The 60,948-nt window shown below is 39.2% G+C and overlaps 1 protein-coding gene across 1 annotated transcript; it reads left to right on the forward strand.

The window, feature by feature from the left end:
* The first annotated feature begins 23,952 nt into the window (after positions 1-23,952).
* Positions 23,953-50,422, forward strand: NDP (norrin cystine knot growth factor NDP). The gene is made up of 2 exons (XM_054566394.1): positions 23,953-24,165; positions 50,195-50,422. Exons 1-2 carry the CDS (start codon positions 23,986-23,988, stop codon positions 50,420-50,422), a joined length of 408 nt encoding a protein of 135 aa, XP_054422369.1. The 5' UTR covers positions 23,953-23,985.
* The last annotated feature ends 10,526 nt before the right edge of the window (positions 50,423-60,948 follow it).

Below are 60,948 nucleotides of genomic sequence, written 5' to 3' on the forward strand. Positions count from 1 at the left end.
GAGTTCTTTATATATTTTGGAGATCAAACCTCTATCTGATGCATCATTTGCAAATATATTTTCCCATAGGGTTGGCTCCCTTTCCATTTTGCTGATGTTTTCCTTAGCCGTGCAGAAGCTTCTTATTTTGATGAGGTTCCACTTGTTTATTCTTTCCATTTTGTCCCTTGCTTTAGGAGACATATCGGTGAGAAAATTGCTGCGTGTGATATCTGAGAGTGTCCTGCCAATGTTCTCCTCTAGGACTTTTACGGTGTTGCGACTTAAATTTAAGCCTCTTATCCATCTTGAGTATATTTTCATGTATGGTGTCAGCTGATGATCCAATTTCAATTTTTTCCATGTAGCCGTCCAGCTCTTCCACCACCATTTGTTGAAGAGACTATTATCGCTCCAATTTATACTTCTGCCCCTTTGTCAAATATTAGTTCCCATATAGACCTGGGCTTATTTCTGGACTTTCTATTCTGTTCCAGTGGTCTATGGGTCTGTTCTTGTGCCAGTACAAGATTGTTTTGAGAATATTGGCTTTGTAGTACAGTTTGATGTCCAGTATTGTGATCCCTCCTACTTTGCATTTCTTTCTCAAAATTGCTGCAGCTATTCAGGGTTGTTCATGGTTCCATAAAAATTTTTGAAATGTCGATTCTATTTCTGTGAAATACATCATTGGTATCTTAATAGGGATTGCGTTGAATCTATAAATTGCTTTGGGTACTATGGACATTTTGATGATATTAATTCTTCTAATTCCTCAAGGTTGAGTAGTTTCCTGGTGGAGTCTAAAGGGTTTTCTATGTACACAATCATGTCATCTGCAAACAATGATTGTTTTACTCCCTCCTTTCCTATTTGGATACCATCTTTCTCTTGTCTGACCACTGTGGCTAGGACTTCCAATACGATGTTCAAAAGAAGTGGTGAAAGCGGACATCCTTGTCGTGTTCCCGATCTTAGTGGGAAAGCTTTCAGTTTTTGCCTGTTGAATATGATGTTGGCTGTAGGTTTTTCATATATGGCCTTTATTACGTTGAGGAATTCCCCATTTATTCCCATTTTGCTGAGTGTTTTGATCATAAATGGGTGCTGTACCTTATCGAATGCTTTTTCTGCATCTATCGAAATGATCATGTGGTTTTTGTCTTTTCTTTTATTTATGTGATGTATTATGTTTATTGACTTGAGTATATTGAACCATCCCTGCATCCCTGGCATGAATCCCATTGATCATGGTGGTTAATCTTTTGAATGTACTGCTGGATACGGTTTGCCAATATTTTGTTGAGTATTTTAGCATGTATGTTCATAAGTGAAATTGGCCTGTATTTTTCTTTCTTTTAGAGTGTTTATCTGGTTTTGGGATTAAGGTGATGCTTGCCTCATGAAAAGAGTCTGGGAGTCTTCCCTCCTCTTGTATTTTTTGGAAGAGTCTGAGAAGGACAGGTCTTAGCTCTTCCTTAAATGTTTTGTAAAATTCTCCTGCAAAACCATCCGGCCCTGGGCTTGTGTCTTGGAGTGGACCTCCTTGAGTCCCTCTTGAGTGGGACCTTCTGTGCCTCCTTGATTCCTGAGACCTTGTCTCTCCTCCAGTTAGGGAAATTTTCCCATCATTACTTTTTCGAGGAGGTTCTCTATCCCTTGCTCCTCTTCTTCTCCTTCTGGTATCCTTAATATGCAGATATTATTGCGTTTCAGGTTGTCCTGCATTTCCCTAAATACCTTTTCATTCTTTTTGAGCCGTTTTTCCATTTCTTGTTCTTTCTGGGAGCTTTTTTCTACCTTGTCCTCCATCTCACTGATTCGATCCTCAGCTTCATCCAGCCTGCTTTGGATTCCTTCTACTGTGTTCTTCAATTCAGAAATGGTATTCTTCATATCCTCTTGTGTCTTCTTGATAGTTTCTATGTCCTTTTCCAGGCTGATATAGTTTGCTGTAAGATCCTGATAGTTTCTCTGCAGTTTCTCATAGTTATCTTTGAGCTGGCTGAGCTCATTGAGCTTCCCTAGAACCATTGTTTTGAATTCAATATCTGATAGTTCCTTTGCCTCTATTTCATTTAGCTCTCTCTGTGGGGAATCCCCTTTTCCACTCATTTGGGGGGAACTTCTTTTTGTTCCCATTTTGGTGAGAGTCTGTTAAGTAATTTAGTTATTTATTAATTTTTTTTTGCTTCTGCTTCAATTGATCCGTCCAGATTTCCTGACTTTGTGGATTAAACTTGTATGGTAGTAGGTGGGTCTTTTTATTCATTCATTCATTCATTCATTTTTTCTTTACTTTTCTTTCTGGGCCTGCCTCTGATGATGTCAGTTGTTGACCCTGTATGGCCTTGGGTCGTTTGTTTGAGCCTTCCCGGAATCTACTGTCTGTGTCTGACTCCTGCTTTGGGCAGCTCTGTAACACCTTCTGCCAGGGATCCACTATTTCTGTGGATCGCTCTCCACTCTCACGTGGGCTCCTTGAGTGCGCTCCCCAGCCTGGCAGGATCCCTCACCCACATGGGCACGCTTGCTCCAGACCAGGAGCACTTATTCGGCTGACCTTGCACACTCGTCTGGCGCCCACGCCCAGGTGCCCCGGCACTGGTCCGTTTAGGGTCTTCTATTTTGTGCTTTCTCTACTTTTGGCTCTTTCTCGGCATCTTCTGTCCTCACAAAATGGAGACTACAGAAATGGAGGAAGTCAGTTCCAGGATTCTCCAGTTAATCCTGTGTCCAGTCTATCTTCCAGGGTCTCTGAGCAGCTCTGTGACCCCTTCGGCCCAGGATCTACTATTTCCGTGGACCGCTCTGCACTTGTGGGCCCCCGCGGGCCACTTTACGCCTCCCCTCTCGGATCTGTGCACTCCCTCGCAGGCCCCATGGGCTCCAACCTGCGGGAGGCCCCACCAGCCCCCGCGAGTCTGCTCTTGTGCTCGCCAGCCCTCGCTGGCCACTTGGAGGTTGTGTGTGCATGCCTACACTGGGTGATTTTGGGCTGTCTATTGTGTGCTTTTCAGCTTTTGGCTCTTTGGGGGCATGGCCTGCCCACGCGCAATGGAGACTACGGAAAGAAGGAGTCGGGACTCCCCTGTCTCTCCTCCTGTTCTTTCCCAAACGCCTCCATTTCCAGTCTCTCTTCAGACATCTCTGGGCAGTTCTGTGACCCCTTTGGCCAAGGATCCACTATTTCTGTGGACCTTGTTGCAACCCCAGGCAGTCTGGCTCCTGCACACCCCTCTTCTGCCTCTTTAGGGGCGCGCCCTGCCTGTGCAAAATGGAGACTACAGAATGGGGAGGGAGTCAGGACTCCCCAGTTCCTCCTCCTGTTCTTTCCCCAACGCCTCCGTCACCAGTCTCTCCTCAAGGCTCTCAATGGAGCTGCGTGACTCTTTTGGTCAGGGATCCTCTATTTCTTCCAGCTTCTCTGCACTTAACCTCTCTGCTCACACATGCAAAAGCTGTGTGCGGAGCGCACAAAAGGCAGGTTAATTGATTCCCTTATGCCTGAGTGAGATGGTAGCTGCAGAGTGGGAGGTGAGTTATCACCGGGGCTCCACGGGCAGCCGTCTCAGTTCTCTTCACAAAGTTTTCTTCACCAATCTTTTCCCAGGCACCAGCCCACTCTGCTGCCGCCTCTACCCAGAGATCAAGGAGGGCGGCTGCTACTGCAATTTTTGTGTTGGCCCTTTAAATGTCTCTTTGCATCCCCAGCCACCTGTCTCTGGCAGAGAGTGCCCCTAAGCTGTTCGGCGTTATGTGTTTTGTCTGTGTGTTTTCCTGGTTTTAGCTGCTGTAGTCTACAGGTCCCTGTTTATGATTCAGACCCTGTTTTTCTCAGGGGGAGCTAACTGGCCTTTTCAATGTCCCTCTGGTGCTGGAACCCATGGGTGACCAACGGCCCCCACTCGAGCCTCCACCACACTTCTCACCCATTGGGATGTGTGAGAGTTGAATCCTCTGTCTGTCCGCAGCTCCAAGGCTCCTCTCCCTCTATTGTTCCATTGTTTTCCAGGTGATTTCTCCACTATTTAGTCGCAATTCCAGTTTGGTCTTGGGAGGAGGTCAGTGTGACCCCCATTCACTCCTCCACCATCTTCCCAATCTCCTGTAATATTTTTTTAACCAAGGAAAAACAAAGTTTATTTAACACTTACCATATCCTAGTGATATGGATATTCTTTTTCATTAAGTGTATTGAGGTGACATTTTTGTTAACATTATTTAGGTTTCAAGTGTACAATTCTATGATAAATCATCTGTATATTACTTTGTGTGTCCACCATCCAAAGTCAAATCTCCTTCTGTCACCATATATTTGACCCCCTTTACCATTTACTACCCTTCACTCCCCTTCTCTCTGGTAATCACCATACTGTTGACTGTGTATGAGTTTTTGTTTGTTTTCCTTGTTTGTTCATTTGTTGCTTTCAGTTTTATATATCATGCTAATCAAAGTAAGTCAGACAGAAAAAGTCAAAAAGTACATGATTGTATTCGTGTATGGGATATAAAACTGAAAAATTTGGTTGTAATTTTGATGTGATCATTGGAGATGAGTGCAGTGTCCAACTACTCTACCATCTTGACAAGAACCTTTGATCTTATTATATATTTTGTTTTTCTTGTAACCCTGATCGCATTTTATCTTGCTGTATCTTCATAAGCAAGAATTTTTCTCTTCCATAGAATATCACTAACACTTTAAGAAGGGCATTGATGTCCTACTTTTATTTGTATTTCCCGCAAATAAAAGCATTATCATAAAAGTGCTGCTCAGTAAATCTTTGTGGAGTGGGGGCAGCATGGCATACTGGCTAAGCCTTGTCCTTTTGGAGACAAAAAAACCGAGCTCATATTTCCTATTTTTTTTGCTGTGTCACCCACAGGGAAATCACCTATTCTCTCAGAGCCTAAGTTTCTCTTTTTGTAAAACAGAGAATAACAAATAATATCTACATTATAGGATATTATGTCTGTCTCTACAGGAGATAATGCATATAGAATATCTGGTACAAAGCTCAGCAGAAAGTAAACATACATTAAATAGTTGCTATTATTATTTCCGGTATTTTTGAATAAATATTATCATATTCCTGTGGATAATAAAGATTAGTATTCTCACAGATTATTATGAATCATTCTTAGCAGACCATGCTGCTATGTTGGAATTTTACACACACACACACACACACACACACACCCATCTGTACTCATGTAGATATGATGGCAAATGTTATTAGCTTTTAGTGAGTATCTTGATAAGTATTTATATGTATATAAAAATGGATCTTTTTATATATTCACATAGGAGTTCTCTATTTTCAAAATGTTATGGAAGATACTGAAACAGACTGACAATGAATCTGAAACCATTTGTTTGGGAAAGTAGCTAGGAGGAAGTAGAGGCTACATTTTCATTTGTACGTTAATTATTTTAGTTTGCCTAACTTTGGAAAATGCAGTATTCAGGTCAGAACTCTTGGATTCCAATCTCAAAAACTGCCTCTAGCTAATTAAACAGAAAGAAATTTATTAGCAGGATTTTGGTGGGTGTGGTGATGGGGGCAGTTCACAGAATTTCCAGGAAACCTGAAGATCCAGGCTCATAAAATGGTGGCAAACATGGATGAAACCAAAAAGGTCAGATTGCTAAAGATGCTGTCATTGATAGACCTTGTGTTTCCAGATCACCCACTGTCACAGAGGTGGGCTCTGTTCCCCTCAGCATTGGTTGCTATAACCTCTGTGCTTGATTGCACTGTGACCATAGCAAGTAACTTATGAATGTCTGCATTCCTTGGCCACTCATCTCAGATGGCACATCTGGTGAGCCAGGCTTGGTCACACCTGGCTATCCAGGTGCCCTGAAGATGGTATAGGAAAAATCTGCTCCTTAGAGTTTCTGCAGGGAGGAGGCAGGTCCTGCCTCCCACATGTTTTGGGATTACCCATCCCTCCATGGGTGTTTGGGTGCTGGGTAACTCCTATAAATAACCAGTAGATCTAGAAAGAAAGAGAGAGGCAACCTAAATACTGTACCAGAAATAAAAGGCTTAAGAGTGGTTCCTTAAAGAATTTTCCATCCAGAAAATGGACATCTTCTCCAAACTTTTCCCACCATGAGTACATATGAAATGACAAAAGTATTTTCATCCCTTTTTGTGTAAATAAAAATTTAAAGAGAACTCTTCTTTCTCAGCAACATTAATGATGGCCAGTAAAGTTATGGTATGTGGTACAGTGGCCTTTCTAAAAAGCCTGATAAAGTGATGGAAAGAGTTGCTGATGCCAGATACTTATTGACAGGCTGAGAAACAGGTTCTCTGGAGCCCAATGGATGGAGGCAAAGCCTCCCTCCTGAAAGAGGCAGCAGATGGTATTCTTTGCCACCCCTGACAGAAAAACGGCTGGAGGAAGCAGTGGGGCTCCATCTGGGAGAAAGACTGTCTTGTAGGCAAAGAGTCAATGTGTTTGAAATCTTTACACTTTCTTTGGTGCTTTTGAAGAAGCTTAGATTTTAGAAGACTGGAAAATTCCAACCAGGAAGAACCACAGCTTTTTGTGTTACTTCAGAGCAGAGAGAGTGACTTTAAGAACACAACAACAAAAGATAGGGCGGAGTGGTAAGCATATGTTGAGAAAGCCACAAATTATTCAGTATGAGAAATAAAAAGGTGGACGGATGTCAAGCTTTGATATTTGAAAATGTTGGTGGCCAAAGAGTTTATCCTCCCTCCCAATCTGACCCACAACATTGAGCCAGAAAATGTGTTCATGACTATTTCCATGCCTCTTACTCAGCTACAAGTCATTTCCCCTTTCAGATTATTTCCATTTTAAGGCCCAATTTCTATTTGGTTTTTGATCTTCTGCTTTTAAGACATTTAGCCTGTATCATTATGGGCCAAGTGCCAAGTTTTCTTTGGAGGCTTTGAACTTGTCATTTATCCTTTATCCTTGTTGGTGTATTCTGTTTGTGACTGGCTAGTACCAAGAAGACAGGGTTTTACTGATAGAGCAAAAGAGGGCTTCTTATTAAAGGGTGGAGGTAAGCTTGAAAATTTCAAGACACCTCCTGTAAACATTGGTGACTGTTTGGAGTAAAGATTCTGCAGGAAAGTAATAATGTGATTATCAAATTATTAATGAATAATAAATGATGTGATACAGTCAAACATGAAAGTTTCAGCATCAACAATTATGTGGGGCTCCCAAGATAAATTTATTTTTAATTGTTATTATATATTTACCATTATGCAAAATACCATTTTTTAATATTCTCAGTTTAATTCTTTGGTGTTAATAAAAAATCATTGTGGAGCTGTGTCCATCTGATGTAAAAATGTAGAAATGGTTCAATGATTCTTTGTGTTTTCTACAAACATTGCTCATAGTTTTCTGTCTTAATTTTAAGTATTTTAAGGGCAATAATTATGAAATATTTCTTTTTGTATTCCCATAGCCTATAACTATTATCTAGGTAGCAAGTGCTTAGCCTACACAAATAGTCACCTTTGCCATTTTTCTACTAGTTGTGGTATGGTAGGTTGGCCTTACCTGTTAGTCTCACACTCACATATTTCGAGGAGTCAAGAATTACACTTTCTCATTATTTCTAAATCAGATCTCTAGTTTTATTCTAAATGATGCAGATGAAGGCACCTATTAAAGTGCCACTGTGGATTTAATCATGGATACAGTGCTAAAAATCATTTAATGGGTGAACAACTCCCACCACCCACACACATCATACAAAACTGAGCAGTGTTTTGCACTTGCTTCAGCAGCATCGTTTGAGAAGTAGTTCTCATTCCCATCCTTCTCTCTTACTTAGACTTTCAGCTTTATCTCATTCAGCTGCTGAATTGTTAAACAGAATGCCACTCTGTCTTTGTATTTCTGAAACTATGTCTTTATTGCGTACTGCACATCTTTATGGCAGCCACATGTTCGCCAATGAATTAAATCCAGAATATTCATTTATCTCCATATTACTTCCTTAATGTCCGCCCCCCCCCGCCCGCCCCGCGGGGAAACTTCCTTGCTCTTGTTCTTCTATGTTGTTCCCATCGCAAGATGCTCTGTGGAAGAGAGCCAAGCGGTGGGCAGCGACTGTGAATCCCTGATAACAAGCGCCTCACATTTCCCTGGCATTTCCATTTGCTAGTGCACTGCTGCGGCCACACGCCTGATTGATATATGACTGCAATGGCACTTTTCCATTTGACATTCTCTCTCTCGTTCCCTCTCTCTCTCCCTCTCTCTCTCTCTCTCTCCCTGTGTCGCTTAAACAACAGTCCTAACTTTTGTGTGTTGCAAATATAAAAGGCAAGCCATGTGACAGAGGGACAGAAGAACAAAAGCATTTGGAAGTAACAGGACCTCTTTCTAGCTCTCAGAAAAGTCTGAGAAGAAAGGAGCCCTGCGTTTCCCCCAAGGTAAGCAGGAAAACAAGCGCTGACGGCTTGCCTAGGAAATTACTTCTTTCCAAACCGAGCATTTCACCCTCCTCTCAGACAAAGAGACAACATTTGAATACCACTTAAATTTGCATTAATTTAATTTGCATTGATCTGTAGCATGCTAGCATTGTGTGTGTGTGTGTGTGTGTGTGTGTGTGTGTGTGTGTGTGTGTGTGTTTTAAACGGGTGTTTGAAGTCTGTGACAGAGCAGGGGAACCTCACAGAGAGGCTAGAAGAATATTTTGTGGTTGGACTTAAAGAGATTTTGATTTTCAAACTCTCTGTGTAGTTGGATGTAACTCTGTAATGCTTCTTATATTTGACCATGTGAAAGGAGACTGAGAAGCAGCAACTCGCAGACATGGATTCCGGATTCCCCAGTATCTTCCCCACTGCCTTCATCCCTCTTACAATGGGGGTACTATTAACGCGGGCAAGCCTTTGAGTTTAAACGCGTACTGTTTACTTTTATTTCTACTTTATGTATGCTGCTGATCTGCCAGGGCTCTGCCGGAGTGGTTAGAATGACTTCAAACAATAGGCAACATTTATTTCTAGCTTTCTGTGTCACGCTTTGCAGGATCCTGTTCCTTTGCACTCTTCTCCCAAAGTGTAAGGACTTTGCTTCCATAGATGCAGTTGGGAGCACTGAGGGAAGAGGAGGATGGATTTACTATATGATTTTGATTGGGCAAAAAATTCCAAGGAAATGCATGCTGTTTGCCTTGGCCTTATTGCAAATGGTATTTTTAGTAGTCTGCTTGTCCCTGCAGCAGGACCGATGCTGCACTGTCTAAGCAGTAACTGGGAAAGGATGCTCCCACCAGCGCAGGGACCAGGACCAATAGGAATGATTCCTACCTGAGGAATATTTGGAAGGTTCTTTTAATCTCCTGAATATAAGTTCTCTGTTTAAGTGAACAATTGGGCTGTAGGAGGCCTGGGCATAACTCTTTCTTGGGGGCCGGGAAGTTTGACTGTGTACAGAATGTTAATGACTCAGAATGTCCTGTAAATGGGACTCTTTGTAATCAAGGAACCCAGATAAACCCACATAAAAGAGGCAGACTCCCTTCCTTACTGATTCAGGTGCAGGGGTTAGGGGGATATTTGGCAGGATGAGAATTCAATGTTCTATTCTTTAAAACTGTCATTAATAATAAATACAGATACTGTGAAAAATGTTTCTTTTCAGTTCTAATATTAGTGTATATCAATTACAATGACCTGGCATTGGCAAATTGCTCCAACATACAGTATTAAATACCAGGTGCATTTGAAAACATAGAGATGACTAAAAGGCAGTGTTGGTTGTGGGTGTCAACAAAATATGGCTAGGGACTGCAGAACACTTCTTGATTGTGTGTTTAGATCAAATGCAAATATCTCCCCATTTTCTCTTCACCAGTCTGGCTTCTGAAAGTAACTTTAGGGTTTTATCAACCAGTGTCCATTGTGGAACAGAGATGTGGTCAACAGGGAACCTTTCTTATTTTCTCTAATAACTAGCCTAGCAGGCATTATTAAAAGAAAATTTGGCTTTTGAATGAGTTAATTTACAACTTTGAATTATTCACTGTTTGAGAAAGCCTTTATTCATGCTATGGATTCTATTGCTGTACAATTTTACAGTGATTTTTTTAAAAGAAGTGCTGCTGTTAAGGCATTTAGCTAAATCAAAACAATTTTCTTAAACTATTTTTCAGATTATTACTTAAGAGTTTCTAAACACAAAATACAATGTTTTGAGTCATTTACTTTAAAATACATTTAGTTCAGGTGAAGGGAAAGCTGGTTAAGGCCTTCTTGATGACTGTGTACCAAGGAGTTGACACCTACAGATGGAAACACGCCTGTGGAGTTTTCAATCTTAATTCGAGTTCCAATGACACTGTCAAGGGGAATATTAATCATTTTTCAATATATTTAACAATTTCCAACTCATTTATTTTCCTGGGCCCTTGAAAAATGTGGTGAGTTTGTTAGCAGTATAGCCACCAATGGTGGCCGCAATTTTACTCCATTTCAAGAACTCACAATTCAAGTACTATTATTCTTATTAGTTAATTATTCATTTCATCGTTCTTTTAATGAATTATGCTAGTTGTTATGGATGCAAAGGTGGGTGAGACATTGCCCCATGCCCTCATCCTTTGTCTGTATATTATCTCCAGTTAGATTTTGGAACTGAAATGGACTTTGCCAATAAGAAAACTGGGCAATGATTACCTTATTACAAGAAATCATTTAAAATATCTGTTATTATTCAGATTTAATTGAAATGATTGCCACTTATCATTTTTTTTTCATTTATGATTAAGGGGTTCCAGTTAGACATTTATTGGCAGATCCTGGGTACACATTATTTGCATAGCTATCATGGCCTAGATCTTTCCTGCCTACATAGAAAAAACTTGGAAAAAGCAATTTAACCTTTCTCTGTTCTCTTGAGCACCCTTTATAAAGGGCCATGAGCTGTTTTTAGCTGAAATGGCTGTGTTTTACCTACTCAGAAGCTGACATCAGGGTCACTTGATGTATCATTGAATTAGAAACATGTACAGAGGAAGATGCAGTCACTATCTCCCACCATTACTTATCCAACTCCCAGGATCAAAATCATTGATCTCTGGGCCTGACCTAAATTCAAGAGCTCCCTTGGAAAAAGTTGCCAGAAATCATTCTCCAAACCCAGGTCTCTGTCAGAACCACACAGTGCTGTTTTCAAATTATCAGGTCTTGTGTTTTCTGACATTGGTAGGTTATTAGGAAAGCCCCTGAAGACAGCATCACTAGGGTACTTGATTTGGTCTTTATCAGCAGATAATACCCCTGCTACACCCTGTGGGTGAATAAAATGCTTCTGACTCCCTGGGGAGTCTGACTCACCCTAGCCAGCCCTTAGTTTCTTGGCCAGCAGACTTGCAGCCCATCCTCACCTCTTCCCTTGACAAGTCAGTTAGTGCTACTTTTGTCCAGGCCTCTTGGCTGGCTCATTCGGAGCAGAAGGGATGGAGAGGCAGGTGGAAGGACTGAGAAGTGCTAAAGCAGAAGGAAGTTAGGCCATGTGAGGGTAGATGAGCTCCAGGGCCCAGATTTCTGTGGCCTGCCATGGCTCTGATCAGCTGTCATTTCCTCTTCGTGTATGACACTGTGGAACATATTAAAATTTTTCTTGGATGGTATGTTTGGAATTTCTCTGATGCCCCACCTCACCAACTTACCCGGACAATAAAAGCAAGGTTGTAAGCCTTTGAACAGCTGGCAGGCTATATATTTCCCCTCTTTCTTTCGCATAATCTAATTCAGAAAAGAATCTAGCTAGACTGGCAGTGCCATGTCTGGGTACTTGTTTCCAATAAGTCCTCCTCCAGCCTTCCCGGGAATCATCCTGGGTGGCATGTGGCTTTTCTTCTTTTGCTCTCAATCACTCCCACCCCTCCCCCTTCCCCCTTTGCCTGAGTTCCTTCCATTGTAAGCTTGCCCTTTGCTCTGCCTGTTTTCCTGACAGCCTGGGTCCTGCTCCTTGAGGTCTCCCCATCTCCGTAGTATTCCCAGGATGTCATTCTTGGCAGTAGCTCTGCTGGACTGATAAAATTGGGGGGCTTTTGTAGCCCTGAGCCTTAACCCACTCGCAGAGAGGACCAACCACATGGCTGGGCTGCCCTTTAGGCTGCTGAGAGCAGGGCTGGAGTGACCCAGGCTGGGAGGGACAAGCATACCATCACAGTGACCTGCACATCTCCAGCAAAAAGCTGGGGGTGGGAGTGCTATGGGAACGCCTGGATGCACTTTGGCCTACATTACGAGAAATGTGGTTATTCTCTCTTTCAGAGGGAGAGACAAGTGATTTGAAACAAAGCTCCCTGGGTCCTTAGGCCCCTGCCCTGCCCTTTTCTCTGTCCTTCCCACATTCTTCTCTTCCCAAGGAAAAAGAAAGAGAAATAGGACTTTTAATTTGGCTAGCATGGGCCTAAATGTCTTTATGAAACCCATTCTGTAAAAGGGAGAGGGAAGGATCAGATCCTGGGTTGAGCAGAACTAAGAATGCAGGGGGTTGGCGAGACAGGGGAGGTGTTTTTGTTTGTCTTTGTTTTTTCCTTCTCTTAACACAGAACAACAGATTGGTTTATGAGTCGCAAATGGAAAAAACTGGACTTTTCAATTAGACATTCCCATTTAAGAGCCTCATGTAACCCTCTCTGTGCAGCATCCTTAAAAGATGCTACTAATGTCCTTGGGACCAAAAGGTATTAAAGAGCAATCTACAATGCAACTTCCTATTCCTTTTCTTTCCCTAGGAGCTTTGGTAGTCTTTCTGAATTAGCTAACATTCATTAAAAGACCCAAAAGAAACAAAAATTAACACAGCTGAATTAAAATGAGTCTTTTCCTGTTAGCTTGACAAGAAGAAAAAAAAAGGAAAGAAAAGAAAGAGAAGAAAGAACCAACTCCCCTCCTCTGCCACTTCTTGGGTTTTAATATGAATTATTCCATACAAGTCCCTAGGCTAGAAGATCTATTTAAAGACGCCTGGCAGCATGAAGGGAGAGGGTAAAAATACAACCACTCTTTTGTCCATCAAAGGTTTTCTTTTTCATTAAGAGCATTCCTATTTTCTTGTCTGCCCCTGCCAGTGGCAACATTCCAGCTGGTAGTACCCACTCCTTAACCATCAGATCAGCAACCATGAATTTCTATGTTTGATTCCAAGAGAAAACAAAGAGTAGGGACTCCTGAAACCCTCATGTACATACAGTGGTATGGGAGAAACTGGTACTGAAATAAATGCTGGCTTGGCTGTGCAGGTTGCATGCTGCAAATTCACATGCCTACACATTTGAGTTTTTGAGGAATATTGTGCTGATAGCATTCTTTCTGATGCCAACTACCCTCACATTTGCAAAGCTTTTTTCTTGTATGCCTGCTTATAGTTTGATTTGTATCATATATGCTTATTGTACCCTTCATCGGAGTCTGATGGATGATCATATATTGCTGAGAATTGCACCCTCCCAGACCCATTTTGAATAGTCATAATGTAACACCCTGGATAGGGTTCACAGTCTGGAACAACTACTTTCTTGTTAGAAAGAGTGCTGACTCAGAAAATTAAAAAAAATGGGTAACCCCAGTTGGCAATATATACCCAGTGCTTATAATCAGGAATTCATCCAGTTGGGGTACATTTCACTTTCATGTCAAAATCTGCACATGAGTATTAAACTCAGTTGTGCTAAATTGTGCTATTAAATTTAGATATATTTTTCTTTTTGTTTTTTTCTACAAAAGCTAAGAATTTTTCATACAATTTTCTCTCTTTCAACGGGACTGGCTCAATCCCAACTTTTTCTTTTAAGCTATGATCCAACCAATTGCAATATCCTTTAAAAATGAAAGGGCAACAGGTTAATACATTTAAGAAAGTTGATGAGTTGTCAAAAAATGCTCAGGGATGAACTTTTTGCAGTGTCACAAACCAATAGTTCTAAACATGGAGTCCCTTTCCATTCTTTCATCAATAGGGAATAAAAATAAGAGAGCAAGCAGGTCATGGGAGAAGTAACAAAAGAGAGGAGAAAGGATTATTTTTGATGTTCAAAAACTGCCACTGAAGATTTTCAAATAGCACATTTTCAGAAAAGAGAGATTCCCTTATTTTCACCTACCCCCTCCCAGGAAGAGGGGTTTGAACACTGAAGTTGTCTTCTTTATTTGACATTAGAAAAGGAGGTCTACTCCTCAAGTGAAAAAATATCCTATCTTTAAGTAAAGTGTAGGCACATAAAAGCTTATAATGGATAGAAAGAATCAAGGAAAGCCAATCCTTAATCAAAGTTCCTTTTTCTTTCAAATGCAAGGCGATGTTTTAGAACTTGATATGTTTTTGTGATTTTCTCCCAAATTATGAGAAATTACTCCTTTTCAGAATATAAATTTTTTTGAGGTTTGAAATCTAAAGGCAGCAGAATAGAATTGGTTGCAGGAGAATTAGCAACCAAAAGATATAGCTGTGGCGTGTGTGATTTAAGCAAAGCAAGATATAAACAAAAAAACAACAGCTCAAGAAATTCAGAGTTATTACAGTGAAACATATTTTAATGTAATATTGTTTTACCCTTACCCCTGTGACACAGGTCTGCATCTGCAAGTGTTGCAGATTGCAATAAGATTGAATTCAATATTCAAATCCTAACATTGAGAAGAAAAGGTATGGAAAGACTACATTGCTATTGCTCCTGTTGTTTATGCCTAATTTCTAACTAAGGGTTCTACAGCTGTTAGGTAAGATCACTACTCATCACTTCAAAACGTTGTGGGTTCAAATGTAGATTGGAAAGGCTTTGCTTGACACTTTGAAGAAAAGCCAACGTACTCATTTGGCTCCAGGGTAAATGGGAGCCTGTACCCTGAGTTAACACTGGTCACCTTTCCTCTACTAAGGCTATACCACAACCAGCACTCCAGTGGCAGGACCAGTGTCAAATTACATCAACACCAGGGTCCCCAGAACACCTGGCCACCTTTTCTTTTTCCACAGAGAGAGTACATCCATGTGTTTTTCAGGACTGAGTCCCTGAGTAGGGTATCTCAGTACCCTCCCGTTTTCTTTCCAAAGAGCTTTATACAAAGTGAGTGGTTAGAATGTATCTCATTCCTCACATGCAACCCCCTTCCTAGGAGGAAGTGGGTGAAAAGAAGGGAACCTTTCCTATGTGAAATTGTGCTATTTGAAATCATTGAAAGGGCAGTGGCAGATTTTGAACATCAAAAATAATATTTCCTCCTTCTTTTCTGTTGCTTCTGTGGCCGTCTCCCTCCATATTTTTATTACTTATTGATGAAGGGATGGAAGAGGATTCCATGTTTAGGGTTTTTATTGATTTATTGCACTATAGAAAGGCCTCCCCTAAGAGTTTTCTGACAGCTTGTCACCAAATTAGTTACAACTTTTAGTGGGCTCACTAGATTTACAGAAATAATCCAAACTATTGGAAGAAAAGTCTTCAAATGTATTGTATGTTTTGACCATAGATAATCAGACCTGGTCATTTCCAATGTATGCAAGGTTTGTATTCTAAAAGTCTGTTAGTTATGTCAATTGTTAAGAACTCAGGGTGAGTCTTTGCATAGAAACTATAGAAGCCCATAAAAGCCCAACACAGGATCCAAGAGCCATACACAAAGGGCAACTCTTTATACCTGAGTTCCAGTCCACCACTTCAAGAATGTACCTTGCCTAGCACAAAGGTTCCACTCATAACAGAGTGCCTTCTTGTTATCGACAACTTGGACCTTGTTCATTCTATATCTGCAGAGAAAACAACTCTTCTAATTAAGTTTTCTCTTCTATCTTGAACCAGAACATTACAGGTGGCTCCATTAGGGCATGAGGATCTCTGTCTCAACCTCAGTTTAGGAATAAGATTCATTCAGGAGTGTTGAACTCGGCCTATATCATCATCATCAAATAAAAGGAGTTTAATTCTTGAATAATTGACTATCATTTCTTTCTTCTCTCCCCATTTGGTGGAGACTGGGAAAAACTATGTATACATTTTAAGACAGCTTTAAGATAAATAGAAACTGGTAAAATATCCTCACAAACTGCCTCCTATTATTTACCACATATTATTAATTTATGAATCATATTGATTTTAAGGACTATTTTTATTTCAGTCCATCAATATGGCCTTATCAAGGGACAAATTCTTATAGCTTGGTATTCACTCTTGCCTCAGATACCATATGAGAATTTGTTTAAACTTTTCCACAATTATTAATTTCTTGAATATGGAAGGAGCTCTTTCTATAGCATTGATTTGGAGACTATGTAGCTTCAAAGCAGATGCTGTACTCTGAGAAGCTTATAGTTAGAGTATGTTAGAAATTGATAGAACCATAGAAGCATCTAGACGATTCCATTCATTTTGTAGAGGAGAAAATTGAGTTCCAGAGAAGTCAAGTGACTTGTTCAAGATTGTGTAGCCAGAGATGGTAAGGTAGGACTCAGAGCTTGAGGTTCCTCAGATTGGCCTTTTTTCTACCAGAGTAGGCCACAATAGAATGTTCTTTAGGTTTCAGAATATAGTGGAACAGTTATCTAATATGTCTGGCAAATGAGTGTAAAGCACTGGGTGATGGGATACTAACAACATAGTCTAGAAATAGGTTTGGGGAGAAAAAGATGAAAGCTGTAAGTAAGTGGGAGTTTAGATAACAATGAAAGATTACCCAGGTTTCCTGAAAATCAGAATTTTAAGTTTTAACCAGTCTTGAGATTGAGTCTTTCCACACTAGTCCCTTCCCAAACAGTAAATTTATTCAATCTAAGGATACATATACACAGGTGGGTCCACTTGAGAGTTGACTTATTTCAAGAAATTATAGTAATACCTTGGTATTTGTCAGCTTCGGAACTCATCAAAGTCTGTACTCCTTACTCTTTGAGGAGAAAAATTATTTCAGCACTCGGCACTTGCTCGGGACTCATCCCACTTGCTAGAACGTGAATGAGTCACAATGCCGACCTGCAAGAGAAAATGCATCACAAGTTCCAAAACGAATTAATGACAAGTACTAAGGTACCACTGTACTTCTAGTCCCAGACCTTTTTTGTACCCCTGTTTACCCTGGGATTGTGATTTATTGCTTCTTTCCTGAAATATAATTCTCCTTCCTTTTTGTTTCTCTCATCTCTTTTCTTCCTCCATCACCATCGCTGCTGAGTTTGATCATGGTTGGCTAGTAATACAATTTGGGAGAACAGAGAGTCTTATTCCAGACTGGAGGACCGCTATTTAATCACAATGATGTCATTTTCTCTCTCCTAAAGAGGCAAAATGAGGGCAAGCATTGCCTCACATGCTTCTTCACCTCTGTAGTCTAGGCACCATGAGACAACAGGGTCAGGAGCCTCTCCCTCCTTCACTGACCTTGTGGCTCCTCATCCTTGGAGTTACCTGGGTCTGGCAAGCTGGGGGTCTGGCAGCATTCATGGTCAGCTCAGGCTTGGCTTCTTGGCTGCTACTGATGCACTGCCAGATAATAATAATATCAAAACTCATTCATTGAGTGCACGGGATGCTTTAGAGAATCCAACATGCTGTTTACAGTTTATAAATTAAGTGCCTTGGGAAGAGGCATCTGACTTATTCTCTGAAGCATCTAGTTGACCAGATCCAATTGGAGTTCTTTGAGTTCCTGGAAAGGGGCTACTTAGCACTTCATACTCTCTGATTAGACCTTGAGTCTTTTGTTTTTCTAATTCTAGTATGGAGTTATCTAGAGGCAAGCCTTCTTCTACACTGAAATGTTTTATTTTTATTTATTTTTCTAGCAATTCCTTTGAGAGAAGCTCTACATTCTGCTATCCTTACCTTACTCATGGTTGATATGACTGTTTTAAATTATAATAAATATAAAATAATTCTGTCTGTTACACTGACACCATTCCAGAGTCATTATATTTTATCTCCTTAACTTGATCTTCTTAGAAATGATACAGTGCATGTTGGATACAAATTAGATATTAAGAGAGTTTATCAATGTAACCCAGGAAAACAACAGGTCAAAACTCTTTGCTGGTAGATGCAGTGAGCTGGAAGAAAGAATTAAGGTAAGACCTATTATTTTCTCCAACCTTTAACTTTTATTTCCTAGAACACAAGCAAACACATAGTAGCTGCTCAATTAGTGTGTTGAATGAATACTTATTAAAAGAAACCACAGAAGGCAACACCTCCATATAGTAGTACTGAAAACAGCCCGGGGTGTGAAGGGGGCAGAAGAAATGAATACTGGAGCACTACCATCCCTTGTTTGGCAAATAGGGCAAGAATAAGGCCATTCTTGGCACATGCCTCTTGTCTTAGCCTGTTGCTGGAATAACTTTGTGAGAAATCAGCACTTTACCCTCTGCCAGGCAGAAGGTCAGCCCAAGAGTGAGCTGATTTGTGCACACAACACCATCTCTCACCCAGAAAGCTGGGCCCACTGTAAGCTCTGCTATATTATTCCACCGAGGATGACAGGTGGGGAAATCTGGGCACCAGTTGTTCTTTTCCACTGGTATCGTTTGGAGGGTAGCTCCAAAGTCGGGCATGCCGACATACGTGCCTCTCCTACTAGCAAATGGCCCACATTGGAGCTATTAGAATGTGGGTTCTGTACACTGGCCAAGTCCATGTCTCAGAGACTGTACCCAAAGCACAGAGCAGCCCTGGGGCTACTGAGTTCAGCAAGAGAATCATTCTCTCATTCAATCCATCATTAGCTGGGCCAAAGTTCTAAGTCTTGATAGGCAGCACTTGATTTTATGGTGTATGACTTTTAAAAAATGAAAGTAGCCCTGACTGGTATGGTTTAGTGGGTTGGGCATTGTCCTGTGGACTGAAAGGTCACTGGTTTGATTCCTGGTCAGGACACATACCTGGGTTGTGGGCAAGGTTCCCAGTTGGGGGCATGTGAGAGGCAACTGATCAATGTTTCTTTTGCCCATCAATGTTTCCCTCCCTCTCTTTCTCCTTCCTTTTTCCTCTCTCTAAAGATAAATAAAATCTTTTTAAAAATAGAAGCAAATTAGAATTAATTTAATTTTGAGAAAAATGAAAGAAGCTCCTACAAGACAGGTATATGAGGGAGACCCCCAAAAACTGGAATTTATTTATAAAAAATTGTGTATTCTTACATGTTTAAACTTGTCACCTTCAAAGCACTCTCCATTTGATGCAAAACATCTATCGAGACTTTTTTCCACTGCTCAAAACAGGTCTTGAACTTGTTGATTCTGATGCCTTTTAGTGCTTCTGCTGTTTTTTGTTTCACCTCTTCCACATCTGCAAAACATTTCCCTTTGATGTTTTTTTTTTCATCCAGGAAAACAAACAAACAAAAAAAAGTCGTTTGGGGTGAGATCCGGTGAATAGGGAGGGTGGGACACAGGGGTCATGCTGTTTTTTTGGTTGAAAATGGCTAAACACTCAGCGCATTGTGGGCAGGTGCACTCATAAATTACCCATTATGAAATGGGCAAACAATTTGAAAGTCTTCAAAAAATTTAACTAAAGCAGAATGCAGCCTCTCACAACTCCAGATGGTACACTTATACACATGGGTCCCTAGGGCACTCCTGTATTACAAGCCCACCCTCCAGAAGATAATTACATATTTTGGGTACCCCCCTTGAAGATACCCTTAGACTTCCATAAAGTCAGAATCTTAAATGATGTCAATTTCCTTCACTTCTAATTTTCCTCGTTGTGAGCATTTCCCTCAGTACTCTGCACATTCTCGTCAATGCACACCCTGACTGACACAATGTTAGGACAACTGAACTTAATATTCCTCTTTTCTTAAGCATTATGTTTATTCCTTCTTTAACACAACAGTGTTGACTCCGTTTGAACACTTAAGGCAAAAATCCCAATGTTATTTTACAAGAATCTTACCTTTATGTTTTGAGGTTCTGTGAGTTCTGTGGCATATTTATATGGTAGCTTGCATTCTTATTTCAGAAGTCAATATAAGAACTGAACAAAAAGTATCACGCTTTGTGTCCTGAAATGAAAAATCTGTTATTGGTGGTAAAGTAACATTTCCTCTCTCATTCTTTTATACTTTATCTTTTTACTACTTCTAGGTTCAACTTATTATCTTTAAAGAGAAAAATCACATAATACAGTTACATTTTGTGTGATGTTAATTATCTTTTTATCAGTATAAACTTCATGATATTTGCTTGCAAAGTATTTTATTCACCTTCTAGGGAAAAAAGTTTAACTGTGCTTGCAATTCAGGATGTTGCTACTAGGTGGCAGTAGTGCATAAGCACTAAGAAAAGACTAGCTTGTCTTCCCATATTTATAAGAAATAAAAATATAATACTGCTAAAAAATCTGACACAGATTTTAAACATTCATTAACTTAATTACTATTTTTAAAACTAGCTTTCAAAATAGAAAGTATTATTTTAAAATAAAATTTTGGATAGGTATATATTCGCAAGTTCAAAAATCTAGAAATAAAAAAAAATGGTATAGAGTGAAAAGTTTTTCTCCCATGCCTGTCCTACAATACTCACAGGAAACTAATTGTATGATTTCTTGGGTATCCTTCCAGAGCTTCTTTATGTACATACAAATAGACACATATCTATATTCTTGTCTCTCCCTGTTTTTTTAATGTTTATTGGAGTTTTTTTAGTTTAATGAAAAAAATTTTTTACAGAAAGATACCAACATAAGGGATCCAAGTGTATCATGAAATCCCAAATCTTAATTCTTTTTATAACTGCTTAACATGTCCTGCTCTTCATTTTCTCTCTTGTCCTTTTTCCAGGTCTCTTATTTCATCCCTGTTTTCCAGGGTTCTTGAGGCCTTTGCCATGAGCTGTCTTGGCCTAGAAACTGTATATATCATCGTAGCTCTCACAAGTATTCCACCTGGAGTTTCTGAACTCTTTTTTTATATAGTTGCATAGTATTCCATTGTGTGAATGTTGTATAATATATTTAACCAGTGTTCTATCGATGGATATTTTGTGCTATATTTTATGCTATGGAAACCAATGCTGTAGTGAATAAACATATGCTTACATGATCTCACATGTAGGATAATTCTCAGAAGTGGAACTCTTGGGTCTAAATTATATACATATGCAATTTTAATAGATCTTGCCAAGTTGGCCTCTATAGAATTTATATTGATTTATACTATACTGTCTTCAAAATGGATTTGTTTCCCATAGCCTTATTAACAGGGTGCATGATCAGAATTTGTAATCTGTAAATCTGATCGGTTGAACAAAGTATCTCAAAATACTTTAATTTTCATTTCTCTTAGATGAGTAAGCATACCTTTCTTCCATGTTTAAGTGTTTTTTATTTTCATTTATTTTTTACAATTTATTTTTATTGTATTTTTCTATTACCATTTATCCTTCTTATACCCTTTTCCACTTCAACCCACCCTCCTACCCCCCAACAATCACCATACTGTTGTCCATGTCCATGAGAACTTTTTTTTTCCTCAATCCCTCTACCCACTAACCACCTTCTACCCCTGCGCAGAAATGTCAGCCTGCTCTCTGCCTATAAGTCTGTCTCTATTTCATTTCTGTTTAAGGGCTATTTATATTTTTTATGTTATTTTCTGTGAATAAAATGCCAACAAATACAACCATCCATACACATATATAGAATTTTGTTATTGATGTTCTTGCTTGTTTTTCACTTTTATGCTATACATGTTTTTCTTTCATTTGCTTTGCTCATTTGAGAATACCTTCTGGCCATAGCTCTGAAGAGAAGGTGCTGGCATTGGGGAGGGGGGTCAGTATTAGAATGTCTGCTTTTCCCTTCATCCCTTTGCCATTGACTCCTGGGGGAAATATCTGTAAACTGGAGTGGTGAAAGGAGAAATCTAATAATTCTCTTTCTGAGACTAATTAAGGCTTCAAAGAGACAGATAACCGCTAGGGATAATATAGTCATATTGAAACTCAGGAAATGGTCAGTATTATTGCAGCCTCTTAACTTAGAACCCACCCCCCAACAACAACAACAACAACAAAAAAAACACTGGCTCTTTGAACTGAAGTCTTGGTGAGTTTCAGCGTAATGTGCATAGGAAAACCAAGACTATGCAGCTGAAAAGAAAACAGAAAATGCTCTTCTGTATTTGTTACCAACTTGGAGCTTAGCCTCAGGCTTGATACATTTTAATAAGATGTTTCTATTAGCATGCACATAAAGGAAAATGGAACAAAGTTATATGAAGAAATAGTCTCCACAATTTTAGGATTATCTTCTGCATATGAAGATGATGGTAACTGAATCCATAAGTATGAGGTAGTGGTATTTTAGGGCAATATAGAAATGTATTTGTCATCTTTTCCAATTCCCCTCCTCCAAAGGTGAGGAATTTGGGACTAGAACAGTTTAAATGACCTGTGCAAGGTTCCCCAGCTAATTAATGTCAGTGTTAGAGTCCAGCTGGGTCCCCACATTACTGACCTCTGCTTTTCCTTCAATTTATAGAACTTCCCTGAAACATATATGTTGAGATTCTGCCATTGCCAGGGCTGTTGTGCTCTGAAATAGCCCTACGTCACACATCATTTTCTGCTTGGGATAACCTGCCCCACACTCACAGACAGCTAACTGAGGTTAAGTTGGTCTGGGGCCATTCTGTTAGAGCAAAATTAATTGACTTACATGGGCTTAAACTTCTAGTCTTGATCTTATCAATACTTTGCCCTGTTTATTCAGACTGTCAATGAGTAGGAAGTTTTAAAAAATGTGCTATGAACAAAAACAAATCTTTTATCTGAAATATTTGAAAATTTTTCTGAAGCTTTGATTATCATGTTCCTTTTGTTTTCAATATGATGTCAGTCCCCCCCCACAAATATTCCTAAATATTTGAAAATATTTTTTTATATTCTTTGTCTTCTGTTTTGATGAAAAGCATCAATCTTGGCCATGCCTTGGAAGTTAGTGAGGTAATTTGGAGAGATCTCTGGACCCAAGTCCTTTGTCCAAGAGGTATATGGTTAAAAGAACAAAGCAAATTTCAGGAAAACCAGTATAGCATGATCCCATTGTAATGGTAAGTTTCTGCTCCAACAACCACTTATTTTTTTAAAATTATACCATGTGCTCAGGCTACAAAGATGGCAGAAATGTGTGACTATGTTGGCAAATACAGGTATTGCCTTAACCACACTGGAGACTATTTAGCATAACGCATATCTCAGATGCAGTTTGTCACTGATGCTGAGTGACATTGGGGTTTAAAACAAAGACAGGATGAGCCCAGAGCACAAGAGTGGAAAACTAGGTGGGTGGGTGGGTATGGACTTGGAATTGGAAAATGTATTTCCTTCCTGTGGGACATGACCTGTGTTCGTTAGTGCTGACCTTTCTCCTTTCTATCCCTGTAAGCTGATGTTGACACCAAAGCTTAATGAGAAACCGAATAGACACCACCAGCTAGGGATAATGATGAAACCACCAACTTCAGTTATACTGTGGCCAGAACCACATGTTGAATCTTAACCATGGGCTCAAACTTCTTGCTCGTAGAAACATGGATTCCAGCAATTAAAGTCAACATGTTCTTCCATTGACCCACTGTTTCCACCCTCAAATGCTTATAAATATGTAGCATAAGCTATGAAGGGGGTGTTGAGTGGATGACAGTTTATGCTAATGACACTCTAGAAAACAATATTCTCTACTTGAAATCACATGGAAAAATTCTACTCATTACCTCCTGGATTCCATTCGTTTTTCTCCATAAATGTTTCTGGGGAAAATAATTTCTGTTTTTATTCTAGCTGTGCAGCAGATACAGTGATGATGGATTGTAAGTGCAAAGAGGAAGACAAAACTCTGACATACAGAGGACAATGACAACCAGAAAGCTTCAGCCAGATCCTGATCTTTCCTTGGAAGGAACTGAATCCTAGGAGGTGAAGGCATTTCTGATTTTTAGTCCTCTGCCTCCCTCTGCTGTTCTTCTTGAGTAGTTTTTCCTGATGACAATGAAAAGTCATGTACTGGCTGCATCCTTTTCTATGCTCTCCCTGCTGGCGCTAATGGGAGATACAGACAGCAAAACGGATAGCTCCTTCATGATGGACTCGGACCCTCGACGCTGCATGAGGCACCACTATGTTGATTCTATCAGTCACCCACTGTACAAGTGTAACTCAAAGGTAAGAGAAAGATCTCTGTGAAGGTAAGAATTACCTCTAGAAACAGGAGGAAAGCCATATTCCTTTGTCAAGGGATGGACAAGTATTATGATAATCCAAACCAGAGCTATATGGCTGGCCCACACATCTTGTGGGAGAATCATGTTTTTAGGGTTTCTCAACATGCTTTGCACTTTTGTCAGTAAAGCTGCCTAATTAACCATGTGTACACGCAGCCACCTTCTCTCTTTTCAGTCTGTTCTAAATCAACAGAAAAGGCTGGAATGTTCTCACAATAAAATTGTTGCTAAACACAAGATAGTAGAGGAGCATTTCATCTTTGGTTGTGAGATTTATGGGTGGTAGAGCCCTTTTTCAAGAAAGAAAAACAGAGTCTACAAGTTATTGTAATGCCTTCTACCTCCACCAGCAATGAAGAGGAAGGGAATGCAAGAAGTATCATTGAGCAGTGAACTGTATTTCTTGAGGGGTTCTTCAAAGAGTTTCCTGATGAAACAGTTGGTCATTGGCCTTGTGGTCCCAGCTTTTCTTCACTTTCCATGTTTATGTTAAAACGATTCCAAAAGATAAATGGTAATTTGATCATTTGTCATTTGGAGATTGTATGTTTTTTGCCCAGGTAACCTATGCAACTGATGTCTCACTGTTGAGACAAGTTGTGGAAAAGAATACCATGCTTCAAAGGTCACCGAGAGTGACCAGCCACATGAACCACCCAGAAGGAAGGCACATAGTAGGGAAGAACAGACTCAGAATGAGAATTCTCATGACTGTCACTGCTGCAGTCACATGGATGAAATTTGCCCACATTTGGTAAATAAGAATTTGTCTAGGCCAACATCAGGTATTTTCACTTTTAGTCCTGAGACTAAAACCACTTAACCATTCTCATATGGCAAGTATTTTTTAAATTACCAGTATAATTAAGAAGTTTTTGTACTATCAACCACTAGAATTAAGACCATATATGTAAATCTCTCTATTCGCCATCTGAAAACATTACAACTTCTGTCTGCCTTTAAAATTTCCATAACTTCTCTGATTATAGCTCAATGATGATGGCTTGTTTTAGTTTAGAAGGATCAGAATTTGAGTGAAATCATTTTAACCATTATATTTGTAAGCTCTAGGACTGTGGGAAAAAAATAGAGCTAGGGAGAAAGATTGTGACAAAGAGATAAGTGTTACCAAACAGCACAAAGGATATTTGTCCCAAAGCTCTGCTTCTACCTAAGAAAAACTTTCTTTCTCTTATTTGCACATGTAGAGCTAAAAAAAAAAGAAATAAACTTAAAATTTTGCAAGATGCAATCCCTTCTCAGGAAAAAAAAAAAAAAACCCTAAAGCCAATTTTTTAAAAAAGACGGGATGTTTTTATAACTGCTTGGAAATTGACTGGAACAATTATTAGCTTCTCATTCCCCACCCCATATACTACTAACTAGGATTTAGTGTTTCTTATTCCATGAATGATTTCTCCCTCTGTTGGGTTTTCCACCATAATCATGATCCTTTAAAAAATGAATTAAAATTATTTTAAAGAAAGTGTCAATATGATAATAAGAAGGAACAGAGAGATAGGAGCAGATTCAAAAAGGAAAGAACATGTTGGAAATATTCAGTGAAATTAGGAAGGAGTGCCTCAACAATTATCACATTAGTTAAGGGAAGGTAATAGAAGAGATTTCATTAAATTTAACCCAACAAACTCACAGTGCTTGAGCATGAGTCCTAGAAATAGACTTTAGCTTACCTTTGTTCACCTCTGTTTCTTCCAGAATGCTAAGGTAGATAGTAAGAGAAATGTTTGTACTTTCATGGGAACAATCTGTTTTCAAACATCCCAAACTATCCCAAATATAGCAATAGTTTTATGTAAATGGTGCTTGTAATTACAAACCTTTCTTCTTTGGCCATTAAATATACCTGACAGAATCTCAATTACCCAGACCTTTCCTGGATTAGGTTTTCTTTACATATCCAGGAAAAAAAAAATTCTCATTTTGAATTAGTCTATAATTCTTACCTTTTACAGACTCAGGCTCGTCTTTTCTCTAATGGGTCTCATATAACAAAACTATTTGTCTTTATAGACTTGGGATAAAGCATTTAGCCTCTCTCTAGAAAACAGCCAACTGAGGTTTTTACAAAGAGAAGACAAGGGTAGATTTTTACTCTCTGCAAAATTTTCCCTCAACATGATATTCAAAGGCCATTATTTACTAAACCCATGCCTACTGTCTGTCTTTCAATTGTTAACACTTCCTGCCTTACATTTATCCAGTGTCTGGCCTTAGGAAGACAGGTGAAGGGGAGCTTGTGACCCAGGGAAGGGAGGGCACCTGCTTGAACAGCTAATGTGTCCCTAGTATGCAGCACTACATAGTACATAATCTAATCATTGCTGACAAACCTGTGATGAAAGCAATTATCATTCCCATTTTACTGGCAAGGAAAACTGAAACCTGAAGAAGTATTAAGTAGATTATTTGATGTCTAGGAGTTGCAACGTCTGCCTCAGAGCATTCACCTTTCAACTACTTGGCTTCATATCGGAGGTATGTAAGTAGAATGCAGGAACCACTATTTAGAAGTCCAGGCTCAACTTCTGATCTGCTGACAATTATGATTTATATTCAGCAACCTTTCTAGAACTAAAACTGAATGCTTACTATGTGTAGGCACTATGGTAAGTATTGGAGGCACAAAAAAAATTTTTTTTAAATAGTTTTGGCTCTCATACTGTTTACATGTAAATGGGGAAGAGAAGGAAGGGAAGCTTTTCAGGGAGCTTTCTATGAAACTGCCTGTTCCCCCTCACCATGAACTTGCAGCTGGCCAGCCCCAGGTGTCTGTTGCCTATCTCCTAGCAATTCAGGAAAAAGTTGAGATGGGGTCAGGCAGAAAATACTGGCTGCAGTGATCCACCAAGGTCAGTGTGGCCATAGATTAGGATGTGCCTGTTGGCATTTAGTGGTAACACCTTCTAGTATCGAGTACAAAAAATCCTGGGAGTGGCAGGTTTATTTACAATCTTCCCTGAAATTCTCTGTGAGTAAAGGCTATAGAACAAACAGGACAAAAATCAGTAGTTAGTGGAAATGTGCTGTTTGGGACATCTTTAAGGCAACTGAGGCATCCCAGGCTTTTAAGAAAAACCTGGTTTCAAATTCCAGCTCCACAGTTTGACAAGTAAGGAAAGTGAAATAATTATTTGGTGCCTCAGTTTTTTTATAAAATGGAGCTATTGCTGTCTACCTAAAGGCTTGTGCATGAATCTTGGTGATAATATTTGTATAGCAACCAGCACAGTGTCTGGCATATAAAATGTATTAATAAATGATATTATGATCTTGATGATGAAGTTATAAACTGGACAGGTGTTTGGACTCACTTTTCTATTTCAGTCACTACTGTGACCTCAATAACTGTTGGGATCTCCTATAGTCTTAAAGGATTAGGAAAATAAACCTCATTGTGGTTCATGTTGAATACAGAAACTTGGCAGGGGTTGTTGGAGCATGCAGAAAAGAAAAGTAAATGTAAGCCACTGTGCTGGGTGCTAAAAGGAGGGATAAAAGTCAAAGAGAAATAGATCTTGCTGTCTGACCTCCTTTCTTAAGTGAGTGGAGGAAAGAGAGACTGGAGGGGAGGCACTTCTGGATCCAGGCCAGGGAAAAGTTTTCAGGAACTGAAACTGGGAATGGAAGCTGGTGGGGCAGGTCTGTGAAGTCTGAGTTGGGTGAGGAGTTGGAGATGGTGACCCTAGGCTAGGGGTGTGGAACCATGACATAAAGTTGTCTGAATTCTGAGAGGCCTCAGGAGCTGCAACAAAAGAGAAGAAGGAGGAGGGATCAGGCAACAAGTCCTGGGAAAATTCCCAGAGTAAAAGGTACCTGGCATGCCAAGGACTGAGCCTTGATGTTGGGAGGTAGTGTTTAGGTCCTCAAGCCATCTCCTACTGGTGTTCCTGAAGCTGATAGAGTGGTAGAAAAAAATGGAGGAGTCAGAAATACTAAGTTTAGCCCTAGCTGATGTGGCTCAGTGAATTGAGTGCCAGCGTGTGAACCAAAGGGTCGCATATTCAATTCCCAATCAGGGCACATACCTGGGTTGTGGGACAGGTCCCCAGTAGGGGATGCACAAGAGGGAACCACACATTGATGTTTCTCTCCCTCTCTTTCTCCCTCCTTTCCCTTCTCTCTAAAAATAAATAAAAAATATTTGAAAAATATTGCATTTATAACACAATTAAGTATTGAGGAGATAAGAGGGGTTTTCGTTTGTCTGTTTGTTTTAAGGAACAAATATATACTGGATGCCTGCTATGTACAGGCATTGTGGTATGTACTGGAGGCACAAAAATGTTAAAAAGACAGTTTTGGCTCTCATAACATTTACAAGTAAATGGGGAAGAGAGGGAAGGGAAGTCTTCTGTATTGCAAAGGCCTCTTCATGTCTGATTGAGTTATGACCAAAGTAAAGGGACCAGATTCCAGTTGAAACTTGCAGAGTTCCCACTCATCCTATCACCACTCACCACCACCACCATCTTCCCCATAAACACTGCTTCAATCCCCTGGTTGCTATTTTGCCAATACCCTAGGACTAGCACAGTCAGTTTAAAGGTCAATCTGGGTCCCTAGAGGTGAATTGAATAGTCATTTATTGAGAATGTTGGTGAGCAAAGGTTAAGGAGAATCATGAGTAAATCTTGTTCCTGAGAAAGGGATAGGTGTTTCAAGGGGTTCCATAGAATAAGAATTGTACAGTGTTCTCTGCTGAGAAAAATGTAAGATATGTTTCTCACTCAATTGGGGTAAAATAGCCAAACCCTATTCTAGGAAGTGACAGGTGCATCTTTATTCTGATACTGATGGAGACATCTAGTCAGTCATGCCTGAGCCAGGAATTTATGGGGTTCAACATGACAAAAGAGGAAAGTGACTTTGGCAATGATAAGCCTTTCAACAAAGGATGATGAAAAGTATCTGTGTTTGGGTTTTCTCTCATTCAAAAGATAGTTATGTATTGCAGAAAAGACATAACTGTCTAAGAATTATGGTAGGTCACCAGAGAGAGCAGAGGCCTGGGGTCTCCAGTGCATTCTTTCATCTGGGCCCAGGAATCACAGCAGGTTACAACCCTTGCAATGTAGCTTGAACTTGCCCATGACCAACTTGAACAATTTATGAAAAATGAGGGCTTGACTGGCTGATTGTCATGGCCTAACAGTATAGCAATGTGTTTAGGAGAAAATGCTCAGGAATCAGGCTGTGTTGGTTCAGATGGTCTGCCCTCCATTCTACAGCTCTGTGCCTTCAGGTTGATAGCTTATCCTTTGCCTTTTAATTTCTTGATTTGTAAAATAGGAAGAGATTACTTTTGAAATGATTATTAAGAATCAAGTTGCATATGAAGGGCTTGGCCTGGTGCCTGGAGCCTGGTAAACATTAAATAAACATTACATATCATCATCTTTACTATTTTTTATTATTGCTCAAGGACCTTTTTATTACTCTTAGCCTCAGCACATGGAAATTGTATTACAGCATGAAGGAGCCCATTCTTGAACAAACACTCTGCACCTGGCATCTCTGTTCACATTGGAAGAAACTGGCTTTAACATCCAGCTGGAGCCAAGTGAAAACATGGTTGGGAGAATACAAAGGAGCTGCTGGAGGACTTGCCTAGCTTCCTAGCATCAGGCCACCTCTTTGGGAAACATCAGATAATAAAAATTAAACTAGACCCAAGGCAGATAACATGTATCTGTCACCCACCTGGGCTACAAGAAGTCAATAAGTCTTATGAACAATAACCAACTGTTGAACCCACTGTCTAATGATGGAGCCCCATGTAGGTTCATTGTCAAAAGAAGTTCCTTTCCTGATTTGATAATAGAGCAGTGTGGACACTCTCCATTAAGAACACAAGTGCAGTTCAAAATGTAGAGGAATCCTCCCATGTTATTAAAACACAACCAAGTCACCTAAGCATGAGGAATGTATGTCAACTACAAATTGGGGTCCACTGTGTTTTCTCAGGTGAACTGATGTTTGCAGGGTGTCAAAGGTTGACTGAATTGAAGGATGAATTGATTAGGAGTTAGAGAGTGTGTGGTAGTATCCAGTGAACTTCTGACACTCCCTGGGAGTCTCCAAATCACTGGAAAATGGAGTTAAGCAAGAGTCTTGACAGTGAAGGAGATATTATCTAGGACTGCCACAGATCTTAGAAGATTCAGCTCTGCATTAACTTGGAGGTGCTGATGACGTGTCCCAAAAAGTTCATAGGACAAACTTGAAACTTTGGTGGAAATTATATATAGTTAGGGCTCCCAGAAGCGAGTCAAAGTAGATCAGAGAAAGGTATGAGTTGGCTCAAGTGTCAGGAAAACATATTAATATCAGTAGGCAGGATAATATCGTGATTCAGACTTGGTGTTTTGTTTTAGACGGAACCGAGTTTGACTCAAGCATTGCCGTTTACCAGATATGTGAGTCTGAGCAAGTTACTTAAACTCTCTAAAGCCTCAGTTCCCTTATTTGTATCAAGAGTACAGATAATGGCACTTTTAGCATAAGATTGTTGTGAGGATTAAATAAGATGAAATGTAAATACTCAATAAAGTTTAGCTGCCATTATTACTATTAACTAAATGATCACTACCTGGTGATCCATCTGGAGCAGAGCCTCTCAAATTTTAACAAACCTAGGGCCTTCCTAGTCAAAGTATAGATATTAGCCCAGCAGTACTCACATCAAACAAAATCTTTTGAGAAATAAAGAATATCTGATCTCAGAACTACTCAATCACATTCTAAATTTTAACAAGATCCCCAGATGATTTACAAGCATATTGTAGTTTGAGAAACTCTGGTCTGGAAGAGGGCAGAAGATGTTCATTAAATCTGTAACACAAGTGAGGCACTGCAGAGACTAAAATGTGCAATATGAAGAGTGAACCTGGAGAGCATTATCCTTTCCACTTCTTTTTATTATTATGTTGTTGTTATGGCTGTTTAATTTAATTTAATTTATTTTTCTTACTCAAATACATTTGTCTCCATGTTCCCGCTACCACATTCCCCTGCTTCACCCACCCCCACCTCCCACCATCAATCCTTCCCAACTTTGGCTTTGTCCATGGGTCCTTTATACATGTTCCTTGACTTGATGCTTCCTTTTCATTTCCCCATTACCACTCACCCTCCTTCCTTGTCATTACTGTCGGTTTGTTTTTTATTTCAGTGTTGCTGGTAGTATTTTTCTTGCTTATTTCACTTGTTGATTTGGTTCCACTTATAGATGAGATCATATATCCTCCGTGGAGAAGTGTCTGTTCACGTCCTTTGCCCATTTTTTATTGGATTGTTTGTCTTCCTGGAGTAGAATAGTGTGAGCTCTTTAAATATTTTGGAGATCAAACCCATGTCCAAGGTATAATTGGAAAATATATATTCCCATAGAATTGGTTACCTTTTCATTTTGATGATGTTTTCTTTAGCCATGCAGAAGCTTCTTATTTTGATAAAGTTCCATTTGTTTATTCTTTCCTTTATGTCCCTTGCTCTAGGGGACAAATCGGTGAAAATATTGCTGTGTGGAATATCTGAGAGTCTCCTGTCTATGTTCTCCTCTATGACTTTTATGGTGTCACACCTTATACTTAAGTCTTTTATCCATCTTAAATTTATTTTTGCATATGGTGTAAGTTACTGGTCAAATTTAATATTTTTCGCATGTATCTGTCCAGCTATCCCAACACCATTTGTGGAAGAGGCTATTTTTACTTCATTTTATGCTTCTGTGCCCTTTGTTGAATATTAATTGACCATAGAGACACGGATTCATTTCTGGGCTTTCTATTTTGTTCCATTGATATATTTGTGTGTTCTTATGACAGTAACAGACTGTTTTGATTACAGTGGCCTTGTAACATAGTTTGATGTCAGGTACTGTGATCACTCCTACTTTGTTTTTCTTTCTCAAAATTGCTGCGGCTCTTCAAGTTTATTTTTGGTTCCATGTATTTTTAAAAAAATATTTGTTCTATATCTGTAAAATATGTCATTGGTATTTTAATAGGGATCACCTTGAATCTATAAATTGCTTTGGGTAGTATGGGCATTTTAATAATGTTAATTCTTCCAATTCAAGAACATGGTATATGCTTCCTTTTATTTGTGTCTTCCTTAATTTCTTTCTTCAGTGTTGTGTAGTTATCCGAGTATAGGTCCATTACCTCCTGGGCTAAGTTTGTTCCTAGATATTTTATTTTTCTTGTTGCTATAGCAAAGGGGATTTTTTTCCTGATTTCTGATTCTAATATTTCATTGTTGGTGTACAAAAATGACTTCAATTTCTGTATATTGATGTTATATACTGCTGTTCTTCCAAATTCACTTATTACACTAAGTAGCTTCTTGGTGGAATCTACAGGGTTTTCTATGTACATTATCATGTCATCTGCAAACAATGACAGTTATACTTCCTCCTTTCCAATTTGGATACTTTTATTTCTTTTTCTTGTCTGATTGCTGTGGCTAGGACTTCCAATACTATGTTGAATAGAAATGGTGAAAGCAGAAAACCTTGTATTATTCCTAATCTTAATGGGAAAGCTTTTAGTGTTTGCCTGTTGTACATGATGTTGGCTGTAGATTTCTCTTTTTCTTCTAATTGTATTCTGAATTAATTAATTAATTAATTAATTAATTAATTTTTATTGTTCGAATACATTTGTCTCCACTTATCCACCACCACTTTCCCCTGCCCCACCCAACCCCACCCTTCCCCTCAATCCTTCCCTACTTTGGCTTCATCCATGTGTCCTTCCCACCCATTCCTTGATTTGACACTTCCCCTTCCCCTCCCTGCTACCCCTCTCTCCCTCACTCCTGTCCCTGTCAGTTTCTTCTATATTTCAGTGTTGCTGGTCATGTCTTCCTTGTGAGCTTGCTTGGCTGATTACGTTCCACTTATAGGTGAGATCATATGGTATTTGTCTTTCAACATTTGTTTTTTTTTAAAGTTTAATTAGACATTTTATTAAAACAATTAAGCCTTTGACAGATAATGATGGCTAAAGAGTCCAAAATAATTCTGATTTTTATTTATTTATTTCTCTAAATTTATTTATTTATTTTTTTCAAATACATTTGTCTCTGCCTCCCCCTCACCACTTTCCCTTGGCCCTGTCCTCCTTCCCTCCCTCAGCTCTTCCCCTTTGGTTTTGTCCATGAGTCCTTGCTATATGTTCCTTGACTTTCCCCTTCCCTTCCCTTTCCCAGCCCCATTTCCTTCCCTCTTGTCTCTGTTGATTTCTTTTCCTTTCAGTGTTGCGGGTCATATTTTCTTTCCATCTTTGTATTGTTGGTTAGGTTCCGATTATAGGTGAGATCATATGGTATTTGTCTTTCGCCACCTGGCTTATTTCGCTTAGCATAATGCTCTCCAGTTCCATCCATGCTGTCACGAAGTTTAGTAGTTCTTTTTTTTTCTTTCTGCCGTGTAGTGTTCCATTGTGTATATGTACCATGATTTTTTGATCCAATCATCTACTGATGGGCATTTAGGTTGCTTCCAACATTAGGCTATTGTAAATTGTGCTGCTATGAACATTGGGGTGCATAGGTTCTTTTGTATTGGTGTTTTGGTGTTCTTAGGGTATAGTCCCAGCAGGGGAATCACTGGATCAAAAGGCAGTTCCATTTTCAGCTTTCTGAGGAAATTCCACACTGCTTTCCACAGTGGCTGCACCAGTCTGCATTCCCACCAACAGTGAACTAGTGTTCCCTTTTGTCCACAGCCTCGCCAGCACCTGTTGTTTGTTGATCTGTTTATGATGCCCATTCTGAACAGTGTGAGGTGGTACCTCACAGTGGTTTTGATCTGCATTTCTTGGATGGCAAGTGATGCTGAGCATCCTTTCAAATGTCTCTGGGCCCTCTGTACCTTTTCCTTGGAAGAGCGTCTGCTTAGGTCCTTTGCCCATTTTTTGATTGGATCATTTGTCTTCTTGGAGGGGAGTCGACTGAGTTTTTTATATATTTTGGAGATCAAACGTCTATCTGACGTATCATTAGCAAATATGCGTTCCCATATGGTTGGCTCTCTTTCCATTTTGCTGATGTTTTCTTTAGCCGTGCAGAAGCTTCTTCTTTTGATGAGATCCACTTGTTTATTCTTCCCTTTATGGCTCTTGCTTTAGGAGACATATCGGTGAAAAAATTGCTGTGTGGGATATCTGAGAGTTTCCTGCCAATGTTCTCCTCTAGGACTTTTATGGCATTGTGACTTATGTTTAAGTATTTTATCCATCTTGAGTTTATTTTTGTGTATGGTGTCAGCTGATGATCCAATTTCAATTTTTTGCATGTAGCCATCCAGCTTTCCCCATACCATTATTTAAAGAGGCTATTATTGCTCCATGTTATGCTTCTGCCCCCTTTGTCAAATATTAGATGCCCCTATAGATCTTGGCTTATTTCTGGACTTTCTATTCTGTTCCACTGGTCTATGGGTCTGTTCTTGTGTCAGTACCAGATTGTTTTGAGTATAATGGCGTTGTAATAGAGTTTGATGTCCAGTATTGTGATCCCTCCTACTTTGTATTTCTTTCTCAAAATTGCTGCGGCTATACGGGGTCATTTATAGTTCCATATAAATTTTTGAAATGTCTGTTCTATTTCTGTGAAATATATCATTGGTATCTTAATAGGGATTGCATTGAATGTACAAATTGCTTTGGGAAGTATGGACATTTTGATGATATTAATTCTTCCAATCCATGAGCACGGTATATGCTCCTTTTTATTTATATCTTCCCTAATTTCTTTCTTCAATGTTGTATAGTTTTCTGCATACAGGTCTTTTACCTCTTTGGTTAAATTTATTCCTAGGTACTTTATTGTTCTTCTTGCTATAGCGAATGGTATTTTTTTTTCTGATTTCTTCTTCTATTTCATTGCTGGTGCACAAAAATGCCTTTGATTTCTGAATGTTGACTTTGAATCCTGCTGTTTTGCGAATTTCACTTATTAGGTTGAGGAGTTTTTTGGTAGAGTCTACAGGGTTCTCTATGTACACTATTATGTCATCTGCAAACAATGATAGCTTTACTTCCTCCTTTCCTATTTGGATACCTTTTATTTCTTTTTCTTGTCTGACCACTGTGGCTAGGACTTCCAATACGATGTTGAAAAGAAGCGGTGAGAGCGGACATCCTTGTCGTGTTCCCGATCTTAGTGGGAAAGCTTTCAGTTTTACCCATTGAGTATGGTATTTGCTGAAGGTATTTCATATATGGCCTTTATTACGTTGAGGAATGCCCCATTTATTCCCATTTTGCTGAGTGTTTTGATCATAAATGGGTGCTGTACCTTATCGAATGCTTTTTCTGCATCTATCGAGATGATCATGTGGATTTTGTCTTTTACTTATGTGATGTGTCATGTTTACTGATTTGTGTATATTGAACCATCCCTGCTTCCCTGGGATGAATCTAACTTGTTCGTGGTGGATAATCTTTTCAATGTATTGCTGGATGCAGTTTGCCAATATTTTGTTGAGGATTTTAGCATCTACGTTCATTAGCAAAATTGGCCTGTAGTTTTCTTTCATTCTAGGGTCTTTACCTAGTTTTGGTACCAGGGTGATGCTGGCCTCATAGAAAGAGTCTGGTAGTTTTCCCTCCTCTTGGATTTTTTGGAATAGTCTGAGAAGAAGAGGGATTAGCTCGTCCTTAAATGTTTTGTATAATTCTCCTGGGAAACCGTCAAGCCCTGGGTTTTTGTTTCGGGAGTTTCTTGATGACTGCTTCAATTTCCCCAGCTGTTATCGGTCTGTTCAAGCTTTGTTTCTTCCTTCTTCAGTGTTGGAAGTTTATACTTTTCTAGAAATTTGTCCATTTCATCCAGGTTTTCAAATTTCTTGGCATATAATTGTTCATAATACCTTCTGATGATCCTTTGTATTTCTGTGGTATCAGTTGTTATTTCCCCTCTTTCATTTCTGATATTATTTATTTGGGTCCTCTCCCTTTTCTTCTTGATGAGTCTGCTTAAAGCCTTGTCGATTTTATTTATCTTTTCAAGGTACCAGATTCTGGATCGGTTGATTCTGAGTCCTTTGAATTGTTCTTTTCATCTCTATGTCCTTCAGTTCTGCTCTAATCTTGACTATTTCCTTCCTTCTACTTCCTCTGGGATTTATTTGTTGTTGTTTCTCTAGTTCTTGAAGTTGTAGTGTGAGGTCTTTTATTTGAAATGTTTCTATCTTTTTTAGGTCGGCCTGTATTGCTATGAACTTCCCTCTCAGGACTGCCTTTCCTGTGTCCAATGGGTTTTGGACTGTTGTCTGTTCATTTTCATTTGTTTCCAGAATTTTTTTGATTTCTTCTCTTATCTCATTATTGACCCATTCATTGTTTAATAGTGTACTGTTTAGTCTCCATGAGTTTGCAAGTTTTTGAAGTTTCTCTTTGAGGTTGATTTCGAGTTTCAAGGCCTTGTGGTCTGAGAAAAAGTTTGGTATTATTTCAATTTTCCTGAATTTACTGAGGCTTGCTTTGTGTCCTATCATGTGGTCTATCTTTGAAAAACTGCCATGAGCATTTGAAAAGAATGTGTATTTTGCTTCTTTGGGATGTAAGGTTCTATATATGTCAGTTAAGGCTATTTGATTCAGTGCGTCATTCAGCTCCACAATATCCTTGTTGATGTTTTGTTTCGAAGATCTGTCCATTTTTGGCAATGGGGTGTTGAAATCCCCTACTATCAGTGTGTTGCTGTCTATATCTTTTTTGAAGTCATCCAAAAATTTCCTTATATACTTGGATGCTCCTATCTTGGGTGCCTATAAGTTTACAATGTTTATGTCTTCTTGATAGATTCTGCCTTTAAGTACTATAAAGTGCCCCTCTGGATCTCTTTTTATGGCCTTTGTTTTGAAATCTACTTTGTCTGATACAAGTATGGCAACCCCTGCCTTTTTATCATGCCCATTTGCTTGGAATAATATTTTCCATCTCTTTATTTTCAATCTGTGTAGGTCTCTTGCTCTGAGGTGGGTCTCTTGTAGGCAGCATATTTGTGGGTCATGTTTTCTTACCCATTCAGCTACCCTGTGTCTTTTGATTGGGGCATTTAGTCCATTCACATTGAGAGATATTACTGATAGAAACTTAGTCGTCTTTTCTCTTTGTACTTGTGTTCCTCTCTCGCTCATTCTTTGCCTTCATCTGCTTAAACCAGTCCACTTGGCATATCTTGGAGTGCTGGTTGGGTAGAGATGTATTCTTTTATTCTTCTCTTGTCTGGCTAACTCCGTATTTCCCCTTCTGTTTTAATGGAGAGCCTAGCTGGGTAGAGCAGCATTGACTGTAGGCCCTTGCTTTTCATGGCTTGGAATATTCGTTGTCATTTCCTTCTGGCTTGTAGTGTTTCTGTTGAGAAGTCAGCTCCTAGGCGGGGCCCCCTTGTAAGTTACTTTCTCTTTCTCCCTTGCTGCCTTGAGGATTCTCTCTTTGTCTTTGACATTTGCCATTTTAATGATGATGTGTCTTGGAGTGGACCTCCTTGAGTCCCTCTTGAGTGGGGTCCTCTGTGCCTCCTGGATCCATGAGAGCCTTTCTCTCCTCAAATTAGGGAAATTTTCCATCATTACATTTTCGAGGAGGTTCTCTATCCCTTGCTCCTCTTCTTCTCCTTCTGGTATCCCTATTATATAGATATTATTGCATTTCAGGTTGTCCTGCATTTCCCTAAATGCCTCTTCATTCTTTTTGAGTCTTTTTTCCACTTCTTGTTCTTTATGGGAGCTTTTTTCTACCTAATCCTCCATCTTACTGATTCGATCCTCGGCTTCATCCAGCCTGCTTTGGATGAAGACTTCTACTGTGTTCTTCAATTCAGAAATGGTATTCTTCATATCCTCTTGTGTCTTCTTGATAGTTTCTATATCCTTTTCCAGGTTTATATAGTTTGTTGTAAGATCCTGATAGTTTCTCTGCAGTTTCTCATTGTTCTCTTTGAGCTGGCTGAGCTCATTGAGCTTCCTTAGAACCATTGTTTGAATTCATATCTGATAGTTCCCTTGCCTCTATTTTATTTAGCTCTCTCTGTGGGGAGTCCCCTTTTCCATTCATTTGGGGGGAACTTCTTTTTGTTCCCATTTTTGTGAGAGTCTGTTAAGTAATTTACTATTTATTTATGTATTTATTTATTTATTTATTTATTTATTTTGTCTTCTGCTTCAATTGTGCCCTCTAGATTTCCTGAGTTTGTGGATTAAATTTCTATGGTAGTAGGTGGGTCTTTTTATTTATTTATTTATTTATTTATTTATTTATTTATTTATTTATTTTTCCCTTTACTTTTCTCTCTGGGCCTGCCTCTGATTATGTCAGTTTTTGACCCTATATGACCTTGGGTTGTTTGTTTGAGCCTTCCAGGAGTCCACTGTCTGTGTCTGACTCCTGCTTGGGATAGCTCTGTGACCCCTTCGGTCAGGGATGGACTATTTGTTTGGATCTCTCTGCACTCTCATGCCAGCTCCTTGAGCACGTTCCCCGGCTCGGCATGATCCCTAGGCCACCTGGGCTCACATGTGCTTGCCCCATCCCAGGGGGATTATTGGCGACCTCGTGTACTCTTTTCGCCCCCCTGGCTGTCGAGCACCCCGGCACTGGTCAGTTTAGGGTCTTCTATTGTGTGCTTTCCCCACTTTTGGCTCTTTGGGTGCATTGCTTGCCCTCGCCAAATGGATACTATGGAAATTGAAGGAAGTCAGCTCCAGGTATCTCCGGTTAATCCTGTCTTCAGTCTCTTATCCAGGTGCTCAGGACAGCTCTGTGACCCCTTCCGCCCGGGATCTACTAATTCTGTGAGCCGCTTCGCAATCGCGCGCCGCACAGGTCAATTTACGCCTGCCCTCGCCATTCTATGCTCTCCCTCGCAGGCCATTTTGGTACCAATCTGTGGGACACCTTGCCAGCCCGTGCGAGCCCTCGCCAGCCCGCGCAAGTCCCCACACACATGCGCCAACCCTCGCCGGTCACTCAGCGCAAGTGTGCGCGCCTGCACTGGGTGGTTTTGGTCACCACCTGTTTTATCTCACGTAGCATAATGTTCTCCAGTTCCATCCATGCTGTTGCGAAGGGAAGTAGCTCTTTCTTTCTGCTGCATAGTATTCCATTGTGTAAATGTACCATAGTTTTTGGATCCACTCATTTATGTACGCTTCCAGCACTTGGCTATTGTCAATTGTGCTGCTAAGAACATTGGGGGACATAGGTTCTTTTGAATTGGTATTTTGGGATTCTTAGGGTATAATCCCAACAGTGGAATTGCGGGGTCAAAAGGGCAGTTCCTTTTTTAGCTTTTTGAGGAAATTTTGCACTGTTTTCCACAGCAGCTGCACCAATCCGCATTCCCACCAACAGTATACTAGGGTTCCCTTTCCTCCATAACCTTGCCAGCAACTGTTTGTTGATTTCCTTATGATGGCCATTCTTACTGGTGTGAAGTGGTATCTCATTATGGTTTTAATTTGCATCTCTGTGATGCCTAGGAGTGCTGAGCATCTTTACATATGTCTCTGGGCCCTGTGTATGTCCTCCTTGGAGAAGTGTTTGTTCAGGTGATTTGTCTAATTTTTTTTTAAAAAAACTAAAATGATGGTTTTTAATGGGAACCAGAGATATGGTTACAATTTCATAGCCTGACACAAAAAACCCATGGGTGATCAGGAGTTGGAAGATTACAAAATAATGAGGGTAACACTGGGAATAGAAGGAAAGCTGTTAAACAACCTCAGCAGGCAGGCTAATACGGCTTCTCTCTGTGATCCTGTCTGTGGTCACCCCTGGAGTCCATCTTTCCAGGGCCAAAGCCACCTCTGTCCCCACCACTCCGGCCCCCTCAGAAGCCCCCATGGTCCCCGCCTCAGCCTTGGTTGCCACATTGATCATAGCCTCCTCTGTCACCGTGACAATCAATCTCCATAGCTACCCCCCATATTAGAGCCTCCTGGTCCCCCTCCTGGGCCATCTAGTTTAGAGGCCTTACACTGGTTGCATTAATTACTCCAAGAGAAGGTCATGTTCTCACATGTAGGATTAGGATACTTCCAGTCCCCAGCTCGCTGCTGTCCACCACCACTTGCACTGAGGAATCTTCCCCAGCCATCACCACCACTGCCACCACCTCCATAGTCTCCATGGCCCATGGGTCCTCCTCACCTTCGGCCTCCACAACCATTGCCACCACCCCGATTGAAATCTGCTTGCCAAGTAACAAATGAAACCTTAATAGGATTCCCAGAGAATCCCTTACCATCAAACCAGTCAATAGCCGCTTTAGCAAAAGGTGGGTCATCAAATGATACTGTTGCCTCTCCCTTCAGCTTGCCCGTTTCCCTGTATGTGTATAGATTATTCATGGGCTGTCCTGTTTTCTTATTTGTCTTAATAATACCAATCTGCTTAAAGTAATCGGCAACAGACTCAATTGTAACATTCTCGCCCAGGCCTTGTACGAAGATGGTGGTGTTGTCTGAATTATCCTGTTCAGAGTAAAGATGTGATCCTTGGTCCCAAGGGCCACCAAATTTATTGAGGCCACCACAGTCACTTCCGCACATGCTGCCTCTGCCTCCTCGGCCACCTCCACAACCTCTGGGTTCCTAGCCACCACTGCTGCAGTTGTAAACACCACCACCACCCCAGCCTCATCCAACATGGTCCTGCTGGCCTTCCCCTGTAGCCGCCACCACCACCACCACTACTACCAGCACTCTGATCCTGATTGCCATAACCACCACTAGTGCCACCACCACTCATGGAGGACTAATCTTGACCATAGTTACCTCCACCACCCCCTCTGCCACCTCCACTGCTACTGTTGTACTGGTTCTGCTGTCCATAGCCATGAGGAGGACTATAGGAGCTTTGCTGCTGTCCATAGCTAGGCTGCTGTCCACCATAGCCAGATTGCTGACCATAGCCCCCACTCTGCGGCCCATAGTTGCTGCTCTGAGAACTGCTGCCATAACTTCCCAAGGTGCTACTAAGAGCTAGCTGCTGGCCATAGCCAGGGTAGAACTGCTGCCCATAAGATGACTGAGAACTCTGTCCACTTCCATAGCCACCAGCTGAGCCATATCCTTGGGGAGCTGACTGAGTGCCATAGCCTGTGTTCTGGGTCTGTCCGTAAGAACTATAGGTGCTCTGGCCATACCCTGAAGTATCCCCTGACTGGCTGTAGCCACCATAACCCTGCTTTCCATAGGGACAATTGCTCTGCTGGGAATAACCCTGCCCAGGGTGGGTGGGGTAGGCCTCATAGCTTTGGGTCGCTTGCTGGGTATAGTCTTTTGAGGCCAAGTTGGTGCATGTGCTAGTGGCCAACACATGATAAGACTCAAGTAACGCAGTGCACCAATGCCTCAAGAACTGAGCAGCCTTTGCCCATTTTTCAAGTGGATTGTTTGTCTCCCTGGAGTGGAGTTATGTGAGTTCTTTATATTTTGGAGATCAAACCTCTGTCTGAGGTATCATTGGCAAATACATTTTCTCATATAGTTGGCTCCCTTTTCATTTTGCTGATGATTTCTTTAACCGAGCAGAAGCTTCTTATTTAGTTGAAGTCCCATTTGTTTACTCTTTCCTTATTATCCCTTGCTCTAGGGAACATATCGGTGAAAATATTGCTGCATGGAATATCTGACAATTTCCTGCCTATGTTCTTCTCTAGGGCTTTTATGGTGTTGCAACTCGTATTTGAGTCTTTTATCCATCTTGAGTTTATTTTTGTGTATGCTGTGAATTGATGGTTGAATTTCAATTTTTTGCATGTAGCAATCCAGCTATCCCAACACCATTTGTTAAAGAGGCTATTATTGTTCCATTTTATGCTTCTGCCCCCTTTGTCAAATATTAGTTGCCCATATAGACCTGGGCTCATTTCTGGGCTTTCTATTCTGTTCCACTGGTCTATGGGTCTCTTCTTGTGCCAGTACCAGATTGTTTTGAGTATAGTGGCTTCATAGTATAGTTTGATGCCCAGTATTGTGATCCTTCCTACTTTGTTTTTCTTTCTCGAAATTTGCTGTGGCTATTCGGGGTCATTTATGGTTCCATATAAATTTTTGAAATGTTCTATGTCTGCGAAATATGTCATTAGTATTTTAATAGGTGAATCATTGGTATTTTAATTTAGTAAATCTATAAATTGCTTGGGGGAATATGCATATTTTGATAATGTTAATTCTTCCAATCCAAGAACATGTTATATGTTTCCATTAATTTGTGTCTTCCTTAGTTTCTTTCTTCAATGTTGTGTAGTTTTCTGAGTAAAGGTCTTTTATCACCTTGGTTAAGTTTATTCCTAAGTACTTTATTTTTCTTGTTGCTATAGCAAAAGGGGATTTTTTTTCCTGATTTCTGATTCTGATATTTCATTGTTGGTGTACAAAAATGCCTTCAATTTCTAATATTGACTTTGAATGCTGCTGTTTTGCTAAATTCACTTATTAGGTCGAGTAGTTTTTTGGTGGAGTGTATGGAGTTTTCTATGTACACTATCATGTCATTTTCAAACAATGATAGTTTTAGATCCTCCTTTCCAATTTGGATGCCTTTTATTTCTTTTTCTTGTCTGATCGCTGTAGTTAGGATTTCCAATACTATGTTGAGTAGAAGTGGTGAAAGCGGACATCCTTCTCTTGTTCCTGATATTAGTGGGAAAGATTTTAGTTTTGCCCCTTGAGTATGAGGTTCGCTGTAAGTTTTTCATATATGGCCTTTATTATGTTTAGGTATACCACCTTTATTCCCACTTTGCTCAGTGTTTTTATCATAAATGGATGCCGCACCTTATCAAATGCTTTTTCCACATCTGTTCAATTGATCATGTGATTTTTGTGTTTCCTATTATTTATATGATGTATTACATTTATTGATTTGCAACAATTGAACCATCCTTGCGTCTCTAAGATGAACCCCCCTTGATCATGGTGGATGAACTTTTTAATGTATTGCTGGATGATATTTGCCAATATTATGTTGAGAATTTTAGCATCTATGTTCATCAGCAATGTTCGCCTATAGTTTTCTTTCTTTGTTGTGTCTTTATTTAGTTTTGGGATTAGGATGATGTTGGCCTCATAAAAAGAGTTTGGGAGTCTTCCCTCTTCTTGGATGTTTTGGCATTGTCTGACAAAGACAGAGGTTAGCTCTTCCTTCAATGTTTTGTAAAATTCTCCTATGAAACCATCCAGTCCAGGGCTTTGTGTGCCAGTAGTTTTTTTATTACTGCTTCACTTTCACCAGCTATTACTAGTATTTTCATGCTTTCTCCTTCTTCATTCAGTGTTGGAAGATTATATTTTTTTAGAAATTTGTCCATTTCATTGAGGTTTTCAAATTTCCTGGCAGATAATTTTTCATAGGAATTTCTTACAATGCTTTGTATTTCTGTGTTATCAGTTGTAATTTCTCCTATTTTGTTTTTGTTATTATTTAGTTGGGTCCTCTCACTTTTTTCTTGATGAGTCTGCTTAAAGGCTTGTCAATTTTCTTTATCTTTGCAAAGAACCAGCTCCTGGATTGGCTCATCCTTTGAATTGTTCTTTTCATCCCTATGTCATTCAATTCTGCTCTGATATTAATTATTTCCTCCCCTCTACTCACTCTGGGCTTTATTTTTTGTTCTTTCTCCAGTTCTTGAAGCTGTAGAATTAGGTCTTTTATTTGAAATGTTTCTATGTTTTTAGATAAGCCTGTATTGCTATGAACTTCCCTGTCAGGACTGCCTTCACTGTTTCCCTTAGGTTTTGGACTGTTGTCTGTTCATTTTCATTTGTCTCCAGAAACTTTTTAATTTTTTCTTTGATCTCATTATTGACTCATTCATTGTTTAATAGCATGCTAATCAGTCTCCATGAGTTTGAATGTTTTTGAGTTTTTTCCTTGAGGTTGGTTACTAATTTGAAGCCCTTGTGAGCTGAGAAAATTCTTGTTATGATTTCAATTTTCTTCAATATGCTGGGGCTTGTTTTATGTCCTATCATGTAGTCTATCTTTCAAATATTCCATGCGCATTTGAAAAGAATGTGTATTTTACTTCTTTGGGATGAAAGGTTCTATATATATCAGTTAAGTCCATTTGATCTGATGCGTCATTCAGTTCAATAATATCCTTGTTGATATTTTGTTTGGAAGATCCATCCATTGTTGACAGTGGGGTGTTAAAATCCCCTACTGTCAGTTCATCACTGTCTATATCTTTTTTGAAGTCTGCCAAGGTTTCCTTATATATTTGGGTGCTTATATGTTGGGTGCACACAATTTTGCAATGTTTATGTCTTCTTGATAGATTCTCCATTTGAGTATTATGAAGTATCCTTTTGGGTCTCTTTTTATGGCCTTTCTTTGAAATCGATTTTTTTCTGGTATAAGTATTGCTACCTGTGCTTTTTTTTTCCTTGCCTATTTGCTTGGAATATTTTTTTCCATCCCTTTACTTTCAGTCTGTGTAGGTCATTTGTTCTGAGGTGGGTCTCTTGTAGGCAGAATATGTGTGGGTCATGCTTTCTTATCCATTCAGCTATCCTATGTCTTTTGATTGGGGCATTAAATCCAGTTACATTTAAAGTTATTATTGATAAGTACTAATTCACATTTTCCCTTTGTACCTGAGTTCCTCTCTTTCTTATCCTTTTTCTTCATCTTCTTAAAGCAGTCCTTTTAGCATATCTTGCAGTGCTGGTTTGGTGGAGGTGTATTCTTTTAGCCTTCTTTTCTCTGGAAAACTCCTTATTTCACCTTCCCTTTTCATTGAGTGCCATGCTGGGCAGAGCAGTCTTGGTTGCAGGCCTTTGCTTTTCCTGACTTGGGATATTTCTCGCCATTCCATTCTGGCTTGCAGTGTTTCTGTTGAAACATCAGATGCTAGCCATATTGGGGCTCCCTTATATGTTACTACCTCTTTCTCCCTTGCTGCCTTTAGGATTCTCAGTTTGTCTTTAATATTTGTCATTTTAATGATGATGTGTCTTGGAGTGGGCCTCATGGTGTTCCTCTTGATTGGAACCCTCTGTGCTTCCTGGACCTGTGTGACTTTTCCTCTCCTCAAATTAAGGAATTTTCCTTCATTTCTTTTTCAAACAGTTTATCTATCCCTTGCTCCTCTTCTTTTCCTTCTGGTATCCCTATTATATGGATATTATTATGTTTCAGGTTGTCCTGAATTTCCCTAAATGCCTCTTCATTGTTTTTGAGTGTTTTTTTTTTCATTTTCTTGCTCTTTTTTTAGTTCTTTTCTACCTTTTCCTCCATCTCACTGATTCGATCCTAGGCTTCATCTAGCTTGCTTTTGATTCCTTCTACTGTGTTCTTCAATTCAGAAATTGTAGTCTTCATTTTTTCTTGCCTCTTTTTGATAGTTTCTATGTCATTTTTCATTCCGATATAGTTTGTAGTACGTTCCTCATAGTTTCCCTGTAGTTTTTTTGTAATTCTCTATGAGCCCCCTGAGCTCATTGTGCTTCTTTAGAACCATTGTTTGGAACTCAATATCTGATAGTTTACTTTCTTCTATTTCATTTAGTTCTATTTCTGGGGATTCCTCCTTTCCCTTTGACTGGGGGGTGTTTATTTGTCTCCCATTATTTGTGAGACTCTTCTCTTTTGCTTCTGCCTCTTAACTTGATCTGTCTTGATTTCCTGACTTTGTCGTGTGAACTTCTATGGTGGGAGACTGGTATTTTTACTTTCTACACCTGCCTCTGATGATGTCGGATATTGACCCCATCTGACCTTAGGCAGACTGTTCGAAACTTCCAGGAATCTACTGTCTGTGCATGTCTCCTTCTGTTGTTAATCTAGTCACTGTACACTCAGCAGTCAGGCTTAGGTACCACAGGGCAGATATCCTTTCCATTTTTCAGGAGCACTCATTTATGGATCTTATCTTACAAACTTCTTACTTTACATATCCAACACTCATATACAAAACACAACTATGTTTTAATATAGTTTTCAGCTTTTATTTATTTATTTTTTTTGTGAGAGTATTTGGGAGTAACTCTTTGCTTCTCTCAGTTTTTTTTACCATTTTTATTTTTATTTATTTATTTTTTCAGCTCTCTTTTATTTTATTTTTTTAAATATATTTGTGTCTGCCTCCCCCCCACCACTTTCCCTTGCCCCCGCCCTCCTTCCCTCCCTCAGCTCTTCCCCTTTGGTTTTGTCCATGAGTCCTTGCTATATGTTCTTTGACTTTCCCTTCCCTTCCCTTTCCCTGCCCCCCCCCCCGACCTTCCCTCTTGTCTCTGTTGATTTCTTTTCCTTTCAGTGTTGCTGGTCATATTTTCCTTCCATCTTTGTATTGTTGGTTAGGTTCCACTTATAGGTGAGATCATATGGTATTTGTCTTTCACCCCCTGGCTTATTTCGCTTAGCTTATGATGCTCTCCAGTTCCATCCATGCTGTCGCGAAGTTTAGTAGTTCTTTTTTTCTTTCTGCTGCATAGTATTCCATTGTGTATATGTACCATAATTTTTTGATCCAATCATCTACTGATGGGCATTTAGGTTGCTTCCAACACTTGGCTATTGTAAATTGTGCTGCTATGAACATTGGGGTGCATAGGTTCTTTTGTATTGGCGTTTTGGTATTCTCAGGGTATAGTCCCAGCAGGGGAATCACTGGATCAAAAGGCAGTTCCATTTTCAGCTTTCTGAGGAAATTCCACACTGCTTTCCACAGTGGCTGCACCAGTCTGCATTCCCACCAACAGTGGACTAGGGTTCCCTTTTGTCCACAGCCTCGCCAGCACCTGTTGTTTGTGGATCTGTTTATGATGGCCATTCTGACTGGTGTGAGGTGGTACCTCATGGTGGTTTTGATCTGCATTTCTCTGATGGCTAGTGATGCTGAGCATCCTTTCAAATGCCTCTGGGCCCTCTGTATCTCCTCTTTGAAAAAGTGTCTGCCACTGTCGATCTCTTGGAAGGAGTTTTTGCGCCTGTGTGTGTGTGTGTGTGTGTGTGTGTGTGTGTGTGTGTTTGTGTAGTACATCTAGGGCCCAATAATTGTTTCATAGTCTCTTCTTCAAGGAGGAAACATTTGAATTTGGCTATGGAGGGCAGTTGGGATTTCATTAAGCAGAGGTAGGGGGAAAGAGCATTCCTGAAAGAGGAAGGACATGAGCAAAAGCAAGAAAGAAGTAAATTCATGGTTCCATGAACTCCTATATAATTAAGCTTGATCAGAATAGGGATCTGGTGATGAGATTGAGAACAGTTGTAAGAAAAACTGGAAAGACAATGTGAAATTCACATCATTGAGGGTCTTAATGCCTGCTCAGGATTTTTAATTTTATTCTGAAGGCTAGGGGCAATCACTGATTGTGTTTATTGTACATCCATGCATTCTCCTTGCCCAGAAAGTCTAGCTCCCGAGGAAGAGGGGCCCATTGGAGGCGACCCCGGGGTCTTCAGCGCTGGAGTTCTTGTCCATCAGAATGAGCTGAAGGTAGAGCTTGAGACCCTCAAAATTTTAGTACAATCACTATCAGGCTAGTTCTACAAATGGCTGTACATTGTTGAGTTTGTCATTTTACAAACCAAGACTAATTGTCTGGTCACTCAAGGTCTATATTTGCTTCACCTGTATGGGTATCATTTGGAGATGATACGCTATCATGCCTTTGATTCTGGATTAAGTCTGTTAGCACAGGTTCACTATAGCCATCCAGACTGAAACTAGACATCTAAAAAATCCATTTTTGGAGGTGATTCTTTAAATAACTGATCTTCCTAATAGATTATTTACACTAGAGATGAGTAAATTGAACACTACTTCAAAATGAGATGTCAAAGAACTTTTCCCATGTAGTGATAAATGTGTGGAGAAGAGAATGGGGGAAGGTCTTGCACTCTCTCTCTCTCTCTTTAGAGGCAAAAAATTAGCACCAAGGATAGGCCCAGGTACTACTATGGCATAATCTCTAAAAACGTATTTCATATCATATCTGTATCACCTATCAATGTGAAGAGCAGGTAGGATAGAATCAAAGTGTTTATTATTTTATTTTTTATTTATTTTTTCAAATACATTTGTCTCTGCCTACCCCCCACCACTTTCCCTTGCCCCCTCCCTCCCTGCCTCCCTCAGCTCTTCCCCTTCGGTTTTGTCCATGAGTCCTTGCTATATGTTCCTTTACTTTTCCCTTCCCTTCCTTTTCCCCACCCCCCCTCCCTCCTTCCCTCTTGTCTCTGTTGGTTTCTTTTCCTTTCAGTGTTGCTGGTCTTATTTTCCTTGCATCTTTGTATTTTTGGTTAGGTTCCACTTATAGGTGAGATCAGCAGAAAGAAAAAAAGAACTACTAAACTTCGCAACAGCATGAATGGAACTGGAGAGCATTATGCTAAGCAAAATAAGCCACGGAGTGAGAGACAAATACCATAGAATCAAAGTTTTAATAAAACCAATACAGCTTATAATTGACATTTTCTTTCTGCCTCTGATTTTTCAGAGAAAATAAATTAGTAGATTTTATTTAGTTTATCTTCACCAAGCCCTGCAGGTTGTTTCCTAGTGTTTCATATTCTCTTATCGGTTGCTAAGAGATTGTTAAGATGCTTGGATGACCCAGCATCTTCTGAGGTAATGATCTATAATTAACAGAATTTAGTTTCTCTTCCATTTGGAAAGGTGGGCAGGCCATTCCTTTCTTTTAATCCTTGGGTATTTAATTCTGTCCTATATGATAATGTTAAAGATAATAGCTGGTGTGTTTTTAATAACAGCTGTTAATTCATAAAATATCATGGAGTAAATGTCAAAAGGTTTCATGTATATATGTATCATTTAATCTTTTATTTAAATAGTTTTAATTTTATATTCTTATTGTTGGTTCTGAAATTATAGGGCAACTTTTTCTCCATCACTTAATATGAAATTCATCAAGCAAGACCTTCCCACATAAACATGGACCAATAATCTTAGGTTCTCCTCACCCACTGTGTTCCACCAAATGGAATCAAGCTGCCCACCCTACCCTACCTATGACTGCCACTCTTAGGACAGAAGGATTTGTGAGCCTCTGCTATGTTCCCTTAATCTCTATACAAAATATTGAGTGTGCGCTTACATCCACTGTTCTGGGGATAACTTTGGTAGTTGGTGTCATAACCTTAAAGGAGTCTGTTTACTAAAACCACATTAAACCATTATAGAGAGCATATGGCCTCTGATACTTCAGCCCAGGCTTTATTATCATACTAACTTACCTTTGGAAATTAAGATGGTTAGAATGAGTTAATATTTGCCTTAAATGACTCTGAAAATGTGATTGCACAAATCTTAGGCTCCCTCAATGTACAAGCCCAGAAGTGCCATCCCAGGGCCCAAAATGTAACCCATTATTTTTTAATGCTCTTGTTTCAAGTTCTAGTAACTAGAATATTTTTTTTCCTAAGTATACTCAGGTTACCATTTTTTTCTTCTTCTGAAACCAAATTCCTTTTGTTTAGCAAGTCACTTCACATAACATTCTTTTTTTTAATGTAGTTATTCTTTGCTCTCTGATTTTAATTTGGAATGACTTTCTGCATTTTGAGCCTGGCAAAATTGGCATTAGGCAAATGGTAGACTCTCACCTGTTTGAAGAAATTCCTCTTGTTCTTTGATTTTTATTGCACATCAAGGTGGTGGGCCTCTTTCAGTTGTTCTAAACTATAAGTACACTTCAGAATTACCTAAGGAACTTTGAAAACCACAAAAATCTGGCACTGTCTTCAAGGATTTTAACTAAATTGGTTTGAGACAGGGCCTGGGTGTTGACATTTAAAAAATAAGTTTTACCAGATGATTCCAAAGTGCAACGAGAGTTGAGAGCCACTGGTCTAATCCAGCAGGAATTGGCAAAGAATGTTAAGTTTTTATAAAGAAGTTTGTGCTACCTGGCTGGGGTTTTGGCACCTCCCATAGGGTAACCACCTCTCTTTTCTCCCTAGATGGTGCTTCTGGCCAGGTGTGAGGGGCACTGCAGCCAGGCATCGCGGTCCGAGCCCTTGGTGTCCTTCAGCACTGTCCTCAAACAGCCTTTCCGCTCTTCCTGTCACTGCTGTCGGCCCCAAACCTCCAAGCTGAAAGCATTGAGGCTGCGCTGCTCAGGGGGTATCAGACTCACGGCTACCTACCGGTACATCCTCTCCTGCCACTGTGAGGAATGTGGCTCCTGAGACCTGCTGTTGAGTAGCTTCTGGATGAGACAACCTCCGCCCTCTGAGGAAGGCAGCTGAATCAGCCAGGGAAGGACTGGCAGGAAAAGAGTTAAGGGAAAAAATGCAGCAATTCCCACAGGATTCTGCATATTCTAGTAATAAAGACTCTACATGCTTGTTGACAGAGAGATACTCTGGGAACTTGTTGTCCACTCCTGTCTCCTTTCCCTGGTACAATATCTTTTGCTTCCTTTTCAGATTCAGGCATTTTTCCCTCCTGGCGCTGAATGTTGTTTGGGTTTCTAACAATTCAGCATTAGTGGGAAAAGTGGGTCCCCAGGGAAAGAGTGGGTCAGGCTGTCACTGTTTGGTGCAGATTAGGAAAGCATTCACTTTAGAAAGCAGGGCAGCACAATTCTTTCTGGGACATTGTCTGGCTTTTTGTTTATCTTGTCATTTGGTCTAAAGTTGCCATTGCTGCTAAAGGTTCCCAATCTGAAATTCTAGGCACCAAGCATGTGGATATGTTTAGTCAGGTATACTCATAGCCAGCTAACTGACATTCAAATAATTAAAAAACAGATTCTTTTATGTGATGCTGGAACTCCTGATAGCTGTAATTATTATTCAGAAATGACATTGGGGAAGTAAATGTGGCATAAAGAATCTGTAACCTGACGGCTCTCTCAGATAAACTATGGTGAAATTTTGTAAGGGAGCAGACTTTTAAAGACCTGCACAAATATGGATCCTGCACTGACTTTGAAAAAACCATATATGTACTGGTAGCATGGAGAATGCACTATACTCATGCATGCAAATTAGACAACCATGTATGAATATATTTGTGGGTGTGCTGTAGCTTCAGCCATGCCATAGGCATTTTTCCCCAACATCCACTTGGCCATGTGAAGCATGCTGCCAAAATGGTGGCCTTGCTCACCTTCTGAACATTTGGTTTAAATATATTTTGTCTTTGAGACTCAAAATTTGAATTATTCCCATATTGTGAAATAAAAAGAGAGTACCATCAAAATTTTGACTATGTAAGTATTGTTTTTTCCTACTAAATATTCTACTTTGATGCATCCCTATGTTGTATGAGGGGAAGGGTCCAGAATGCACAGGAGTTGGGGGGGGGGACATTTTTAAAATCAATGTACTAGGGTGGTGGGAGCTTAAGAAATTTGGCTTTTAGTCTCAGAATTCAGTTTATTGAATGAGCACAGCTGCCTTAGGCACTATGAAATGAAATAGAGATGTCATCTCCTTTTTAATCTCTTCACTTTACTCAGAAGAGAATAGTATTCATAAATGAAGTTTGAAGAACCGGAAAGAGGACAAATAGTTCACTAACAATGGTTTCTGTGTCACTGACCATCCAGTGCTCCAGGTCCAATGATACTCCTGAGCACTATGAGAATATCCATGGTGCTACCATAGTGCTATGTCTGCTTTATGCATCTCAACACTGACCCAGACTGGCAAGTCAGTTTCTGGGCCAAACTTAATACCATGCTGTCATGGTTCACCAGAGATATCATTGTACCCCACTATTAGTACAGCCAATCTGTGAATTACTTTTCCTGATGGTTTTATAAACTCTTTGGCATTATCTTTCACACATTTTTTAAGAAAGCCAGCAGGGTTAAATTTGTATTTGTTGCTTTGAATCAGAAAAAAAACTAATGCTATTAAGCCTAGACCTTAATCTTAACATTCATTGTGACAGAGCCAGGCAGTGCACTAAATTGGAGGTTGTCTCATTCTGAAGGCAAAAATAAAACAGTAATTTGTATTATTACATGAAGAAAAATTTTGTCATAAAAAAGAATTAAATTTAATATTTAAGTTAAATGGTTATGATTCTTAACTAGTAATGAAAGTATTAACTGCTGGTCACATTTATAGCTATTTCATGTCACTAATCAAAAAAAGTGGAAATAATATTTCTAGCCTTAAAATATCGCTTTCTGGCTTTGAAAACTCAAGTTGCTTTGAGAGTCACATGACCCAAATTCCAGTACTTATTTCCTTATTCCTGATTTGGGACTGGAGGGTGTAGTTATATGACTCATATTTTCCAAATTCCCTGGAAGCCAGAGAAAATATTCCCTTCAAATCCCATTACATGGTCTACTGTCAAAGCTTTCCTCATGAAAATGAGCATAATATTCTTGTAACATTAGAGAATCATAGAATAGTAACATTAGGAGAACCATTAAAAAGCATCCATTCTCTTTTTCCCCTAAATAGATGAGCAAATGGAGGCTTGAAGAAACTCAGGAACTTGCCCAAAATCTCATACTTAGTCTTGAATTTGGAACTAGAACTCAGGCATCATGCTCCACGATCATGGGTGTTTCACTTTCTCTACCAGTGAAAGGAGCCTCACTCTTTTTGATATCTTGGATGCTGAATATGGTGAATGAGCTGGAAAAGGGTACAGCAAAACAGTCACATTTAAATTGGGCATATCAAGACTGAAAAAGAGGACAAAAAACTATATTTTCCCTAAAGACCTAAAAATTGCCCTTGGAACTGAGATGATTTAGACATTATTGGATTTTAAGTTACTATGGAATTTGTATTATATCTTTTAAAAATTAAACATACTTAGCCTTATTTTAATGTCTACCCTTAAGGATTGAGAGAGAACCAAATGAAAGCATTGATGGGTTAAAAATGCTACTGCTGGAATTCCTAAGGAATGTTTACCCATCTTCTTCATTTATTATGCATGAATAAAGGCACACTAAAATATGCTATAATCTTAGTATTTTACATTCTAAAAATCTATTATAATTCATGATGGTGGAGGGCAAGCCTCTTGTAAACTGATCTTATCCTCATCATTTATAAGCATTTAATAATAATGAATTAACACTGCACTGGAAGACTGAGGAATTTATGGACTGAATTGATAATCTCAATTTCCCAGACCAAATTCCTAAGTCTCCTTTATGTAAGCTCCAGAACTTTATCCAGATATTTAGAAGTACAAATCAACCCTTCTAAGTCCTGAGAAAATGGTTGATTTTCTACTAAACTCAAGTGTTAGCTAATCCACCCAACACATTATTTTGTATTAGCTAGAGCAGGTCGCACACACATTATGACTAGGGAACTGATTAAGTTGATTCTTCCTTGTAACCTTGGGAAAGTAATGCATAGATTTTCTTTTGATCACTTCTGGCCCAAATAAAACATATACACTTGAGTAAGAGAGCTGCCCAAGATGGAACACCGAATGCATGGGGATCAAGGGATTGAGAAGGTTTAGATCAGAAAGAGAAGCCATATCCTGCTGATGTTGCATTCTTCATGACCCAGACGCAACCACATCCTGGCGGGCAGATATGCTCATTAGCTTCTGAGCTAAGACAGTGGAGAAGGTTAGATCTGGGAAGAGAGGTTCTACATATAGTTGAGCTGTATCATTATACCCCCAGAAGATTGCTTTGCTTAATAATGTCTGTTTCAATGCACAAACAGGTGCCTAGCAACTACTTGCTGAAGGACAATATTTCATGGGAAAATTACATCACATGCCAACAAATCAATGTCTTCCTGTAAGTCTTCACTATATTAATGAAGTGTTTTGGCACTATATATTTTACCATAAATCTGTAACAACATAGGCCTTTTCTTTAATTTGATTGTGAATGTAATTCCAAATTTGTCATTGATTAAAGTCATTCTGTGCCCTCAAATATAAATGTCATCTTCTCATGTGGTAGACAAAACATTTTAAATGTGATTACTCTGGTGAGCATGGACAAGAACCTATGAAGAATTTGTTGCCTCAGCTGTCAATTTCTTCAGGGACTGCCTCAGCTGCAGAATGACCTTGCCGAAGGGCGTGCTCTCCCAGGGGTGGCTCATGAGTGGTAGAGGTGGAGGTATAATAGCCTAGCTATCTTAGCCTGATGAACGACAACGTTAGTGGACAAACCTGGCTCTATGGCTGTGTACCTGGCTGACAGAGACATGTCTATTCTACTTTTCTCTTTCTGCCTAGGCTAGTTTCTTCTCGACCTTCCACAGATAGTGATCTCTAATAAATACATTCTACCACAGGCTCCATCTCAGCATCTTATTCTTGGTAACCAAGCCTGAAACAAAAAAATGTATATATTTATTGGCCTATAAAAGGAAACAAGCGCATCTAAGCTGTGCAGTCTCTTTATGTGGCCCATAATATTTAGGGTTAAAATTAATATTTATACTTCATTTAAGTGCATCATTTAAATATATGTGTTAGCACCTATTATATGTCAGCTAGAATGTTAAATGCTGGAGATATTGAGGTGAAAAATTATAGCCTTGCTTTATTATTTGCACAGGCTACAGAGGGCAAGAGATGACTATAATAAGTGCACTGATGACATACAGAGATAATCCACAAAGCAGATGATCATTTTATTGGATTTATTGGGGAGGCATTGGTTAATAAAATTATATAAATCTCAGGGGTATAATTCTATAATACATCATCTGTATGTTGTATTGCGTGTTCATGACCCCAAGTCAGGTCCCTTTCCATCACCATTTATCCCCGCTTTACACTTTCCTATCCCCCCAACCCCTCCTTTCCCTCTAATAATCACCATACTGTTGTCTGTGTCCATGAGTCTTTTTTCTTTGCCTAATCCCTTTGCCTTTTTCACTCAATGCATATAGCCCCTCCTCTCCCCTCTGATAGTTGTCAGTCTGTTCTCTGTATCTATGAGTCTGCTTCTAGTCTGTTGAAGCTACTGTAGAAAGCAGTATTGTTACCTCAAAAAAATTAAAAATAGAATTGCCTTACCTTATAACCCAGTGATTCTACTTCTAGAAATATATCTGAAGACACCTGAAACACTAATTTGAAAAAACATGGGGACCCCTATGTTCTTTGCAGTGTTATTTACAATAACCAAGATGTAGAAGCAGCCCAAGTGCACATCAGCAGATGAGTGGATAAAAAAGCTGTGGTACATTTACTCAATGGAATACTATTTGGCATTGGTTTAGTTCTGGTATCTCTATTCTGTTCCATTGATCTATGTATCTGTTTTTATGCCAGCACCATGATGTTTTGATTACTATGACCTTATAGAACAGTTTGATATTAGATAATGTGATTCCTGCAACTTTGCTCTTCTTTTTAGGGATCACTGTTGCTATGCAGAGCCTTCTGTGGTTCCACAAAAATTGTTTAAATATTTATTCTAGTTCTGTGAAATGTGTTATTGGAATCTTGATAGGAATTTTTTAGAATTTATAGATTGTTTTAGGTTGTATGAACATTTTAAAGATGTTAATTCTTCCTATCCATTAACACTGTTTGTGCTTCCACTTATTTGTATCTTCAATTCCTTTCTTTGGTGTCTTATAATTTTCAACTACAAGTCTTTTACATCCTTGGTTAGGTTTATTCCTAGGTATTTTATTCTTTCTGAAGAAATTGTGAATGGAATTGTTTTCTTGATATCCCTTTCTGTTAGTTTGTTATTGACATAAAATGCAACTGATTTCTGGATATTAATTTTGTATCCTATTACTTTGCTGAATTCATTTATGAGTTCTAGTAGATTCTTGGTGGAATCATTGGGGTTCTCTATGTGCAGAATTATGTCATTTGCAAATAAAGGCAGTTTTACTACTTCACTTCCAATTTGCATGCCTTTTATTTCTTCTTCTTGTCTGATTGCTGTGGCTAGGACTTTCATTACTATGTTGAATAAGAGAGGTGAAAGTGTGTATCCCTGTCTTGTTCTTAATCTTAAGGGGAAAAATGTAGTTTTTGCCCATTAAGTATGATGCTTGAAATGAGTTTGTCATATACGGCCTTTATTGTTTAGATATGATCCTTCTCTAATCCCACTTTACTGAGAGTATTTTTCATAAATAGGTGCTAAATTTTATCAAATGCTTTTACTGTATCTGTTGATATGATCGTGTGATTTTTGTCCTTCATTTTGTTTATGTGGTGAATTACATTTATTGATTTGCAAATATTGTACCAACCTTGCATTATGGGAATAAATCCCATTTGATCATGGTGTATGATCTTTTTGATGCATTGTTGTATTTGATTTTCAAATATTTTGTTGAGGATTTTAGTATTTATGTTCATCAGAGTTATATTCCAATAATTTTCTGTTTGTCCTGTCTTTATCTGGTTTTGGAATGAGGATAATGGTGGTCTTGTAAAATGAGTTTGGGAGCCTTCCCTCCTCTTGAATTTTATGAAATAGTTTGATAAGGACAGGTGTTAGTTCTTGGAATGTTTGGTAAAATTCCCCTGTGAAGCCATCTGGTCCAGGGCTTTTGTTTGTTGGGAATTTTTTGATTACTGCTTGAATTTCATTAGGTGAAGTGTGTTTATTAGATTCTCTGATTCTTCCTGATTTAGTTTTGGAAGGTTGTATGTTTCTAGGAATTTATCCATATCATCCATGTTGTCCAGTTTTTGGTATATAGTTGCTCATAATATTTTCTTATAATACTTTGTATTGTTTTGGTATCAGTTGTTATTTCTCCTCTTTAATTTCTGATTTTATTTATTTAGATCCTTTCTTTTTTCTTGGTGAGCCTGGTTAATGGTTTGTAAATCTTGTTTATCTTTTCAAAGAACAAGCTCTTGGATTCATTGATCTTTTGTATTGTTGTTTTAGACTTTATTTCATTTATTTCTGCTCTGATCTTTTATTTCCTTACTTCTGCTTACTTTGGGCTTTTGTTTGCCATACTTTTTCAAGTTCCTTAAAGTGTGAAGTTAGATTGTTTATTTGAGCTTTTTCTTGTTTTTTGAAATAGGCCTGTAATGCTATGAATTTTCCTCTTAGAATTGCTTTCCCAGTGTCTCACAGATTTGAGATTGTTGTGTTCTTCTTTTCATTTCTTCCAAGGTATCTTTGGATTTCTCCCTTGGTCTTGTTTTTGACCCATTCATTGTTTAATAATGTTATTTAGCTTCCATGTCTTTGCGTGTTTTTCAGTGCTCTTCTTGTGATTGATTTCTAGTTTCATAGCATTGCAGTCAGAGAAGGTGCTTCATATGATTTCAATCTTAAATTTATTGAGATTTGTTACGTGTTCTAGCATGTGGTCTATCTTAGAAAACATTCCTTGTGCACTTGAAAAATATGTATATTCTGCTGCTTTATGATGAAATGCTCTGAAGATAGTAATTAAAACCATTGATCCAGTGTGTCATTTAAGGCCACTGTCTCCTTGTTGATTTTCTGCCTGGAAGATCTATCCATTGAAGTCAATGGTATGTTAAAATCCCCAACTATGACTATATTTCTATAGATCTCTCCCTTAATGTCTATCAAGATTTGCTTTACATATTTATGTGCTCCTATGCTGGGTGTATAAGTATTTACTAGGGTTATAGCTTCTTGTTGGATTATTCCCTTTATCATTATGTAGTGTCCTTCTTTGTCTCTTACTATAGCCTTGGTTTTGAAACTTTATTTTGTCAGATACATGTACTGCTACCTCAGCTTTCTTGTCTTTCCCATTTGCATGACATATCTTTTTCTATCCCTTTTCTTTTAGACTGTGTGTATCTTTCAATCTGGTGGGTCTCTTGGAGGAAGAATATATATGGGTTATGTTTTCTTATTCATTCAGCTGCCCTATATCTTTTGGTTGGGGCATTTAGTTATTTAAATTTAAGGTTATTATTGATAGATACATATGCAGTGCCACTATATTGTTAGGCTGCTTTCTTCTCTTTTTCTTCTCCTTCTTAAAGCAAACCCTTTAACATTTGTTGTAGTACTGGTTTGATGTTAACAAACTTTTTTTTCTTGTCTGGGAATCTCCTTATTTCTCCTTCAATTTTAAATGATAGCCTTGCTGGGTAAAGTAGCATTGGTTGTATGTCCTGCTTTTCAGCACCTTGAATATTTTACACTACTCCCTTCTGACCTGAAATGTCTCTCATGAGTAATCAGATGACAGTCTAACTGATGCTCCCTTGTAGGTAACTACCTGCTTTTCCCTTATGGCTTGTAGGATTGTCTTCTTGTCTTTAAGCATTGTCATTTTAATTATGGTATGTCTCAGTGTAGGCCTCTTTGGGTCCAACTTGATTGGGACTCTCTGAGCTTCCTGGATTTGTGTCTTTTTCCTTCACCAGATTAAGGAAGTTTTCAGTAATTATTTCTTCAAATAGCTTCTCAATCCTTTGTTCACTCTCTTCTCCTTCTGGCATTCCCATGATGCAGATGTTATTCTGCTTCATGTTGTCCAAAATGCTTCTTAAGCTTTCCTCATTTATTAAAATTATTTTTTTTTCTGCTCTGGCTGGGTATTTTTATCTACCCTGTCTTTGAAATCACTGATTAGATCCTCTGCTTCATTTAACCTACTGTTTATTCCTTCCAGTGTATTATTTATTTCAGATATTGCATTATTTATTTCTGAGTGGTTCTTTTTATGGTTTCTATGGCTTTTGGGTATACTTATAATCATTACTATAAAATCTCAATCTGATAAATTGCTCGCCTCCATTTCATCTAGTTTTCCTTCTGGAGAATTCTCTTGTTCTTTCATTTAGAGTCTGTTTCTTTATCTTTCTATTTTGGCTGCTGCTTTTATTTTCTGCCTAAGTTGTTAAATTAATCAGTCTTTAAAGTAACCAGTTGTCAAACTAGTAAAGCTATAATCAGCAGCTTGTTTTATGCTCTACAGGCTAGGGCAGAGTATTTCCTGTGGCTGGAGTTCTTGCTTCCCCTCATGCTGATTCCACTTTTACAGAGCACTCTGGCTAAGAAATTTGGCTCCTTACAGCATGGGGAATGATTCAGCACAGGGATCCTGGTGGCTGTTCCTTCAGTTCACTCCCCAGATCCACAGCCCCAGATTCTTAAGCATCTCTAGTCCTCTCTGTCCTCTCTCTGCTGGAACCCAGATTAAGTAGATGCAAATTAAATTTTTTGTGTTGTCCCATTAAGAAGTTATCTGAGTCTCCAGCCATCTCTTCCCTAGCAGAGAGATAACCCTGCTGAATGTTATTTGACTTCCTTTCTGCCTGTGGTGTTATAGGCTGGGGAGCCCACCTTGGAGTTTAGACCCCTTACTTCTCAGGGGACCCCCCTGGCTGATGAAATATCTCTCCAGATCTTCAGTTGCCACCTGTGGGAACCCTTCCAGCCATCCTGTGTCTCTGCACTGCGTACCAATCACATTGTGGTGAAGTGGTTTCTTCTGTCTGTCCATGGTTAAAAGGCTTCCCTCCAGCTAGTGTTCAGTTGGATAGTCATGATTCTTTCCCTACAATTTAGTTGTAATTCCAGATTGGTCCTGGGAGGAGGTTAGTGGAGCTTCCTCTTACTCTTCCACCATCTTGGATCTCCTGCTTATGGTTTGAAACAACTAAATTCTTTATAATGTGTTCTCTTCAATTTTGGTCTACACCAGCAGTGTGTTTTTCTCATAATCCTAACATCCAATTGTTTCCTCTTTTACATTGAAACAGTCCTCTCTTTCCCTTATTAGATTCCACAACTCCATTTGTGATTCTTGACATTTTTAGTACCCGTTATTGGAAGAAGCTATGAAAAATCATAACACTAACAGAACACTGCTCTGAAAAGAAACATATCAGGCATTTATCCAACTTTCATTTTATAGAGTTTTTTTTTATCTTGTGTCTTCCCACAAGACTGACTTCCCAACCAGTGCTCACAACATTGGCTAATGCTATGTTCTTGATCCTTCTATGACAGTTTCCTGTGAATGTTGCTACAAGGTCCTTCACTTTTGTTGTTAATTCAACATTCTAAGACTTTCTTTGGTTGTTTACCCACTTTTATCTACTAATTCACAGTGCTCACCACATACATTGTCATTATGCTAAGAACCTGAACTCTGGGCCCAGACTGTCTGAGCTCACATTCATGCTCTGTTGTTTATTAGCCATGTGATTTTCAGTCAAGTTATGTGGCCTTTCTGTGCCTTGGATTCTGCATCTGTAAAACAGGATGAAACTATATATAGGCTTAATGGTACCATTATGAGAATTAAGTGAGTTAAACATGAAGTATCGAAACTTAGAACCATGCTTGACATGAGGTAGCACTCATAAGTATTAGCTACCACTTGCATTATGCATTCATAGTTCAAAAAACTCATAACTTTTCAAATATAGCTTTGGCTAAACCAAGTGTTATTCTTATCCATATATTTTAAAGCAAAAAAAATCACACATTCTCAAGTTTTCTTGGTTTATTATCCTACAATTACAAAGTTTTTATTTTTACATATTTTACATATTTATTTACAACAGAGACAAGAGGGGAGGAGGAAAGGGCAGGTGGGGAAAAAGGAAGGGAAGGGGTAAGTCAAGGAACATATAGCAAAGACTCATGGACAAAACCAAAGTGGGGAAGCATTGAGGGAGGGAGGGAGGGGGCAAGGGAAAGTGGTGAGGGGAAGGCAGAGACAAATGAATTTGGAAAAATAAATTAATTTTTAAAAGATTATAGCACTAAATTGCTTAAAATAAATCAGAGCTAGTTGCTATTTTATAGCTTAATTTTTAG

Source organism: Pteronotus mesoamericanus, unplaced genomic scaffold (genome assembly GCF_021234165.1).
Source record: "Pteronotus mesoamericanus isolate MK-2021 breed Mesoamerican mustached bat unplaced genomic scaffold, CSHL_Meso_final contig_173, whole genome shotgun sequence".
Lineage (NCBI taxonomy): Eukaryota > Metazoa > Chordata > Mammalia > Chiroptera > Mormoopidae > Pteronotus > Pteronotus mesoamericanus.

Coding starts and splice junctions, on each gene's coding strand:
- NDP (XM_054566394.1), top strand. CDS start 23,986: ATGACAATGAAAAGTCATGTACTGGCTGCATCCTTTTCTATGCTCTCC. Junction 24,166..50,194: donor TGTACAAGTGTAACTCAAAG/GTAAGAGAAAGA, acceptor TTTTCTCCCTAG/ATGGTGCTTCTGGCCAGGTG.